Below are 72,089 nucleotides of genomic sequence, written 5' to 3' on the forward strand. Positions count from 1 at the left end.
AGGGTAGCTGGTTGAAAAGTTCTCCATGTGCAGACAAGCACAGTCCAATCCAGAAAGGACCTCAAAAGTGGTCAAGCAATGGTCTGGTTTTGTCTGGTTTTACAGTTGCACATCAGCAAATCTTCCAGAGTTGGGATGAATCAAGGTTGGAGTCTGTATACAGACTCTTTCTGAAGTTTGTTCCTAGAATTCTTACACACATGCTGCTTCTCAACAAGTGGGATGGGTTACAATTCCCCACTGTACAATTATTATTTTCTAAAACTGGGGAAAGAGTCAAAGAGTTCAGACCAATTGTCCAAGGTTGCACAGCTAATAAAGGAAGGAGATGGAATTCAAACTCAGGCAGTCTTGGTCCCAGAGTCCTGAGTCCTAACAAAAACACGCCACTGCCTTTGTTTGAGATCCACAAATGTGTGTCTATGAGTGTTCCTGTGTTTGAACATCATCTCAGTGGTCTCTAAAGGCCAAACAAGTGTCTGAATCATGCTGAGTTTCCAGGATTGACCTACATCTTTGTAGAAAATGTCAAGGTCTGTCAAAGTAACAGTCATATTCTCAGTTTCATACTGCAAGAAATACATGAAATGTCAGCAAAAGAAAGCCTGATGTCCTTCCCTTTTGACATTTAATAAAGCATTTATTCTTATTTTCTTAATTTTAATATTTTGAAGGTTTCACATCCTTTACTGAAGACTTTCTTGGAGGCACCTTTCACCTCTTTGTTTCTGAGACTGTAGATGAGAGGGTTCAACATGGGAATCACCACCGTGTAAAATACAGATGCCATTTTGTCCGTGTCCAGGGAGTGGTTGGATTTGGGCTGCAGGTACATAAAGATCAAGGTACCATAGAAAATAGTAACAGCCACCATATGGGAGCCACAGGTAGAAATGGCCTTGCGTCGCCCTTGGGCAGAGCGCATCCTTACAATGGCAGAGATGATAAAGGCATAGGAGATGAGGACAATGGAAGAGGAACAGATCATATCAAAGCCAGCAAAGGCAAAGATCATAATCTCCTTCATGTGTGTGTCTGAGCAGGACAGAGCCATGAGGGGAATGTCATCACAGTAAAAATGATTGATGACATTGGGGCCACAGTAAGTTAGACGGAAGGTGAGAATGGTATGGAACAGGGCAACCAGAAAGCTGTATATGTATGGAACTGCCACCAGCTGAACACAGACCCGTCTGGACATCACCGTTGAATAATGCAGCGGACTACAGATGGCCACATAGCGATCATAGGCCATAGAAGATAGAAGGAAACACTCAGTAATCATGAAAGTGAGAAAACAACCCAGTTGAATGGCACAGGCATGGAAAGAAATGGTGTTATATTGCACAACAAAATTCACCATCATCTTCGGCGTGATAGCAGAAGAGTAACAAAAGTCAACAAAGGCCAAGTGACTGAGGAAATAATACATAGGTGTGTGGAGTCGAGCATCAGTTTGGATTAAGGTTATCAATCCAAGGTTACCCAGCACTGTCACCAGATAGATGAGTAAAAACACCACAAAGCATGGGGCCTGAAGCTCTGGCTGGTCTGTAATTCCCTTGAGAACAAATTCAGTGACATAAGTGATGTTAACTTCCATCATTTATTGTGGCAGGTATTGTTGCAAGTTGAAGAATAAAAAGGACACTTGTCATGGCCCCAGCCAGCTTTGGGGAAAGGTGATCACTTGTGTCTTTTCACCTTAAATCATGTCCTCCTGTGGCCGGAAATGCACCTCAGCTCTCTAATGACAGGGGAGACTGGCCCAGGGAGAGGAGTCTTTTACTCTCAAAATGGTCTTCTTAACAGCTATTTTGCTTTGCAATTTTAGAAGATAAGGAAAGATGTTGGTTAAAAGTTGAATACTATCTGAAAAAAATCTCATGAGGCAACTAACACTAATATTTCAGTGTTTTTTGAAACTATATTTATGCATATATAAATATGGCAGTGCAAAAATGTGGAATTCATAAATGAAACTATATGATTTCCTTGTGTTTCAATTTTGTGCATCTTCCCACAGCTTTAAAATATACCAAAATAATCTGACTTACCCATTTTATTATATCTCATTCCCAGTTATATAGATTAAGTACTTTATACTTTACACTTTACAAGTTAAAACAATTAGCTTGTTGCAAATATGTGAAAACATACAATTTTATTTACATAGGAATTCAAGAGACTTATGATTTCTGTTCAATTCAAAATCCGCATTTTGAAACTGGTTGCCCAATGAGTTAATCACATAATTTTTCAGTTTGCTAATTATTTTAAATTTCATGTAGATAAGCATCTTTCTCTTTATATATGTCCATCTTTTTCAAGGGCTTCAAATTTCCAAAGCACTTACTCTAGTAGGTTGTACTTTTTAGTAAACACATCCTAAGGAAATATCCAGTTGTCAGCACAATTGTATGGAAACATAAATATGTAGGTGAAGTTCTTGATGGGTGCTTCCAAGTAATTGTAATTATTTGTTTTTTCTGCCAGCCCTGAAAAAGATTAGTCTCATTAATCCCACATTAGCCTCTGTGAATTTTACTTTAGCTCCTGGCTTTATTTTCCACAAAAAGCATCCACAAAATATGAACAAAGAAAAGGTTTGAGAGGTCACAATATGTAATTCATTCACATTTCATATTTTATTTACACTAGTATGATTATTTCTGTTGCAAATGAATGCAAGCACTCAGTCACAGAGAAGAAGAAAATGGTCATTGGGAAACCTCCTCTCTCCTGCCCTCTACTTAATTAGTTAAGGTGTTTCCTGGTTCACTCACAGTCTAGCATTATTCGGGACCTGCCCTATACTTTATCAGGGTCTACGTGACTCCTTCAAGCCAAGCATTGTGAATTCCAGGGCTCACCAAGCTGGGCTTTACACCAGAGCTCACCAGTGGCCTGCAGAGGCTCACGGTCTGCCACCAGCATACTGTATGTGTGCAGACATGGTGCCTTCCACTGACAGATGCACCCAATGTGCATCCCACAACAAATACAAGTGACACAGCATGATATTGAAAAAAGGTTGTGAAGTACTGATTTGACTTTGATCACCTTAGATCCCTGTTTGAGACCAAACATTTTTTCTGAGAAGCAATGTTAGGGAAAGCAAATATCAATAGATTTATGTTTTATTTCAAGACTCAAAAATTATAGTGAATATCCATTCTTTTTCTAACAGAAAAATCTTTTATCTTATGCTTGGGGTTTTGCAAAGGCCAAGGATGGACTTTAAAAACCACTGTTTCTGGCACTTAAGTGTAGAGCTACTCATACATATCCTTTTCTTCATCAACCTTTCCCCTAATGGTTTTAGCAGCCATTAATGTTCTTTGCCTGAATTGATCATTTCAACAGGCATTGGAAAGTAGTGTTTGCATTCTTCTGATACTGCACCAAGGCATTTTACTTGAGTGAAAGAAGGAGTAAATGTAAAGCCATTCTTGGTAACTCACCCTCAAAAGAAAATTTTAGACAGGAAATGTTATCTGCCCTTTTACTTCTCCTTCACAGCCATGTAGTAACTCTGGGTTGTGGGGACCACTGCAGGATGGAGGGTAATTCTAAGAGGTTACCTGACAAACAAAATATGAGGATGTATAAGAGGTGTGTGTATGTGTGTGTGTGTGCTTGTAAGACAGAGGGAGTTGGAGATTGATGGAGTAGCAGTATAAATTACAAATAGAGATCCTTTACAAAGTACTATAAAGCAGAGAGTGTGAGAGTGAAAAACGCAGTTATGGTATTAGAGGTATCATCTCCAAGAGCAGACTGATTCCATTTAACACCACAGCTCATCAAAGAGCGAGGTTTCCTACGGGAAGCTAGGGTAGAGTGGAGGTGTGGCAATCCACTCAGTAGACAAACAGCACATAAACTCCATATGACTCACCTGCTTAGCCATGATCCTTGCTCCCTATGAGCTCATTCTGTAGTTGTGTGGGTGATTTATTAGTTCCTAGTTTCCTTGGGATCTAAAAATTGAACCTCTAGAGATATCTGAAAGCTGTAATATTTTCTTTCCTGTTTTTCTCAAAGTGTGATGAGCTTGACAAATTATAACAAGGTTCTTTTTCATTGTTTAATTATCTGTTTATGAAGGAACCATACTCCATGTATACCAGGCTATTCCTGTGAAGGGAAACCAGGCTATACTACTGAAAACAACAAAAAAAGGCCACAAACCTTTGTTTCTTTAAATAAGAACTCAAATTTTGGGAAAGGACAAGATTAGCACTTCAATCCTGAGTAATGTACTTAGGAGACCTTGGACAATACTGAGCCTCTTTTTTATGCCTCAGTTTCCTCAACTGTAAAATCAATGGAAATGTGCATCTGTTATTTTTTGTGAATATTGAATGAATTAATATATGTGAAGGCTTCTATAAACTCTATGGTAATTTGAAAATGTTCAAAATATATTTGCTTTTAAAAGTAAGAGCAATCAGACACATAAATAAAGCCAATCTCTTCCACAAATGTACCTAAAAAACAAATCTGCTTGTATTATAGTTTCAGACTCTGTCTTGGTGAATCTATATGAAAGTGATATTGTGTTTTTATTCATGGTAAAGTCCAGTTTCTCATTAAATTTCAAACTAGAAAACCATTTGAAAATCTGGAGAGCATTATGCCAAGTGAAATAGGCCAGGCAGTGAAAGACAGATACCTTATCATCTCACCTATAAGTGGAACCTAATCAACAGAACAAAGAAGCAAGCAAAGTATAAATGGAGACACTGAAATAAAGAAGCAACTGATAGTAACCAGAGGTGTTGAGGAAGAGGGATAATGGGGGATAGAAAGAGGAAGGTCATGAAGGAACATATATAAAAGGCCCATGGACAAAGCCAAAGGGGGAGCGTATTGAGGGTGGAAGGTTGGGGTGAGTGGGGCAGGGGAAAGTCACAGAGGGACATGGAGACAACTGCACGTGAACAACAATAAAAAAAAATAAATACAATCTAATATATATCATATATACCAGATATATGTCTGTTGAACCAAATTCATAGCAGTTGCCAAAATTCATTGAAAAGCTGTTTCCAGCTTCTAATTTTTCACATTCATTTGATCTTTCCCATCCAGTTTTCTTTCTCCACCCCTGAAGCCAGTTCTTTATAGCTTGCCTATTATGTCATTGATAAATATAATAAACATTTTTTAAAATGTACATTCCTCTGAAATTTGAAAATGTGTATTGTCTCATGTCTTGTCATTTGTGATGCCACACTTTCTTTTTTTAATGGTGGCAAGAATATTAACATGAGATTTACCCTCTTAACAAATTTGAAAGTACACAATATTGTTAACTCTACAAAACATTTTGTATGACAGGTCTCTATAATGTCTTCATCTTATATAACTGACCCTTTTTATCCATTGAACAACTCTCACTTTCTTCTCCCCCAGTCTCTGGAAACCACCATTCTGTTGTGTCTATGAGTTTGACAATTTTCAATACTTCATATAAATGGAATAATACCATATTTTTCATTTGGTGACTGGTTTATTTTACTTAGCATAGCATCCTCCAAGTTAATCCGTGTTGTCACATGTGGCATAATTCCTCCTTTTTTGAAAGCTGAATGATATTTTATTATAGGTACATACCACATTGTCTTCATCCATCACCTATTGATGGATATCTAAATTGTTTCCACATCATGGCTATTGTGAGCAATGATGCAATGAATATGAAATGGGAATATTTTCCACAACATGATTTTAATTCTTTGGATACATATTCAGAACTGCACAGTGGAAAGAACTGATATAGTGGTTCTATTTAATACTATTTTGAGGAACTTCCATACCATTTTCCATAGGGGCTGAGACAATTTACATTTCCACAAACAGTGCGTAGATTTCAGTGTTTCCACATCCTCACCAACATTTAGCATTTTTAAATAATAGCCATACTAACTGGTGTGATGTGATTTCTTATTGTGCCTTTGATTTGCATTTCTCTCATGATTAGTGATGTTGACCATATTTTCATACACCTGTTTGCCATTTGCAGTCTTCTTTGGAGAAATAGCTATTCAAGTCCTTAATTGGATTACATGGGTTCTTTTGCTGCTGAGTTATAGGAGTTCCTTATATGTTTTGCACATTAACCACTTATCAGATGTATGAGTATATTAAAAATATATTCTTCCATTCTGTAGGTTACCTTCCAAATCTGTTTAATTGTGTCTTTTGCATGCAGAGAAGCTTTTTAGTTTAATGAAGTCCTGTGTGTCTACTTTGTTTCTGTTCCTTCTATTTGTGGTGTCATATCTAAGAAGTCACTGCCATGCCCAGAGCCATGATTTTTCTCTGTATTATTTTCTAGGAGTTTTACAGTTCCAAGTCTTACATTTAAGTCTCTAGTTCACTTTGAGTTGCTTTCTGTATAGTGTTAGATAAGCATTCAGTTTCATTCTTTTGCATGTGGACATACAGTTTCCCCAACACCATTTGTTAAAGAGACTGTCCGTTTTTCATTATTCATCTAGGCATCCTTGTCAATAGTCAGTTAACTAGATGTTTGTGGGTTTATTTCTGGGTGCTTTGTTCTGTATTATTGATCTATATGTCTGTTTTTATGCCAATATCATATTATTTTAATTATTGAATCTTTGTAATATATTTTGAAATCAAAAATTTTATTGCCTTCAGCTTTATTCTTGTTTCTCAAGATTCTTTAGCCATTCAGGGTCTTTTGTTGTTCCATATGAGTTTTAAGATTATGTAAAATGCCATTGGGATTTTGGTAGAGATGACATTTTTGTTGTTTTTCTCTTATCACACTGAGTTACTGTTTGTCTCTACTTTTCTGCTATTATTTCTTCTAGTTCCTCCTCTCTTTCAGAATCATTTTTTATGCCACAACATCAATTATCAATGAATTTCAAATTTATTTTTTTATCTTAGATATCTCCTTTCAGTTTTAGTTTTATATTCAAATGTCTAGATATGAGTTTCAGTTGGATGTCTTAAAACACCTCAAGTTCTATATGCCAAAGACCAGATTCTCAAATCTGATTTTCATCCTGTGTGCTTCATCTTGGTGAATGCTGCCATGCAGATCAAATAATAATACTCATCTTTGAACTTTTTACATTTCCTTTCAAATCTTGTGTTTATTTTACTTTTTAGATATTGTCATTTTTCTGACTTTTAATCTCTATTACCACTCTCCAATCTCAGTATCATTTCTTGTACTGAAATTTATCAGATGTGATTTAAGGCAAATTATTTAAATTCTGTGAGCATCTCATATGTAAAAGGCAACAACATTTTGCATAGGCCACCACATTTTGTGAAGAAGAGTGATATAATATACATAGACCCTTTTAGTACCTTGCTTGGCACATAGCAATTGCTCAGTAAATTCTAGTCAGTGCTGTTATTATTGTTTATATTACCATTCTGCTCATAATCATTAGAATATGCAGCTTTCAAAATGATTTAATATCCAGTATAGACTTATGCATCAAAATTGCCCTGGGCTGTAAGTAGTATTGTCACTTTTCAGGCTCGAGGCTCGGAGTTTATGACTTTCCCCAGAGGACATGGGTTGATGGTAGGAGAGCCAGAGCACAAATGTAGATCTGGCTTCAAATCCTCTTCTCTTCCCACGATACTATCTTCTCTCCCAAAGGAAGATGCTTCACGGTAGAGCATATGACCATCCCTGAGGAATCAGATAATTAACTCCATACACTCAAAGTAAATGCAAATTCATTAACCTTAAAGTAAAACTTTCTGTTTGTTGAAATTGGTTTTGGTTAATATGTCCCCATGAAAAAACTGAGAAGCGTCGTTTTAATAAGGCCCCTTGAAACTGATTAGCAAGGAAACTCACTTTCAGCAATTGCAGTGGGGAATTTTGTTTGCAGTAAAGAGTATTGTAACAAGACCCAGAGAGACAGTTTCATCATCCACACTTTTGCAAACTCTGACTTCAGTTTCTCTTTACTTAATGATCAGCATTTTCTTTAATTAAAATCAACAGATGAAGAATGGTAGCTAGTGGAAATTATACTTTTCTCAATTTTCCCAGATACTTGAAACTTTTGCATCCTGACTAGAAATGCAAACACTGACCTAATTGCTTCCATATTACATAGTACGGGCAGGCAGTGGGCACTGGGGAACTTCTAAATTCTGTGATGAGATAACTGCATGTAAACCAGTCCCAAACAATTTGGAAATATAATTACTGATTAATTTTTTTTCAAATACTGTGTCCAACTACTACTTTGTTCACAGTTAAGGTTTTTGACATAAGGAAACCTTTACTAAAGACATGCAAAAGTCAGCTAGGTCAAGTCCTATTCAAATGTAAATAGAATAGAAATATCACATGTCTGGCACACATTCTAGCAATAAAAGATAACATGTGCCATGTGTACCCAGTTTGGGTGGAGGTGATGCTTTGCTATTTGCAATAATTAGGCAAAGAATTGGTTTCTGCAAACCTCCAGAATACAGGTTATGAAGTGAACTATGACAAAATGCTTATGACTGCAGTTTGATTATTTTTCAGAAATACAGTAAGATACAAGAATCTCATCACAATAGAAATACTATATTAAAATATATCAAATCAAGTCACTCCAGTAAAAACAAATATAATAAAGTTGCTTGCAAAAATATCAAATTTATTATTTAAAAGCACCAAGAAAATAATTGCATATGTGTATGTATTTAAATAAACCTAAAGAAATACAAAGGAAAGCATATGCAGAGGATTGTTCATATGTCGACATAGGAATTAAGTATCAAAAATTTAGTGAAGAAAAAAAGTGTATGTGAATTAAGTCAGGAATTCAAAATAAAAGTAGAAACAACTAAACAGGAGTTTCTTTTTAGCTACTTTATCTGTGGCCCCTGACACAAACTGGGGATTGAGTACATCATAGTTAAATAATAAATGCATTTTACAGGAAGTTTTTGGCAATTTGACTCCCAACAGTGCCAAGTTCATTGTATTAAACTGGTTCCCTTTATATATATATATTTATTTATTTAATCATTAGTAAAATATAAATTTCATTTCTATGTATATAAATTATATATGTATATATAAGTTATATGTATCTATATTATATGTATGTATACACACATGAATTTGTGTATATATTTAATCACTAGTAAAATAAAAAGTTTACTACTAATACTCATTTTATTAATGATTAAATAAATACACATAAAAGAGAAAACACCATTTTTAAAGAATGAGCTTGGCAAAGTGAAATACACATATCCATTAAAGGTAGCGCACAAAGTTCATGCACATCCAGCGCTGTTGGAAGTTAAGTTGCGAAAAGCTTGTTGAGAGATTTATTTATTTGAGAGTCGGCGACTGACTGAGTCCCCAGTTTGTGTCAGGACCATCAATAGATAAAGCCACTATAAAGAGATGAAAACCCCTGCCTACCCAATATAAAACAGACACAGCAAATTACACAAGCAAAATATATGTGTAAGTGATATGGAAGGGGAAAAAGAGGAAATTGGGGAAGAGAGGGAGTAATAATAGTAATTCGTGCTTTGTAACACTTACGATAGATCATACATGATTCTAGCTCTTTACACTCTTTAACTCATTTAAACCTCAAAACAGCACTTGAGGCAGTTACTACATTGTTTTAAAGATGATGGCAGCAAGACACAGGATGTTATGTGACCCAGATAATCTTCACCTCTGCAGAAGGGCCCAGGGGTGAAGAAGGCATGAGATTAAAAAAAAAAAAAAAGCATTCCAAGTAGAGGGAACAAATAGAAATATCTAAGGCTGGCGTGCCCAGGAGTACTATAAGTCAGTGTGGATAGAAGGATGCAAATAGGGATGTAGGGATTAAGATCATTGAGGTCAGAAAGCCTACCGATGTCCAAATGCTTCTGGATCTTGTGGGCCCTAGAAAGATTTGTGGATTTTACTTGGGATGAAATCCACAACCATTGCAAGATGCTGTACCAGGGAGTGAGATAATATAACTTTACTGTCTAATTTATTATTTAAAATAATTACTCTTTTAAAAAATCAACTGGAGAGGGCAAGGATGCATACAGCAAATTTACTTACAAGGAAGGTAGAAACAGTACATTGAACGATGACATCAGAACCCCTCTGACTCAGACCGCAGGGAAAGAAAAGGGACAAGTGTAAACAAATGGTGACAATATATTAGAAGTGGTTTCAATACTTAAATCACTTGCCATTTATTTTTGCTTTTCTCTGTTTTCATTATACAAATTATATTCCATACACATCACCAAAGACTAGTGATTTCACAGTGAGATTATTCTAGTTCAAATATGAACTAACTTTACCTTTGTTTTTATAGGCTGATATTTGGATATTTCTAATCACAAGGGCAGTAACCTTGGGGCAGTCATGTCTGGGGAGCCTTAGGCATTAATACTCTAGGGAATAGGGACTCAGTCTGTCAAGGCCTGTGTCACACATTCACATCCCCTCCCTATCCCAGAGAGTCACTGGGGAGGAGACCCCTGTGGAAACAGTCAGGGGGAGATTTCTCCCACAACCAAGTAGGTTAACAGGTCGTTTCCACAGCCCCCTTGCCTCAAGTCACCCACCATTTTTTCCTCTAAAAAGAAAGTAGATGACCCTGTCTTACTCTGCTCCAACTAGTAAAGCTGACATCTATTCTATCCACCAGAATGAAATAACCTTCGTAACTCTCCCAAAATGTTTCCCTCACTGGCCCCTTAAGACTTAGGCACTTTTTTTTGGAAGAAAAAAACTTTTTTTAATCTGTTAATAAAACTTCAGAAGCCAATTCCTGTGGAAGAAGAGCATTTGTGTGTGTGAGAGAGTTGCCTCTCAGGTGAAAATTTGGGTGGTTTAAAAAAAATGTGTATCAAACAGACATTCACAGGTGAAATGATATGCAAAAATGGAAGCTAGTCTTTTCAAAATTTGAAATTGATGAGGGTGTATATGTTTTCATGTTTTTCTTTTTACTATGGATGTAGAAGGAAAGAAAATTAACTGGTTACAGTATGTGTGCAAAGAACTTCAATGCTAAAACTTCATTAATTGCTTATAAAACATCAAAAGTGATGTTTATCGTGCAAGACTGCAAGTAGGGCCAGAGTCAACATGTTCCTATGTCTGGAAGTGGAAAAATGCTGGCCAGGCCAGTACTTCCTCAGTTCCCCCTTTATTCTACACCAAGATAGTGAGCTGTGGTTCCAATAGCTGTGTTTAGATGCCAGTTCAGAAAGACAAGACAGTTCAACAATTTCATCCAAACACTCCTCCCACAAAATAGGCTTTGGCTCCACCAACAAGAAAGTAAATGGATAAGAGAGAAAGTTGTTTCATGTCAGATTTTATGTGTATGCATGTATGTGTGTATTTGTATATACACATACGTGTGTGTGTGTGTGTGTGTGTGTGTAGAGAGAGAGAGAGAGATTGATTTTGGAGAACACACTAGGTATAAATTATATTATTAAATTGAGTCAATAGAAGGAGAAGAGAATTTCTGAGCACTTTCACCAAACTGTTAAAAAACGTTTCTTTTTGGACAATATTTTTGGGAAAAGAAGGGGGGTATTCTTTCTATTTATACACTTTTTTTTAAGATTTCACTTATGAAGATTTTTAATGAGGTCCGAAGGGATACCATTTTGACCTGTATTTATTACATTGGAATGCATGCTCTGTGCAACAGCATTTAGTTAACAGTGTTTCCTATCTGGGTGATTCAGTCCAGCTGCTAAAAACTTGGTTTAAGCTGCAAGAAACAGAACCAAAACATTGAACATGAGTAGAAAGAACTGGAATCAAATGACAGTTTCAAATTATGTCAACCAAAGGTTTAATAGCACAAAGGTCAGATTTTAAATATCAGAAAGCTTATACTGATCTATTTTTTATTATAATGAGGGCAGGAAAACCTTTAGTCATAAATATTTAACCCTGTTAACATCAGGGAATTTATACTACAATCTAAAACAAAAAATAAGGGTAATTAAACAGATTGTTGAAATACAAACCTTATTTACTATAAAACAATACATACTGAGGACAAATCTTATGATTGTATTGAGATAGTAGTTGAAGATCCTGAAAACAATTTCATTTTTAAAAATCCATGTGTAAGCCCTGGTTGGCATAGCTCAGTGGATTGAGCATGGGCTGGGAACCAAAGTGTCCCAGGTTCGATTCCCAGCCAGGGTACATGCCTGGGTTGCAGGCCATGACCCCCAGCAACCGCACATTAATGTTTCTCTCTCTCTCTCTATCTCCCTCCCTTCCCTCTCTAAAAATAAATAAATAAAATCTAAGAAAAAAGACATTTAAAAAATCCATGTGTACATAACACTATAGAATACTTTTTTGGTAAATCAGTGTCTATCAGCTTCCTGTATTCATAGAAAAGAGATGAATTCTTACTTGTTCTTTCTCTCATGAAATATATATGCAAAATATATCATAGGAAACTATGTTTGATTTCAACAAGAGTGCCTCCAAATTAACATTTTCTATCTAAACTTATTTATTAGTTTTCCAATGACTACACTTAGCACAATCTTGTATACACTGTGAATGACATTAATATTCAGATTCAATAATATGGTTGCATATAGAAGATGAAGTAAGCTAACCATTCAAGTCTATTCTTGGGGTAAAGCATCACTGTATTAGTTTAAGCCTTTAATCATGTGTAAGAGGTGTCTTTAGAAAATCTTTTTCGAGCTAGGACTTTTATGCCTGGGCATTTATAATAGGTAGCAACACACCACAAAAATAACTATTGTAGTTTCACTTCCCCAAGTTTGCCTTAATGATTGCTTTGTTGACTGCCTCTTTCACATCCTTGTTTCTCAAACTGTAGATCATAGGGTTCAACATAGGGATCACCGTGGTGTAAAATACGGCCACTATTTTCCCCTGCTCCACAGATTCTTCGGTAGGCCGCCTAAGATACATGAATATGAGAGTCCCGTAAAACATGGTAACAGCTGTCAAGTGGGACCCACATGTGGAGAAGGCTTTCTTCCTTCCATCAGCAGAGCTCATGCGTAGCACAGCTATGACAATGAGGGTATAGGAGACGAGGACCACTGAGAGGGAATATGTGAAGTTAATTCCAGCGATCACAATCATTGTGTATTCTTTGATGTGGATGCCCCCACAGGCAATCTTGATGAGAGGAGGGTCTGCACAATAGAAGTGGTTGATTTCAAAGTTTCCGCAGAAGTACAAGCCATATGTCCATAGTGTGCATATTAGACTAACAGCGAATCCGTAGACATAGGGCACAGAAATGAGCCGGACACAGACAGTCCTGGACATTTTGCTGCTGTAAAGCAAAGGGTTGCAGATGGCCATGTAGCGATCAAACGCCATCACAGCCAAGACATAGACCTCCACATGGACAAGGGCAATGAAAAAGTAACACTGCACCAGACACCCTGCATAGGAAATGGTTTTTGTCTTTGATAATAAGTTTTCCAGCATTTTGGGGGTGACATTGGAAGAGAACCACACATCCACAAAAGACAAATGACTCAAGAAAAAGTACATAGGGCTCTGAAGCTGGGGACTGATGCTGATCAAAATGATCATACCAATGTTTCCTAGTAGAGTGATTATGTAAACTACTAAGAACACCACAAAAAAAAGAACTTGAAGTTCCTGGTGACTGGTTAGCCCCAGAAGAATAAATTCTGTCACATCCGTGAAATTTGGCATTGTCGTCACATAGACTCAGTCTGTTAAAGTCTGTGGAGAAATTAAAAATAATAGAAAATATAAATGGGTTTGTTGTATTTTTGAAATTTTAAGTCACATTTATCTTTTTTCTAATTCAAATAATCTAAACATTGATGTGAATTTCTCACAATGTCCAAGATAAGAATATATAGGCATAATTGTTTTCTTTAACAGGTGTTATAAGTAGTTACCATCAATATTTATCAGTTTTCTATTTGTAAAAGAAAAAATTACAGTAGTTGCTAATGCATTTTAAAAATAGGCCTTTATATTTTGGGAGATTATGACACTAATGTTAAAATAACAGGGAACACCTGGCTGGCGTAGCTCAGTGGATTGAGTGTGGGTTGGGAACCAAAGTGTCTCAGGTTCGATTCCCAGCCAGGGTACAATACTGGGTTGTGGGCCATGACCCCCAGCAACCGCACATTGATGTTTCTCTATCTCTCTCTCTCTCCCTTCCTCCCTCCCTTCCCTCTCTAAAAATAAATAAATAAATAAATAAAATTTAAAAAAATAACAGGGAACAAATATGACTAAAGTCAGACTGAAGGTTGTCAAAGAATGGTTAAATCCTATTCCATATGGACTGGTTTATTTAAAAAAAGTGTTCAATATTCATATGTACATGGATTTTTGAAAAAATAATTGTAGTCAGAATCTTCAACTAGTGTCTCAACACACTGGTGTTACAATCTAGTTATTAACATATTTGTCCCACTTAAGCCAGCATATGACATCACAGGCTTCCTAATATGAAATTTCTAGTCATATTTTATTTTGTTTAGCTAACGTTATGCTTGTCTGATTGCCACTGTTTGCAGGGGTGAGGTAAGAGGGACTTCACAGCATAGGCTCTCTCAGTTGTACAATTATCTCAGAAAAGGAAACTACAAGTGGTCTAATCACCTAGCACTCACTATCAAAATCACATCAATAAATGTCTTGGGGTAAAGTTTAAGTAACATGTTTTAATGACTAGCATGTCTCATTTCAGGGAACCATGACTTATTATCCATATCTAAGTTTGGTGTCACTGCAAGAAAAAACTCTTCAAACAACATATTCCTGTTTTACTGCTCTTCTCCAAGAACTAAACACTTACCATGAGTTCTCAAGGATCTAAATATAGGATTAGCACAATCTTGAGAATTTAAGCTCTGCACAATAATAGTATTTAAAGGGTATATTGCTGAATTACAAATGGGCCTGTTTGCAATTGCTTACATTAATTTATTTTACAAATATCAAAGCTAATTACATGTCAAATATATTTGTTGCATCTACAAGTAATACTTGTAGATAAAAATATGAGGGTGAACAAAGTGGATAAGAGTCTGCATTCCATTACACTTTATTCTTGTTGAGAATGTATAAGTAATCAATATACAAGTAAGATAATTTAAGGATGGAATTGCTGTGACAGAAGAATAGCTTACTAATAAGATAAGAAGAATCATGGGCACAGACAATGGGGGAAATTGACTTTTGGAGGAGGGGTGGGACAGGTTAGGGGAGAGCAACAGGGAAAACACATGACATGCTTAACTGAACAACAATAAATAAATTTTAAAGAGAAGCATGCTCATTTCTGAATATTGACTTTGCATCCCCCTGTTTTGCCAAATTCACATATTAGGTCGAGTACTTTTTTGATGGAGTCTATTGGGTTTTCTATGTATAGTATCATGTCATCTGCAAACAATGATATTTTTGCTTCTTCTTTCCAATTTGGATGCCTTATTTTTCTTTTTCTTGTCTGATCACTGTGGCTAGGACTTCCAATACTATGTTGAATAGAAGTGGTGAAAGTGAATATCCTTGTCTTGTTCCTGATCTTAGTGAGAAAGCTTATAGTTTTTGCCTATTGAGTATGATGTTGGCTACAGGTTTCTTGCATATGGTCATTATTATGTTGAGATATACTCTCTCTACTACCACTTTGCTGAATATTTGTATCATAAATGGGTGCTGTACCTTATCAAATGTTTTTTTCTGCATCTGTTGATATGATCATGTGATTTTTATCTTTCCTTTTGATGTACTATGTTTATTGATTTATAAATATTGTACCATCCTTGCATCCCTAGGATGCATCCCACTTGATCAAGGAGTATGACCTACTTAATGTATTGCTGAATGCAGTTTGTCATTTTTTTTAACATTTAGCATCTATTCTCATCAGCAATATTGGCTTATAATTTTATTTCCTTGTTGTGTCTTTAGCTGGTTTTGGGATTAGGATGATGCTGGCCTCAAAAAAAAAGTTTCAGAGTTTTCCCTCTTTTTGGATTTTTTGAATAGTCTGAGAAGGATAGGGATTAGCTCTACCTTAAATGTTTTATAAAATTCTCCTGTGAAACCATCTGGTCCAAGGCTTTTGTATGCTGGAGTTGTTTGATTACTGCTTCAATTTCACCAGATATTATTGGTCAGTTCAGGCTTTCTGCTTCATCTTCATTAAGTTTTGGAAAATTATATTTTTCTAGGAATTTTCCCATTTTATACCAACAATGAAATATCATAAACAAAAATCAGGAAAAATCCCATTTGCTATAGCAAAAAGAAAAATAAAGTACCTAGGAATAAACCTAACCAGGAAGTAAATGACCTGTACTCAGAGAACTAAACAACACTGAAGAAAGAAATTAAGGAAGACACAAACAAATGGAAGCATATACTGTGTTCATGGATTGGAACAATCAACATCATCAAAACATCCACCCTACCCAAAGAAATTTATAGATTCAACACAATCCCTATTAAAATTCCAATGACATATTTCACAGATATAGAACAAACATTTCAAAAATGTGTATAGAGTCATAAATGGCCCAAATAGCCACAGCAACTTTGAGGAAGAAGAACAATGTAAGAGGGGTCACAATATCTGATAACAAACTATATTACAAGGCCACAGTAATTAAAACAGTCTGGTACTGACATAAGAACAGACACATAGACCAATGGAACAGAATAGAAAGCCCAGAAATAAATCTATGCCTCTATGCTCAATTAATATTCAACAAGGGGGCAGAAGCATAAAATGGAGTAAAAATAGCCTCTTCAACAAATGGTGTTGGGAGACCTGGACAGCTACATGCAACAAAATAAAACTTGACCACCAACTTACACCATACACAAACTCAAGATGTAGAAAAAACTTAAATATAAGTTATGAAACCATAAAAGTCCTAGAGGAAAACACAAGCAGGAAAATCTCAGATATTTCACATAGCAATATTTTCACTGATATATCCCCTAGAGCAAGGGACATTAAGGAATGAATAAACAAATGGTACTTCATTGAATTAAAAAGCTTCTACACAGCTAAAGAAAACAGCACCAAAATGAAAGGGAATCAACTGTGTGGGAAAATACAGTTGCCAACGATACCTTGGACAAGGGTTTGATATCCAAAATATATAAAGAACTCACATGACTTCACACCATGAAGACAAACAATCCAATTAAAAAATGAGCAAAAGACCTAAACAGACACTTGTCCAAGGAGACCATATAGAGGGCCCAGAGATATATGAAAGAATGCTCAGCATAACTATCCATCTGAGAGATACAAATTAAAACCACAATGAGACACTCTTTCACACCAGTCAGAATAGTCAACATAAACAAATCAACAAACAAGTGCTGGCAAGGTTGTGGAGAAAAGGGAACGGTAGTGCACTTTAGGTGCAAATGTAAACTGGTGCAGCCACTGTGGAAATATTATGAAATTTCCTCAAAAAACTAAAAATAGAGCTGCCTTTTGACCCAGCAATTCCATTGCTGTGATTATACACTAAGAATCCTGAAACACTAATTCAAAAGAACCTATGCACCCCAATGTTCATAGCAGCACAATTTACAATAGCCAAGTGCTGGAAACAGTCTAAGTGCCCATCAGTAAATGAGTGGATCAAAAACTGTGGTACATTTACACAATGGAATACTACACAGCAGAAAGTACTGAGGAACTCGTATCCTTCTCAATAGCATGAATGGAACTGGAGAGCATTATGCTCAGTGAAATAAGCCAAGCAGTAAGGGACAAATACCAGATCATTTCACCTTTAAGTGGAACCTTATCAACAAAACAAATAAGCAAGCAAAATATAACCAGAGACATTGAAGCAAAGAACAAACTGACAGTAACCAGAGGGGAGGGGGAAGGGGAGTAACAAGGGACAGAAGGGGAAGGGTGGTCAAGGAACATACATGAAGGACACATGGACAAAGCCAAAAGGGATCAGGATTAAGGATGGGAATGGGGGTGAGTGGGATGGGGGAGAGTCATGGGGGCAAAATGGAGACAACTGTACTTGAACAACAATAAAAAAATAATAAATAAATAAATTGAAAAATTGAAAAAATTAAAATTCTCCCAAAAAGAAGAAACACACTAAAAGTAAGCAAGGCATGTAGAGCCTAGAAAATGATGAGCAATCTAAAGCTTCTGAAAAGAAACAAAAACACATGTATAACATTCTAAAAAAGGCTAGGAAATAAGGGGAGGCGGAGTACAGACAGACTCATCAAAATGATCTCTCTGAGGAGGTGACCACTGAGTCAGTGAGAAGTAGCCAGCTGTGTAGAAATATGAAGGAAGCAGTGGATGCAAATGCAAAAGCTCAGGAGAGGAAATATTAGCCTGGCATGTTCACAAAGAGTGCTGCTAGAGGCAATCCTTTATATATTAAAAAAACGCATGAATTCTTTGATGATATCATGGCACCTTCCATTATTAGCAGGGCCCATTTGAGAAGTTCATTAATCTCAATAAACTATTTTCTTACCGCTGAAATGCTTAATACATAAATTAAATATATAATACATAAAATGAATTGAGCACCTTGCAGACGAGACACTGCAGCCTCAGTTCTGATCTCAGTTTCCCCTTCCTGTAGAGTTCCATGATTGTATCTCATCTGTTTTGCTCTTTATAAGTGCGGAAATGCTTAGGCAGATGAAAGCTCAGATCAGGGGTTTTTCTGTGTAAACATTACTGACTTCGCTGGAGGATCCCATAATTCTCTAATGAACAGAGTTTCGCTTTGGTTAATGCTACTATTATCTCATTGTCAGTATAAAACATATAAAAGGCATCAAAGTATCAGAAAACATAAATTAATACTACTTCTCTAAGTTTGTTTCAGTCCTTGTGTGATGTGTTTATTTCTCTTCCTCTACACATAATTACTGGCTTTGTGGTAGTAGAGTTTACCTCATTCATCCCGGGGCTCTTTAAAATGCCTAGCTCAGATGTTACATAGAACAAATATTCAGAGATATTCACACATATGATTTCTTCAAAAAGTGTCCAGATACCTAGATCTTCATATAATGTATTATAATATTCCAATATTATTAAAACCCTCTGAGAAAAAATGTTCTAGTGACAAGCATCTCAACTTTATAACATTAGTAAGAATATTCACTTTTATTGAAGGCTCAGGAAACCTCTTGCATGCAAATGTTACAAACAGGTTCTATTAGCACTGTCACTTTACATATGAGGAAACAAGTTCACTGAAAGCCAGGAAAGCCTCCATGGGCCAGACATCTACCAATTGACCGGACTGAAGTACAAGCCAATTAATTTAACTCCAGGGTGGTACCCCCTAATAGCCTTATATTGCTACCTCTCTGATAACCTATTATTCTATTTTTAAACATTAAAAATTCAGTTTGATTATCCTCCAAGACTGAATAAACCTATCCTTTTAATATGAAACCCTGGATGGAAAGAGCTTAGTTTGACCCTAGAACAGGCTGAACTACAGAGATAGTGGACCTCTGCTTCTCCCTATCTTCCCTTGCTTCGGTAATCCCAGAGACCCAGGATCAGATAAGCAAGGCACTTCTGAGGTAGAGCTAGGTTATTGCACAAGCGTGCATCATCTATGAAAACGATTAAAAATACAGAATGTGAAATTTATAAATAAAAAACCAAATTCACTTTTATTAATCTTTCTGGAATTTTTTCATGAAGAAAAATTACTTGTGCAATCGTACTTACTGACACAATATCCTCAAACTTCATTAACGTATATTTTAAAATAATAATGTGCAAATCAATGGAATTTGTAAAGAATAATGAATGAATGAAAAATGAGTAATAATAAATTTTGTACATACTTATTTTAGCAAGATCAGTCTTAGGAAGTTTTGAATAAACTCTGAATAAAAATAAAAATATTTACCAGTAATATAATTTCACAAAATTAAACACTGTAATAACAAATAAATCTACAAATAAGGTTTCAGTCTTCTCTTCAAAATAGGGATAAAAATTAGACTTGCATTCATCTGTATTGCACAGAATACAATTTAAGGACCTACCTTCAACGGAGAAGACAAGCAGATGATAATTTATTACAATTTATAATGGAATCTGGAACATTAATAGCATCTCCCCCCAAGGAACAATCCAGGTAATTATGAAAGAAATAATGATTACAATTCTAGAAACATCTCAGGGGTAGGAGAAGCTAAAGGGTGTTAATTGGAAAAACAATTATTTTAATAAAATTAAGAAATAAAAATTTTTGATACCATAGTACAATCTCTCACTTTCATATTTGTTCTGTCCTCCTTCATTCACACTTTGGTGCTTATGCACGTCAGAAAAATATTCTTGGCTTGCATTATGCAAAACTTTAAGCAGTCACTTTCTTTTCTATTGTATTACAGTTCTAATAAACATCATGTGTCAGGATGCATGATCATAGCAACCCATGCCCTGTGCTTACTTTTTTGTTTGTTTACAGGTGCCAGAAGCATCAAAAGTATAGGTCACTTGGAAACATTTAGGGAGAAAGTATACAATTAAAGGTCTTCATGAAGTAGTCAATTGTAGAGCATTTTGGCTTGTGCAGTTTAGGCTTTTCGGGAAGTCAGTAAAGCATCAACTTTGGTCAGACATATCAGGAATCAAACCATAGTTCTACCACTATAACTACATGACTGTGAAAAAGTAACAATTCCCAAGCTCCATACTTACCTGCAGAGTGAGGAAACTACTACGTTGCAGTGTGACTTAAAGATCTCAGTTGACATATGGATAACTTTCACAACAATGCCTGTTTCACATGACACACTCAAAAAACTGAAATTATGCAATTTCACCTCTAAACACTTTATAAGTATGATCCCACCATCTCTATTGTTGTGACTAATACTATCCATATGTTGAAGAATGAAAATATGCATAGGGGAAGTAACTATGAGATTAAGTGTTTCTACCAGGTTTAGATAGCTACCCAGATGAAGACCCAGAATGCTACCTTGACTTGTTCATAAACTCTAAACTGTATACTACCTCAGTGTAACCTGAAAAATTATAGACATAGTTGTGCTCAAGCAGTTTTCTCCTGAATTCTTCAGTTCCCAAGTACCCAGAATTCCTGAGTTCCTCCTAATTTACTATGGAGAAAATGCATCCAATGAAATTTTCGTACCAGGCTATTATTATATATTATGTACCCTTTTCAGAAAATGTAGTTTTGAAAAGAAGAAAGTGTGTGTGTGTGTGTGTGTGTGTGTGTGTGTGTGTGTGTGTTAGAGACAGAAAGAGCATGAAAGAGTGACAAGGGAAGATGTTGAAATATAACAAAGTTGATAAATGTAGAAATTACTGTAACAATAAAATCGATCTTAAAAAGTGTTTTCTAGAAATATCCTGAATTTTCAGCTAATGTCAAAATTTCTTTTTAAGTTCTGCCAGCTCGTGGAAATTATGAACCAGAAGAAATATTGGACATAATAGCCTGCAACCTAAAAATTAACTAGATGAATAACAGAAATTGAATACTCCAAAGCCACTCACAAATTAACTTTCTAAATTTTCAGTGATCTAATTATTTTAGCTTTCCCTTTCTCTTTTTTTAAACTTGACTTTTCTTGTTGACACTACTACAGATGTCCCCATTTTCCTCCCCTTTGCCCCCTTCCATGCAGCCTCTGCCACCCCCCTTCCCTCAGACAGTCACCACACTATGTCTGTGTGTGAGGATAGGCTCTTTGGCTCATCCCTTCACCTTCTTTCATGCTGTCCCCACCCCCCACACTGTCCACCAACACAAATTAATTTAAAATTTGGAACATGACTTAACATTGATCTTGGGTGCCATCATTCTTCATGTAACATTAAAGTAATTCTCTCAAAAAGTCAGTTGGGAAAGCATTTAGCCTTTGAAAAACAGAAGCAACAAAGGTTATCCAAATTTACCTGCTAACAGATTATGAATACTAAAATGTGTTGGGGACCGCCCTGCCTGGAATCAGAAGCTGTAACCCCTGCCAAGGCTAAGGCTGAGGGAGTGGCCTTGGACCCTAAGCCAGCAAGGAGACAAAAGCTTATCTCCCTGGCAGGAGCGCTGCTTCTGCTGCTTCATTCATAACTGAACCCCAATGCTTGGTCGGTTAGCCAATGATGTATAAGATTCCCCAAAGCGGGGGACCATCTAGGACAGGCATGATCACGTGGGACGCCCCCAAGAAAGGACTTTGGGGGTTACAGTAAAAAGGGGTTATGGACTCTCACCCCTCGGCCTTGACATAGCCTGAGTCCTCATCCTCTGGGAGAAAATCTCCTTATCTCTTGGTTGCCTTAGTTCCCTTGCTCCACCTAAGCCTGAAACAATGACAGGGTGGTGCAGCTCTGTGCTGAAAAGGGCAGGTTCCCTGGGTGATCAGGCCTAAGAAAGAATATGTAAAATCCTGTGAAACCTGCTTTGTTTAGAATGCTCAGTAGAATGATAAGGGTCCAAACAAGAAGTAAGTCTGTTACTCAAAGTTTTACAGCTCTTTGATCCTGACTCAAAATAGGCCCTCAGACTTTCTTGTCATCTATGGTTTGATCCTACTTCCCTGCAATGTTTAATGAGCTTTACCTAAATTTCTATGCAAATGAAACCAATAAAAAGCCTCTCCAGAGGGGGAACGGGGTGCACTCTCTCCCCACCAGAGACAGTGGCCATTTCGTTCCTACTTCCCGACAGGACTTGGTTGTCTCTGTGTATGTTTTTCTCAAGTGTTGATGAGTCATCCACAGTGTTCCAGGGTCACTGCCAGCCAGTGATCGCATCAAAAATGCTTTCATATTATATTGTGAAGTATATTATAACACGGCTTATCAAGAGTTCAACAATAAACGCTTTTAATTTCAAAAGAAATTACTTGTAACACATTCCAAAAGTAATATTACAGAAGTTAGATCTTAAATTCTTTATGGAGCTTATGATTTGTAATCAGAGACACAGCAACACTACAATTTAATCTAAATTAATGGTTTATTTATATGTGAATAGCTTTGAGGAGTTGCCCATGATATATATGTGTGTATGTGGAAATGAGTTCATATGCATTTTGGGTTTCCCTTGGAGAAAATAAGAACAGAAACAGATAATGAAAAATGTTTTTCCTCATGTTGCAACCATATAATTTTATATTTTTTATCTTTGCAGATAAATTTGTAGTTACTTAAATGTGTAGTTTAAATCTGTGAACTACATTTCTGTAGTTATGCATGTCTGCAACAAAACATCACGTTATTTGTGCAGCTACTGAGGACAAAGAGCCTTTAAGGAAGTTCTAGTTGTCAAGTTGTTGCTTCATGCTGGTACTTCACAAAATGAGGCAAAACAGAGATCCCAATCATGTTAACACTATCCTGGCAGGACAGGTTATTGGTAATAAGAAAGAGAACACCCTAAATGTTACTTCTTTCAAATGCAAAAATTATTTTAAAATATTTAAGTACTGTATTGACACAGATGTGCATAATATTCCATGTCAGCATCATTTTAATGTGTTAAGTGGAATCTGGAGATCAGTGCTTTCAAAATGGCCCATCCATCCAGGAGTCCCACCCACTCTTCATTCAGACTGGACACCCTTGGCAGAGGCACATGACACGTGCACAGTGTGGTGTTTGGCAACTTTGGGGATGAATGACAGAAGTCATTAGAATCTGTAAAAGAGAGACATCATGTTGTATCTCTTAAAAACCAAAAAGTTGAATAGGAATTAAATACCATAAGATTGTTATTTTCAAAGTAGTTGTCATTAAACACACCTGCACTTCATATTCAGAAAAGCACTAAACATCACAGAATCTCACAAACTTTACAAGGAATATTGTAAGTTCTCATTCTAAAAAATTAAATAAAACATACTATTTTTTTCTACCCCAGTTTACTCTCTCAATAAGCACATTGATATTTCCCAAATTCATCTAATGCATTTAATAAGATAAACAAAACCAGTTCATTCTAGCTAAGAATTTGGACAATTGCAATTAGTGTGCTAGTGAACTTTGACTCAAATAACCTTTCATTAGTTAATTTATGAAGTTTTAGTTATCCTCACATCTTACATCAACAGAAATGGGTCAATCTACTATTTTTCTTGTAATGTGAGTCTTTCTTTTTTTCTTTTCAATGTACAGTCTCTATCTTCTGTAAAAGGTCTTTAGCTATGTACTAAGCCACAATCTGCTGACAAATATAACATAGAAGACAAAATTCACTCAATTTTATTTTAATTTGTTACACATATTCTGTTCATCACTTTGTTCACAGCCCCTTTCACATCCTTGTTCCTCAGACTGTAGATCATGGGGTTCAGCATGGGGATCACTGTCGTGTAAAACACAGCCACCATTTTCCCCTGCTCCACAGACTCCTCTGTGGGGCGTCTGAGGTACATGAAGATGAGAGTCCCATAAAATATGGTGACAGCTGTCAAGTGGGACCCACAGGTGGAGAAGGCCTTCCGCCTCCCTTCTGCTGAGTGCATTCGTAGAATGGCGATGAGAATGAACAGATAAGAAGTGACAACTACAGTCAGAGAGTATGAGAGGTTAATGCCTCCAAGTATGATCATGGTGAACTCTTTGACAAAGGTCCCAGCACAGGCCATTTTGATGAGAGGTGGGTCTGCACAGTAGAAGTGGTTGATCTCAATTTTCCCACAGAAGTATAAGCCATAAGTCCATAATGTTGCTGCCAGACTAGTCAGAAAACCATATATGTAAGGGAAAGAGATCAGTCGAATACAGACAACCCTTGACATTCTGCTGCCATAGATCAGAGGCTTCCCGATTGCCATGTATCTATCAAAGGCCATCACAGCAAGGATAAAAAATTCTACATGGACAAGGGCGATGAAGAAGAAGCACTGTACCAAACAGCCATTGTAAGAAATAGTTTTTGTCTCTGATAACAGGTTTTCCAACATTTTAGGGGTAACATTGGAAGAAAACCACACATCCACAAATGACAAATGACTGAGAAAAAAGTACATGGGGCTGTTGAGCTGTGGACTGACCTTAATTAACAAAATCAGGCCAATATTGCCCACTAAGGTGATAATGTAGACCACAAGAAAAATGACGAAGAAGAGAATTTGCCATTCCTGATGACTGGTTAGTCCCAAAAGAATAAACTCTGTCACATCAGTGAAGTTGAGCATTTTCCCAGTTCTAGGTCAGTGTTAGTCACAAATCTCTGTGATAACAAAAAGGAAATAAATTTGAAAACCAAGTGTTAATTATTTATTAAGTTATACTTTTATGGAGTCCCACTTTTGTTGTTTTCCTTGTTACATATCTATGACTGCTTTTTCCATTATTTTCAGCAGATCTCTGGTAGTCACTAAGATGAATAAATACATGGGCTCTACTATATAACAGTTACACTAACTATTGTGATTAAAACATGCTAGTATTAAATATTGTGATTAGCCAGATTCCAAGACTACCTTTTAGACATCTCTCCTTTCCAATGCTGGCATGTTTTGGTAGTTTCACATTTTTTAGATATTGATAGAGAGTTATATTTCTCTTTTCATCATAAGTCAAAAATAAATTTTTACACCATCTCTTTGTTATTATAAATATATTCTTCATAAGAAAGCCAATTAATCAAATGAACCATCAGCTACAAATGCCAGATAAAAAAATATTTTTAATCTAATCACACACTTGTACTCAGTTAAACTGAAGTGACAGAAACTAATCACAGTCATCATCAAAACAAAGTTAAAATGGTGAAGCACTTATTCATGTTCATATGTATTCATACATTATACATATTTCCTGTTTACTGACTCTTTTGCATATCACATGTAATTACAGTCTACTAGGTAGAATCTACTGTAGTGTCCTGGAGATTCAAAAATAAGTAAAAACAAGGAGATTAGTGTTACTACTTATAGTGGTATTAGGTAAGTAAATGTTCTGAAACCATGATACACTCTTACAGAGTTACACCAAGGGAAGAAAGTAAGAAATGTTTGACTCTTCTTTTGAGATCCATTGGAGTTATAAGAAAGCTTCCTGGATGTTTTGCAAATTTATTTTCCAATTCTAGGTTGTATCACATGCACCTTTCTCCAGAACAATATTTTACAAATTATTTTCCTAAGAAAATGCTAGTTTCTCTTATAATGTTATTAGGGATTATAAAGAAAAATCCACAAGTGTCCATTCATCAAATAATAATAAGAAATCTTTATATCCTATCCAATCATTTAGAGACACACAATCTACCTAGTAAAATTACACCATGAGAAGTTTTATGGCAAAAAAAATCTATTAATTTTAGTTTAGCTTGCACTGACTTTTCTCAGGAATAGAGGAGAGAGAGAGGGCCCATCAGCCTCAGTGAACATGGAACACAGACTGTAATTCTATCCCATAAGAATCTTGAGACAGCTTTTCAATGGCACAATGAATGTGTGATGGAATGGTGCCGTGCCCTTCAAGGTTAAATATCATTTCTAAGACACAATATTGTTCCAAAAACTCTTGTTTTAACCTCCAGAACTACACTTTGTTCAATTACAATTTGATGGGCCCTATCCATAGGTATCTCTGGGTAGTGACCAGGAAAGACAAGAAGAGGCAACAAGATAAATCTCACTGCCATAGGGAGAATAAACAGATGTGTACACAAAGGTGATGCACTACCTCCCATTCACCTCATTTGGAAAGGAAAGTTTTCTCTGGAGAAAGGAGACTGCTAACAATCAAAGTAGATCAGACCAAGACTGCATAACTCCAGAGTCTCGGGCTACTTAAAGAAAAGTTGAGGCATTAACTAAGGGCTAAAAAATTAGCCCTTAGGCAAATTTTGGGAAGAAAAGGAGGGAAAGGGGGAGAGACAGACAGAGAAAAGAAATGCCCTTCTTTCTTTTGCCCCACTGTCCCAGGCCCAGTCCAGAAGGGTGTCCTGCCTTTAGGTGCCAGGTCTCTGGATCTGAGTCTGTTTTTGTTTCCCAACACCAACATTTCCCAAAAGCTTCCAGCTGAGAGTTTGTTGAAAATGGTTTTGTTTCCATTTGTTATTCTGTCATTAAGAATTACTAGCATTCATGTATTTTGGGCATGATTGCCCAAGGAATGTGTTTCCTCTATCACATCAAGGGAGACATAACATATATTGATGTCATTCTCATTTGGCTTTGATATCTGCCAGGTCTCAGCACCATACTTGTAATCAACAAGTATTTTCGACTTATTACTTAATGAGAATTAAGCATTACTGTGTATTTTTTAGGTGGGGGTGGGGAAGAGACTGTGCTCTGGGAATACCATGTTGCTCCTCAGACTTTCAGCCTCTAGGTAACAGCCAGTGATGTTCTTAGGTAAATCTGTCATTACTGTGATGGTAGTCAGGTGGAGATTCCCTAATTATATTGTTTCTTTTATATTTACCATTGGACAATTCACTGCAGAGTTCCACTTTCTCTTCAGTCTTTTTCTTTGTCCATGTCTAGAGAGGCTTGTTGATTGACAAAGCAGACAACCTGTCTTGTTGTATTGGAGATGTGAGGAATGCTTTGTTTTTATTGGTCTTCACATTTTTTAACTGTGTCCCATGGTCCTGCAGGTTAAAAAGGATACATAGACACCCAGTCACCCTGTTTAAATGTATCAAGAGATTTTTAATGTTCAATTTGAAAGGACCTTTTGGATTTAAGCATACACAGACATGCAGAGATAAACTAAAGGTTAAAAAGTACATGTGATCACACTAAATTAAAGTGGCTCTCAATCTGCTGTGCATAAATCAGAGTTTCCTTTAAATTATTTTTTTAAAGATTTTATTTATTTATTTTCAGAGAGGGAAGGGAGGGAGAAAGAGAGAGAGAGAGAAACATCAATGTGCGGTTGCTGGGGGTCATGGCCTGAAACCCAGGCATGTACCCTGACTGGGAATCGAACTTGCGACACTTTGGTTCGCAACCCGCACTCAATTCACTGAGCTACGCCAGCCAGGGCTCTTTTAAATTATTTTAGAGTCTAACTCAATAGCACTTTGTTATTGTTCAGCTTACTACTCATAGATTGTGTATTAATAAATTGGCCAAAATTATTTATCTACCAATTTATCATTCATGTCACAAAAGTTAAACTACCTACAACCTTAAAGAAATATATTTGTGAGTCTTTGAGAAATAAAGGATGGCATCAGATCAGAATGGAAATTTGTAATGTGAACATTTTTTAATTAGAAAAGTCCTGATTTATGAACAGTAATTGTGTATAGCACTTAAACAGCTTTCATAAAGGTAAAAAATGATAACCCAAGGCAAACAAAGATATACAGGTGACTTATACATGTGACTCAGTTGTAATGTGACTAGCAGCTAAGTGAACACGGTGCACAGTGGGGCTGTGCTCTCTCAGTGTGAGGTGAGCTGTGCACACTGCCACTCTGCAGGTGTCTGTGACCTGTGATGGCTCAGTTCTTCCTGACAATCTTTTCTCTTTACAATTTTTGTGGACGTTTTCTGACATAAACATAAACTTAATCTTAAACTAATTTTTAAATATTGAAGTCCACTAAAATCATAAACTGACGCTAAAACTAACACTTTGTCTTCCACCGTTAAAAATTGCTCTCACATACAGGGTGGGGCAAAAGGGAAGGTTTACATTTGTTCACAGGGGAAATAATACAATCATTAATCAATAGTAATGCAAGAATAAACTCTGTGTTTCACGTACAAACTATAGTAAATCTACTTTTACCCTACCCTGCATTCAAGAAAAAGAAAAGAAACTCATACTCAGCAGGAAAACAACTTGATAAAATATTTTTCCTCCTTGTTGTATATGTGCTCTGTAGTGTGTTGTGTTTTCAGTTTTGGAGATGCTTCTCAAAGCTCCTAGAGGAAGAGGAATTGCATTTGAGTGTTTGTCTGGAATGATGGAAAGATCACTGTGAACTGCCTGCGAATGTGTGCCATCCAAAGGAACAGGAGCAGGAAAAAGAGATCACAGATATATTTGCAAACTACCCAAACCATGGTACTTTATTCAAGTTTTAACTTTTGAAAAGAAACATGTTTTCTAAAGAAGAAGAAATTCGGAGGAATTTCAGGGGAAAGGGGAAGGTTTTACAGGAACAAGTATAAAGGACACATGGATAAAAAACTAGTGGTGGGTGGAAATGGAAGGTAGGAGGGGAGGGCTGGGTGGGTGGGCTGGGATGGGAGTAAAAGATACAAAATTGTACTGCAACAACAATTAAAACAAAAATTAAAAAAAAAGAAATTGGATTTTTAAAGGTTGACACAGACATGAAAAATGTTTTAGACACCATCATAGATCATAGAGAAAATACAGGGATGAATACAGATTCTGTAGCTCAAAAAGAAATGGCCACCATGTCAACAGATCATACTCACATCTGAATCAACAGACTATTCCTGTGGCTGCCGGAGCTACTCAACCTTCTGCATTTTGCAAAGCTCCGTGAGAGAGAAATTTTTATTTAGGAAGTCATATGTGAATGTACAGTACCACAGATGACTCAGCACACACCCAAAAAAATGGCTATAAAAGATGGCAGTGTTGCTATTTTACAAAGGTGAAACACAAGAAAAACTGAGTGGTAGTTAGCCAACTAACAGCAATGGTGAACTTTTGGGGAAAGTGGAAGAAGGGTTAGGTCTGATCTTAGGGGGTATGTGGTCTGTAGAATTTGGGGAATCTTAGAAGCACTTTTCTTCACCATCTAAAAGCAAAAACATACATTCAAATTTCTTATAGAGTAAAACTCTGTATTTCAAATTAAGTTACCAATAAAGGTAGATGTTTTCCCCAAGGCGAGGAATGAAAAAAATATTCAATATTCCAATTGAAGACTTCTGATTCTATCATCTTGGTTAAATGCTTAGTCCATGATATTTTATTAACTTGGGGAAGTTTTATTTTTTTGTTTGGTTGTTTTTAGATTTTCTATGCCTTAATGTGATGTAACAGCAATAATAGTAATCATTCATCTGTGTTTATGATCATGAAAAGAAATATTACACATTACCACAATAATACACAAGAAATAATTATTATTACTAAATGAACTCCTGAAAATTGTAGCTTCCATTAATAGTTTGTAATAATCAAATCATCAAATCTCTATCAAAAAACTCTCACTTTCTTGCTTGCAATCACTTCTCTTCTCTTTCACATACATAAACAGCACACCTACACACAGATAACATTTAAGGAATAATTAATCCTAATTAATATAAAATAAAATAATATCCAAGATGCAACCTTCATCTGACAGTTCTAGACAAATGCATTTGTATACCAACCTGAGTGTGTGTAAAAATACCCCCAGTAAGGATGCAGAGTAAAAAGAGAATGGAAAACAGCTTATGCATACCAGGCAGAAGAGAACTGGAGGACCATAAGAGACATTTCCCTTAAATCTTTGCCTTAGGAAAAAAGAAGTAATTAAGAAGCTTCCTCTAGAAATGGCCCTGGGGGAAGTGCATCTCTGGAGGAAGAGGTAAATGTAGAATTTCCTTTTTTGGCAGCGGGGGAGGATGGCGTAGGGAGGAAGGCCACCATTAGGAGTCATTTTTAAATAATTAATTATTTATTCTTTTTAAATTTTCCTATTGTTTATGCTATTACAGTAGTCCCAATTGACAGATTTGCACAATTTTATCCCCCCCCCCAATTCAATGTGTTTGGATGTGTCCTGGGATCAATTACAGAATTTGCTTTGGGTTTGCATCACAATAAAATTGGTGATAGTGTTACTCAGTCTGCTTAAGGGCATTTTTTGTTCTGCACTTCAGTCTGTGTCACTTGGCTTTTCCACAGAAAGAGGAAACAAGTGTTATTCCTTATAATTAAATTTGTAATTCATCAAAGGAGGAAAAACATGTTTGCTTTAACTTAGTTTATAAACAAGGAAACTAGAAACTTAATCATAGCAACAATAATGCACTTATTAAAGTTAACACATTCCAAACAATTTAATTTAATTCCCACAAATATCTCCTAAGATATATTCATATTATTCTCACTTTTACAGGCAAAAAATCCTAGTCTTAGAGAGTTCCAGTGCTTTACTCAAGGTCACACTTTCAATAAATCCAGGAATAGATTCCTGACTCCAGAACATGATCCAGAGTTGCACTGCTAATTACCTCATTCTATTACACAGCAACTATTAGCAGGACAGACTATAAATCTCAATTTCTGACCCAAAAGGACTCTCATTTTCACTATATGATTGATGTTAATGTATATTGCACCGTAGCCTTCATAGACTTAAGGGGGAAAAAAGAAAGAGTAAATATATCTCCACTTTTCCCCAAATTTCCTAAAAATAACTTGTTTAAATATATTTATGAAAATACACTCTAAATTCCAAAACATCAACAAGATTGTTATCACCATCTGATAGTCATTATAAGGTATGGCATAAATAGGATCTTAAGTGAATATCATAGGATATTAAATACTGTTGCAGGAAAAACTCAATTGTTCTTGTCCACACAGGAAAGAACTACAGATAAGCAAGTCTAGTAGTATGCAGGCAAAGTTTGTTAGAGATATGTTTCCATGGAGGAGACCAGGCCTTGCCAAGGCGGGAGTAAAAGGCATAGGCAAAGGGCATAGGTAAACGCAGGGGTGGCAAAAAGCATCAGGTCCTTTATCCTGAGAACTTATATAGTTAGTGGGATGGGGTGAGGGAGTCACATATTGATTGGTGGGTAAAGGCAGTGCCAGTTTCCCTGGGTGGGGTGTGACTACCCAAAAGTAGGTATGTATGGGGGTCTGATAGCCAGAAATCTTATCTTCCTCCAGACGACATTTATTCATCTTGTAAAACAGACATGTGACAGGAGACAGTGTTATTTCTCTCATTCCATAGTACTTCAGCTTGTGAGCCCAAAGAGCTATGTTTCTGTATTCTGTATTCTGTATTTAGAGGTTCAGAGAATGGGCTTCTCAGACCAGCAAGTCATCTGATTCTAGCTGCTTCTTGATTCCTGAGTTTGAATTCATTGACACTAGATAGTTTCACACTCTATGAAAATCTTGTCATGACAATTGTCCATGAAGACCACAAGTCCTCTCTTCTGACACCGATGATAATTGCATCCTTTCCTTTGTTGTTAAGACATTTTGAGGGATAATGTCAAATGACAGAGAGACTAAGTAAGAAAATTATAGCATAGCATACCCTTGTTCTTCAATAATCAAGTATTAGCAATTTTGATCATGCTTGGGCAATCTCAAAGCATTGTAGTATATTGTAATTTGGCTGAAGGCATATTAGAACCACATGTGCTGAATGGTGAGAATAAAGGGGTTGACGGTAGGAAGGGTACTGAGTCTCTTATTTGCATGTGAGTCAGCCATGCTGCCCATATGGACATCTAAACACAAGTAAAACAAACATCGTGATTCATAAAAATAACTTCAGCTAAATAGCTGTTAATAGAGGCTTGTTTGTGGTTTTTAAAAATGTCCCTGAGCACATAAAAAATTAGGAAGTTTAGAAATTAGATATTGTGTGCCATCAACCCGCCTTAAGGAAACAAAATCTTTTATGACATCTTGATTTCTAAAAGAGCCAAATGCATTTGAAAAACATTTAAAGGCATTTTTATGATGCTGCAAGTAACAGCCTACTGATTTATAATACTGAGACTCTAGAATAAAAATGTTTATGTGGCAAAATATGTTAAGAGAGATTTCACTCAAGGACATCAGGAATGTTTGTGGAGACCTTGTCAGGTACCTAAGATCCTCACAACACTTGTGAAATAAAAGGTTATTTATTTCAAACCTTGGGAATCATTGGAAGTGGGTTAAGAAGTTATTACTTAAATGAGTAAGTAGTGAAAATGAGATATTTTGAAAAAGTGGAGTGCAGATGGCTATTTGCTAATGAGGTGATGGCAGAACCCTTGTCTTTTAGCCCAATCCAGTACCCTGGAAGAAACATTTCCTAAACTCTCTTACAGGGAGGTTTGAGGATATGGTTAAGCTTGGCTGGAGAGACATGAGAAAACATGTTGTATAGTACATTTCCTGTAGAACATTGAAGATCATTTGCACATGTGGGCTGGCTTCTGAGCAGCCACTTTACATCTTAAGGTGACCTTAAAAATGTAAGGCTTGCTTAGAGTAAAAGAAGCTGGAACAGATTCAGAGACCAAACCTGATAAAGCTGACATACAAGTTGGAGACTGATAACCTCCAGACTTCTTTGATCTGACCATAAAACAAAACAAAGTAAATATTTAGATTTGTTTAAGCCACTATTTTTTTTGTAAAAAATGACACTAGCCGATACAGGAATGTGAATGAACTGCCTCAATGTTACTTCCTATTCTTCCCATTTTCAGCCACTGCTTTAAACTAGCTTCAAAAGAGATGTTTGACCCAATAATATTATATCTTGCTGTGTCTAGAAATATTTTTAATGGCAGATGAGCATTTTTATTTTCCCAGTTTTTGTTTCCCTATTGCTTTTCTCAATGCCTCTTTCACATCCTTGTTCCTGAGGCCATAGATCATGGGGTTCAGCATGGGGATCACTGTGGTGTAAAACACAGCCACCATTTTTCCCTGCCCCACGGACTTCTTGGTGGGAGGTCTCAAATACATGTAGGAGAGGGTTCCGTAAAAAATTGTGACCACTGTCAGGTGGGAGCCACATGTGGAAAAAGCTTTCTTTCTGCCTTCTGCAGAACGGCTTCTACGGATGGCGACAAGGATGAACACGTAGGATGTGAGAATGATCAGGAGGGACTGGACATTGCTGTAGCCACCGACTATGTACATTGATAACTCTTTGCTGTAGGTGTCAGAACATGCCAGTTTGACAAGAGGAGGATCAGCACGGTAGAAATGATCGATTTCATTAGCCCCACAGAAAGAAAGGTTGTAGGTCCTCAAGGTCTCCATCACACTGAGGAGGAAATCATAAACATAAGGGACAATGACCAGGTGAACACAGACATGCTTGGACATTTTGCTACTGTACAGCAGTGGATGGCAGATGGCCATGTAGTGGTCATAGGCCATGACAGCCAGCATGCAGTGCTCTGTGAGGACCACGGCAATGACAATATAGCATTGCACCAAGCAACCCGCATAGGAGATGGTCTTCTTCTCCGATAAGAAATTTTCCAGCATCTTGGGAGTGACATTTGTGGAGAAACACAGATCCAGAACAGACAAACTTGAGAGAAAGAAGTACATGGGAGTGTGAAGTCGAGAATCGGTTTTGATTAAAACAATCATGCCCACATTCCCTATCACAGTGAGTATGTAGACCACAAGGAAGAGCACAAAGAAAGCAACTTGCAACTCTGGGCGACTTGTTAGGCCCAAGAGAATAAATTCTGTCACTTCAGTGTAGTTTCTTCTAGACATTTCTTTGTCTCATATGAGAGGCTTTGGTTGGATTATCTAAGGAGAGATAAAAAAGGATTTTTTTAACCACTGAATATTGTATGAGGTTACATATTGTAAAAAGATCCAAAAGGCCTTGGTTATGTGATCTCAGTAGCATTTCCATAATGAGATATGAACTTATATACCATAACCAAGGAAAATGTTGCAACAAACGATTTTTATTCAGGTTACATCTGTAATCACACTGTGCAGTTAAGTTGCAGGCTAAAGATAAAATTTCAAATTTATCTCAATACTTTGGGAAATTTAAAAATCTAAATAACTTATTTGTCAAAGAAAATATTGTGATATAGATTCAGAAATGCTTAGAAGTTTTGTCTGCATTCTTTCTTATACACACATAGAAGGTTAGAAAGAACTTGAAACCTTCTTGAAGGTTTTCAAGAATTGAAAGATAACACAGGTAAAGTTCATTCTGAGAAACACTACAACAATGAGTTCTGAGCAGACAAGATGATGGATATCAGAACTTCACCTCGTGTTTCCTAGATTTATTATTTACTGGTGTATTATATATCTCACCCAGTACAAACTTACAAATTTTCATATCATAAAATTGAAGTTTAAATTGAAGCATAACTTGAAATTTGTATCTAACTATAATTTTCTTTCAGACGATTTTGACATTAGCAAATGTCTTTATCAGAGAACTTCTCAGAGGCTAGGTAAACTTTTCAAACCCCATGAACAGACTCGGAATGTCAAAGTGAGTAGAACTTCATTTTTTACCTTCCCTAAGACTGCAAGTGAGACTAATAGATCTGGTTCACTTGTGTTTGAAGATATAACAAGGCAACAACAATAATAGCAATTGTTGAGTTCTTCTATTCCATGCACCATATGAAAGCACTGTCCATGTATTATTTGATTTGATACTACATAATACCATCTCACAGTGCAGAAATACAGATGGTTTCTTGAATCTTTGATTGCAAATCTCATCTTCTTAGCTATTAAATAGTATGAGGTCTTTCAATAATTGTACCCACCTTATTAACATTAAAGTTGATAGTTCATAAAATTCTTTAAGTCACTTTATAAAATCTGGTAAGCCACTTGGTTATTTATGTTTGAATGCTTATAACAAGTGATTATTGGGCATATTTCAAGTTCCGGCCATGGCACTGGATACCGGAAGTAAGATGGTGGACAAGATAGAGGCAATAGGTTCAACAAGGTTGAGTACTCAAGTTCAGGAAATGTAATACTGTGGCCCTAGCTCATAGATCAGACATGGAACCACTAGCAGAGGAATCAGATATAGTTCTTAGTTTAGTGTTTTTCCTCTTTATTGTGCTACTTCCCAGGAGAGTTTATCACTTCCTGTCAGCTGAGTGGACTGCTTGGAGAAATATTATAACTCTTGCTAAAAATGTTAAAATTCAATTTATCTAATATTATTGCTTCTTATCCTAAACCAATGATTGCACTGTAAGCTACTAGAGAAAACAAATATGAATAAAATAGGATCATAAAACTGGCTCTTTCTTTTGAAGTATACATGAGAAGGACACACCAGACATTCTTAAAAAGGTACCAGATGGAAGAGTGAGGAGAACAGGTAGCCAGGGTATCAGTGCCCGAACTAAAACAGGAGGAAGTTTGTAACAAGATTCTAAGATAGTGTGTAGGTATTGGGATTCAATTGGCCAGAGGGCAGCCAAGAGCTTTTTTCTTTAACTCTCTGCCCAGGAGCAACTTCTCTAGTTCAAGATCTAGATTATAGCACTGATTTAATATCTAAAAGCTCTGCAATTTTGCACAGATCTCACTGGCTATAGACACACATCATATTTTAGTGGAAATCATCATTGTTAACCATATTTTAATTCTACAATTGTAGGACTATGACACAGACAATTAATATAAAAGTACAGTCCATGGGAGATCTGTCAGGCTGCTGCTGAACATTATGAAATACAGCACACACTCAGACACAGTTAGCAACTCTGATGATGAGCCAAGTGATTGCATGCAGAACCTGCCAAAAGAGAGAATCCTTCTCACTAACTAATTGTGTTAAGGTCTTTCAGACCCAGTTCATTTCTCTGATCATAATCAGACTGACTTATATTTCAAGTATCTGGATCAAAAAAAAAGGTACTTTGAAAACAAAATTCCCTTGGAATACAAACATGGGCTGTGGGAAAAAAAAAAACTGGCCCTAGACAGAAAAAGGATATTGGAAAATAATTCAGCATCCTATAAGTAAGAGAACGATAAAGGGCTTAGAGATCTTTTAGTCTAAACCTCATAGCTACATATACTGAAACTAATTTCTCCATGTATTTAATGCTTACAATAAAAGGCCTATTTGAACATATACTTTATTTCTGAGAAGTCAAAAACATTTTAAATGATTAACAAACTACATGGACCTACATTTTAAAATTGTCTTTTTCTTGTGGAAATTGATGACAGTAGACACCCAGACATTAAGTAATTGGAAAACCCAAAAGAATATTATTTGAAACTAATACTAGTGAAACATCTGCTGGAGATCCAAAGTACCAAATTCTACCAGCATGATTCAAAAACACTGGTAACATAAAGAGAAAGACAGAGCTGAGTAAGCACCTATAGATTTTCTCTCATTAACAATGCACTGTCTGTGCAAATTTCCCATGAAACTACCTATTTCAACACATCAAAATCTAAAAGACTATGCAATTTAAATAAGTGAATACACGAATTGCTAGATTTTGAAAACTAACATGCCAACACATTTCCTTTCCTACCTGCAAAAATATGAGTGTCTTCTTAGTGACCACAAAGGGCAAATTCTTGCCAGTACTATAGGATTTATATTCAACTTGATGACATCAACATTTTGTCTCAGGAGAATCCCCAACTGTTTCAAGGAGCAACTAAAACTAAAACCCCAGTTGGGAGCATTTTCATGAAGAGAAACACTAATTGGTAGTACTATAATTTCTCAACTCCATATTTTATATTTCATTGAAATTTAAACCATTTGCCTGCTATGACTGGTAGTGAACTATTTTATAAAATAATGAAAGCCAAATTTGCAATCCTCAGGAGACAAAATTTCTCATGAAACTGAATTCAAGTAATTTTCTTCATCACCTCAAGTTCTCTAACTGATTTCCTATGTTGTTTGCCCTTGAACTAATTCACACAAAATATGTGTTTAGCAGAAAGTTCAATGCTGTTTAGTCTTCAGAATACAAAAACAAAAAATATATTCTTCAGCTAAAGGAATTCTCATATTGATGGGATACTTAACTAAATAACACTAGGTGTAAATGATTAGTTTCCAGGAGAAAAACTCATGGAATATGAGAGCCTGATACCCACCAGTGACTACAGCATAGACAATAATTGACAAGTGTATGCTAAATATAAGGACTGCATTTAATTTATAGTTTCTATTATGCCTGCAGTGTTTGCAAACTTTCCTAAAACTGAGTACCAAGCTGAATTCAGAGCATAGTTATAGTTGCCCTAAAATGTAATTGAGGGAAAGATATCTTACAAATAATATTTGATATTCACAAAATTCTCGTGAAATGCATGTCAGTAATCATGGTTTGTAATTGAATAAACTGACCTCACAGGGTAGCTATTCTAAGCTAACCAATTGAAAAGTAAATAATAAAAGTGAGATTTAGAATCAGGTTTAAATAAATTGAAAATCAACCTTTTGCCTACCACATCATGATGTTATTTTTGTTTTGTTTTGTTGGGTTTTTTTAATTTCAGCAATAAGAGGTGGGAAGTGACTATTTTAACAGGTGGTATGAATCTTGACCTGGATGGAAACAAAGAAGAATCACACAAAATTCTACATTTCTTTTGTAAGTTGACAGCTGGTTCTATTCAACATCTTCTCATTCAAGAAGCTGTACTTAAGTCTTCAATCTTAAACCTTGCTTCTCATCATGGAAAGAGCAAAACACCCACTGAAGGTTTCTTTGCCCAACAATATTTTCCTCAATTGAGAAGAGACACATATGAATTATAATAAAACTCATTGTTCACAAATAACCACACACTTCCACCTAAACCCAAAAGATAAGTATAAATGCTGTCATGTGCACAAAGGACAACAAAATTAAAACAACTAGTGAACAAAATGAATAAAGGTACAAAATGTAAACTTTTGTAATAAAAATATTACTTTTTGTGTTTGGACTTAAGAAAAATCTTTAAAGTTTTAAAAATGCAGTGTTCATGAGATTCCACACATAAGTGAAGTCATATGGTACTTGTGTTACTCAGACTGGTTTACTTCCCTTAACATAATACTCTGCAGGTCTATCTATGCTGTCTTAAAAGGTATTTTTTACAGCCAAGTAATATTCCATTCTGTAAATATACCACTGCTTTCTTCATCCAGTCATTGACTGATGGGCTCTTAGGATGCTTCAAATCTTGGCTACTGTAAATAGCACTGCAGTGAGCACAGGGCTGCAAATATTCTTTTGGATTGGTGTTTCAGGCTTCTATGGATATATTCCTGGAAGTGGAATTACTGGGCCATAAAAAAGTTTCATTTTCAGTGGTTTGAGCTAAGTTCTGTTTTGCACAGTGGCTGCATCCCTCTGCATTCCCACCAACAGTGTATGAGGGTTTCCTTTTCTCCACATCCTCGCCAACACTAGTTTCTTCAGTTATTGACAATAGCCATTCTGACAGGTATAAGGGGGTATCTCATTGTGGCTTGAATTTGCATTTCTCTGATAATTAGTGATACTGAGCATCTTTTCGTATGTCTATTGTTCCTCTGTATGTGCTCTTTGAAGAAATGTCTATTTAGGCACTTTGCTCATTTCTTAATTGGGTTGTTTGGTTTTAAAATTTTTTTAAGATTTTATTTATTTATTTTTAGAGAGGGAAGGGAGGGAGATAGAGAAAGAGAGAGAGAGAGAGAGAAACATCAATGTGCAGTTGCTGGGGGTCATGACCTGCAACCCAGGCATGTACCCTGGCTGGGAATCGAACCTGGGACACTTTGGTTCCCAGCCCACGCTCAATCCACTGAGCTACACCAGCCAGGGCTTGGGTTGTTTGTTTTGTTGGTGTTGAGTTGCATAAGTTTCTGATACATTTTAGATATTAAGCTCTTATCAGATATATTGACAAATATTCCCCCTTTAGAGTGAGCTGTCTTTCCTTTTGTTGATGATTTCCTTTGCTTTGCAAAGCCTTTTCAGTTTTATATGGCCCCACTTATATGTGAAATCTAATGAACAAAATAAACTAACAAACAAAATAGTATCAGACTCATAGATACAGCGAACAGACTGACAGTTATCAGAGGTGAAATGGGGGCTGGGTGAAAAATGTGAAGGGATTAAGCCTCATGGGCACTGACAACAATGTGGTGATTGGAGGAGATTAAAGGGACAGGGAGAGGTAGAAGAGGATAAGGGGGATAAATGGTGATGGAAGGAGACTTGACGTGGGGTGGTGATCACATACTATTGTACAATATACATGTGATGTAGAATTGTATGCCTGAAACCTATATAATTTTGTTAACCAATGTCCTCAAATAGGACAATAAAAATAACATATAAATAAAGAATTGCAGTGTTTCCTACTGGTGTACGAAATTTCTCATTTTACCATAAATGTTGTCCTCTAATTTAGAGAAAAGGTCTCGAAAATGCTTTAGGGCCAAAAGAATAGTGATATCTTCTAGGAAAATATATTGTTCCTTAAGAGCTCTCTGGCTAATGCTTCTTTCACGTCTTTGTTTCTAAGGCTATAAATCATGGGGTTCAACATGGGAATTACTGTGGTATAAAATGCAGCCACTATTTTCCCCTGTTCTACAGATTCTTTCGAAGGGGGTCTAAGATACATGAAGAAGAGTGTTGTATAGAATATAGTAACAGCTGTCAGGTGGGAGCCACACATAGAGGAAGCTTTGCGCCTTCCTTCTGTGGAACAAATCCTCAGGATAGCAGCAAAAACATAAAGGTAAGAAACCAGGATGATGAGGAGAGAAAAGGAAAGGTTACTTCCAGCCACAACAAGCATTGATGTTTCTTTGTTGGTGGTGTCAGAGCAAGCCAGCTTAATCAGGGGTGTGTCAGCACAGTAGAAGTGGTTGATTTCATTGGAGCCATAGAAGACAAGGCCATAGGTCCACATGGTCTCCATCAGCCCAGTCAGCGCTCCATGCACATAAGGCACCGTGATGAGGGATGTGCACATGTTCTTGGACATTTTGATGCCATAAAGCAGAGGGTTGCAGATGGCCATGTACCTGTCAAAGGCCATCACAGCCAGGATATAGACCTCCACATGGACCAAGGCTATAAAAAGGTAACACTGCACGAGACAAGTGGGATAGGAAATGGTTTTCTTCTCTGACAAGAAAATCTCCAGCATCTTTGGGGTCACATTGGAGAAGAAGCACATGTCTGCAAAGGACAAGTGGCTCAGGAAAAAGTACATGGGCCTGTGGAACCAGGCATTGGCCTGGATGAGAACAATCATGCCCAGGTTCCCTGCCACTGTGGCCATGTAAATGGTCAGAAACAGCAGAAAGAGGACAATCTGCAGTTCTCGGCGATCAGTCAGTCCGAGGAGAATGAACTCAGTCACAGAGGTGAAGGTTCTTCTCACTCTTTTCTTCAATGGGGATTGAGAACTTTGGATTAGTTCAGAATTTTTTATGGAAAAGAAATTCATATTTTCTTAGGGACATTACTTTGTTTCATTTTCTCTGCATTTTTCCCTTTCTTTTCTATGATTATTTTTCCCCAGGAGACACTAGAAATAGTTTAATTAAAACAGAATCTACTCAAATGTCACCAAACCCATGCAAAGTAGCTCTGGGTCTCAGTCAACAGGCAGCTTCAATTTTTATTTTTATTTCTGCTAATTGATCTCCTTTTTCTCTGTGTTTATGTATCTTTGTGGTGTCTGTCACTACATTCTTACCTGCATCCTTTCTTACTTTGTCTATTTTCAGCTTTTTACTTCAGCCTACATTAAATTTTTATTCTAGATTTTGCCACTCAGTGGCAATAAACACACAAAAGCCACTACTCTAAATAAATTTACCACACAACTTAATAAAAAAACTTAATTAGAAATTGAAAACCTTGTACCAGAAGCCCTTTTCCTGCTACTGATTCTTTCAGGTCTTACCAGACAAAATCTCTTAGGTTTTCTGTCAGAGGGCACTAAGTGACACTTTGACTTGATTCTTTGTGGAAAATGAAAAGTCTGTACTTCCTATTTTAGACTGACTCGATGCCATTTGGGGGAAGACACTGAAAAAAAGAGAAATCTTTTTTAAAAAATGAACAACTGTAAGCCTTTTACCATGAATAAGAATCAATATAAAGTACAGGGAAACTTTCAGAAATTTTTCTAACATTTTCCCAATAATTCAATAAACCTTAGAGAAGCTAATTGTTCAGCCCATCAGGCCTGAATTAGACCTTGGCTATGACTTTGTCCAGAGTATTCATCTATACTTGTGAAAACATTAAAGAGCACAGTCCTGGCACCAGCCACTGGGAAGTGAGGGGCCTGGACCGGAGCCTCCCCTGTACCCACACAAGTGCTTGTGTCTTGAATACAACACTAGACTCTTTAAAACAATACTTTAAAAAACAAATGCAAAACCGTAGTACAACAAAACAAAATAACCAAAAATGTGCTTTTTCTTTGCTTACCTTCAGACTACATTTACTACAACAAAAGAGTATATTCCAGCCAAGAGAAGGTGATGAAAGTGATTTTGTAGGACAGGCACAGTGTTTTCCATCCCTTTAAACCAGAGGCTTGGCCTCCCCTTCCCCTGTTCTGCTTCCTAAAGCTATGATATGGGTACAGTGCTGAGCCACCCTGGATCCATGGAGGAGATGGCAGAAAAGTGAGTTAATAACTTGAAACTCCTAAAATTTTGGCAGCGCTGAAATGACACATCCCCTCAGAGTTGCATGCAGATGAGAATTGAACTCTAAATTGTTTACCTACTATTTTATTTTACTGTTACATGAATTAAAGTCATTATTCAAGTAGTAACAAACCTCTAGGATCAGTACTCAAGATACTATAAGGCTGATTGCTACATAAGATATAATTATATGAGGTGATCATTGTTCTTTTGAATTTAATTAATCCCTCATAGGTTATGCCCAAGGACCATGCTGTGAGTTAAAAATTGTTATGATAACACCTAGATAATCCCAACTTTCACCTTTTGAGACATTTTTAAATTGTCTTAAACTTCCTATTCATTTATTCCATGCCATTTAGAAATCCAAAATCACAAATACACACACACACACACACACACACACACACACGCACACATTGCAATTCTATGGAATGTAGCTGGAAGATAATATTTGTTGCAAAAGAATAAAATAATTACATTGAAATATTGGGCATATGTATTTTATAAATTCTGCTCCTGTATCCTAACCACAGAGGATTTTTAAAAATTGTTTAAAGATTTTGTTTATGTGTTTTTAGAGAGGGGAATGGAAGGAAAAAGAAAGGGAGCAAAACATCAATGTGAGGTTGCCTCTCCCACGCCCCCTACTGGGTACCTGGCCTGCAACCCAGGCCTGCGCCCTAGACTGGGATTCCCTTTGGTTCACATTCCAGTGAGCCACTGAGCCACTCAATCCACTGAGCCACACCAGCCAGGGCCACAGAGGACTTTTTTTCATGGGCTGCTTTATAGTACTTAATCCCCAGCTTCATAACATCTTTGGTTTTTCTTATTTCTCCCCCATCCTTTTTCTTGCCTCTGCTCTTCTTTCTGAAATGACTTCAAGAACTCCCTATTTTTCTCTCTACATATCATTCTGAGCATCTGACCCTTTCTTCACCGTGTGTGCATATATTTTCATGTGGGTAGTGGGGTGTCCCACTATCTTCTCTTCTCCTACCAGAGAACATGGAAATATATCGTACCTGTGTATGTGTTCATGCCCTAGTCTGAGATCCTGCCTTCCTTAATGATGCTCTACCAAGGTATATTTGTGCTTTCTTCTGGTAACCTGAATACTGGAATTTGTCTCACAGTATCAACCATAGGTTTTGGAACTAAGCAGATTTGCCTTAAAAAATTGTGACCATGCTGCCAATTAACTATGCAATTGGAGAAAATGTAACCTTTATGAGCTTCTCTATTCTCATTTGGAAAACATAACAACAGTTTCTTCTAAGGATTTTGAAAGTTGTAATGTATGTAACTATGTCTAACCATGTGTGATGCATATAAGGCCATCACAAGAAATGTTTTGTTTCTACTTCTCCTTTGTTAAATATTTAGAAGAAATAAAAATTCTGGAATTGATGAGTACTAATATTTCCCTTGTAATCAACCCTAATTATTGTCTGCAGTTCTTTATTCTATCCATACACTTGTTCTTATCAAATAAGAAATTAATTCCAAGTATAAAATAATAACACCATCGGTAATCCTTCACACAAAACAGACAGCCTTACCTATAAAGTGGTGGGAAAAATCACTGAGCCTTCAAATATAATAAGTGAGGAAAATTGGTACTTGTATTTGTTTATAAGATTATTTCCCTTTCCCTATGGCATCTCGAAAACAAGATTAAGCAATCAATTCTGCTAATTGAAAGTTCCCTGAAAATAGCTCAAGGAATCTTCACATGGAAGGTAAGAATGGCTTAAGCATCTCTTTTGTATTTTCTTCTGCTCTCTTGGTAGTGGTTTTGCCTACTGCTTGAATGAAACCATGCATTTCTGGACATCATTCTTTTCTGCTGCCTTCATTATCCAGCAGGAAGGGATTCATTTTAAAGAAAGTTACTCATTCATGTTACTTGGCCATCAATGCAGCAAGAACATATTCTGCCACATAGTGTCCTTGCAGTGATCATTGATTCATTTGGGAAACAAAGGGGTATATTTAGCCCCCTTTTTCTTTTGCTTTTATACTGTTTTGTTTTGTTTTGTTTGTTCTTAGAAAACTCCAAGGACAAATGAAAGCAACTGGAGAAAGCTAAAGTATGCACATGATTCATTCTGCTTTCCTAGGCCATGACGTATTTTGTATAAATATAATTGTTGAACTTTTTAGTGGTTAAGTGTTCTTAACATATTTAATTAATAAAGTAGACATACTAACTGTATTCACAAAACATTTTTTTAAAAAAATACTTCAGTTGTTTCTCATAAGTGTTATGGTAAAATAATTGAGAATGTTTCTCCATTAATAAACTTTATCCTTGATAGGCAGTGGGTATGTGTATAATCATATTAAAAGCCTACAGTACCTTGACTCTGATAAACCTCCATAACTTTGTGCTGACAGAGTTAAATTAACACATTATCACAAACATATTAAGATATTTTTGTCAGCTGAGGTGTAAGGTAAGAGGAAACTTGTTATCAGAACAGTCTTACCCAGGTAATTCAGGCTGCCTTTAGGTCCTTAACTACAGCAAGTCTTCTAATATTATCCATATGTTGAAGAATGAAAATATGCATATGGGAAGTAACTATGAGATTAAGTGTTTCTACCAGGTTACATAGCTAGCAAGTGAAAGACCCAGAATGCAACCTTGGCTTGTTCATAAACTCTAAACTGTATACTATCTCAATGTAACCTGAAGAATTATAGACATAATTGTGCTCAAGCAGTTTCCTCCTCAATTCCTCAGTTCCCAAGTACCCAGAATTCCTGAGTTCCTTCTAATTTACTACGGAGAAAATGCATCCAATGAACTTTTTCTCACCAGGCTATTATGATATATTATGTACCCTTTCAAGAAAATATAGCTTTGAAAAGAAGAAAGTGTGTGTGTGTGTGTGTGTGTGGTAGAGACAGAAAGAGCATGAAAGAGTGACAAGGGGAGATGTTGAAATATAACAAAGTTGATAAATGTAGGAATTACTGTAACAATAAAATCTATCTTAAAAAGTATTTTCTAGAAATATCCTGAATTTTCAGCTAATGTCAAAATTTCTTTTTAAGTTCCTCCAGTTCATGGAAATTATAAACCAGAAGAGATATTGGACATAATAGCCTGCAACCTAAAAATTGACTAGATGAATAACAGAAATTGAATACTCCAAAGTCACTCACAAATTAACTTTCTAAATTTTCAGTGACCTAATTATTTCAGCTTTCTCCTTCTCTTTTTTTAAACTTGATTTTTCTTGTTGACACTACTACAGATGTCCCCATTTTCCTCCCCTTTGCCCCCTTCCATGCAGCCTCTGCCACCCCCCTTCCCTCAGCCAATCACCACACTGTGTCTGTGTGTGAAGATAGGCTCTTTGGCTCATCCCTTCATCTTCTTTCATGGTGTTCCCACCCCCCACACTGTCCACCACACACAAATTAATTTAAAATTTGGAACATGACTTAACATTGATCTTGGGTGCCATCATTCTTCATGTAATATAAAAGTAATTCTCTCAAAAGTCAGTTGGGAAATCATTTAGCCTTTGAAAAACAGAAGCAACAAAGGTTATCCAAATTTACCTGCTAACAGATTATGAATATTAAAATGCTTTAAAATTATATTGTGAAGTACATTATAACATGACTTATAGAGAATTCTATAATAAATGGATTTATTATCAAAAGAAATTACTTGTAACACATTCCAAAAGTGATATTACAGAAGTTAGATCTTAAATTTTTGTGGATTTCATGTTTATAACCAGAGACACAGTAATACTACAATTAAATCTAAAATAAAGATTTGTTTAATTTGAATAGTTTTAAAGAGTTGCCCATAATATATATTGTGTATGTGGAAATGAGTTCATATGCATTTTGGGTTTCCCTTGGGGAAAATAAGAACAGAAACAGACAGTGAAAAATGTTTTTCCTCATGTTACAACCATATAATTTATATTTTTATCTTTGCAGACAAATTTGTAGTTACTTACATGTGTAGTCTAAATCTGTGAATTACATTTCTGTAGCTACATATGTCTCATCAAAACATCACATTATTTGGGTAGCTACTGAGGACAAAAAGCCTTTAAGGAAGTCCCAGTTGTCAAGTTTTTGCTTCATGCTGGTACTTCACAAAATGAGGTAAAATAGAGATCCCAACCAGGTTAATATTATTCTGGCAGGACAGGATATCGATAATAAGAAAGAGAACACCCTAAATATTTTATTTCTTTCAAAGGCAAAAGTTATTTCAAAATATTAAGTACTGTATTGACACAGATATGCATAATATTCCATGTCAGCATCATTTTAATGTGTTAAGTGGAATCTGGAGAGCAGTGCTTTCAAAATGGCCCATCCATCCAGGAGTCCCACCCACTCTTCATTCAGACTGGACACCCTTGGCAGGGGCACATGACACGTGCACAGTGTGGTGTTTGGCAACTTTGGGGGTGAATTACAGAAGTCATTAGAATCTGTAAAAGAGAGACATCATGTATCTCTTAAAACCCAAAAAGTTGAATAGGAATTGAATACCATAAGATTGTTATTTTCAAAGTAGTTGTCACTAAACACACCTGCACTTCATATTCAAAAAAGCACTAACCATCACAGAATCTCACAACCTTTAGGGGGACTATTGTATGTCCTCATTCTAAAAAATTAAATAAAACATAATATATTTTTCCCTGATTTACTCTCTCAATAAGCACATTGATATTTCCCAAATTCATCTAATGCATTTAATAAGATAAACAAAACCTGTTCATTTTAACTAAGAATTTGAACAATTTCTATTACTGTGCTAGTGAACTTTGACTCAAATAATAATGAAATAACCTTTCATTAGTTAATTTATGAAGTTTTAGTTATCCTCAGATCTTACATCAACAGAAATGGGTCAATCTACTATTTTTCTTGTAATGTGAGTCTTTCTTTTTTCTTTTCAATGTACAGTCTCTAGCTTTTGTAAAAGGTCTTTAGCTATGTACTAAGCCACAATCTGCTGACAAATATAACATAGAAGACAAAATTCACTCAATTTTATTTTAATTTGTTACACATTTTCTGTTCATCACTTTGTTCACAGCCTCTTTCACATCCTTGTTCCTCAGACTGTAGATCATGGGGTTCAGCATGGGGATCACTGTCGTGTAAAACACAGCCACCATTTTCCCCTGCTCCACGGACTCCTCTGTGGGGCGTCTGAGGTACATGAAGATGAGAGTCCCATAAAATATGATGACAGCTGTCAAGTGGGACCCACAGGTGGAGAAGGCCTTCCGCCTCCCTTCTGCTGAGTGCATCCGTAAAATGGAGATGAGAATGAACAGATAAGAAGTGACAACTACAGTCAGAGAGTACGTGCCATTAATGCCTCCAAGTATGATCATGGTGAACTCTTTGACAAAGGTCCCAGCACAGGCCATTTTGATGAGAGGTGGGTCTGCACAGTAGAAGTGGTTGATCTCAATTTTCCCGCAGAAGTATAAGCCATAAGTCCATAATGTTGCTGCCAGACTAGTCAGAAAACCATATATGTAAGGGAAAGAGATCAGTCGAACACAGACAACCCTTGACATTCTGCTGCCATAGAGCAGAGGCTTCCCGATTGCCATGTATCTATCAAAGGCCATCACGGCAAGGATGAAAAGTTCTACATGGACAAGGGCAATGAAGAAGAAGCACTGTACCAAACAGCCATTGTAAGAAATAGTTTTTGTCTCTGATAACAGGTTTTCCAACATTTTAGGGGTAACATTGGAAGAAAAACACACATCTACAAATGACAAATGACTGAGAAAAAAGTACATGGGGCTATTGAGCTGTGGACTGACCTTAATTAACATAATCAGGCCAATATTGCCCACTAAGGTGATAATGTAGACCACAAGAAAAACGATGAAGAAGAGAATTTGCCATTCCCGATGACTGGTTAGTCCCAAAAGAATAAACTCTGTCACGTCAGTGAAGTTGAGCATTTTCCCAGTTCTAGGTCAATGTTAGTTACAAATCTCTGTGATAACAAAAATAAAATAAGTTTAAAAATCAAATTTAATTATATATTAATTTATACTTTCATCCATGCCCACTTTCATTGTTTTCCTTGTACATGTCTATGACTGCTTTTTGCATTATTTTCAGCAGATCTCCGGTGGTCACTAAGATGAATAAATGGGCTGTACTATATAGCAGTTACACTAACTATTGTGATTAAAACATGCTAGTATTAAATATTGTGATTAGCCAGATTCCAAGACTACCTTTTAGACAACTCTCCTTTCCAATGCTGGCATGTTTTGGTAGTTTCACATTTTTTAGATATTTATGGAGAGGTATACTTCTCTTTTGACTATAAGTCAAAAATAAATTTTTACACCATCTCTTTTTTATTATATATATTCTTCATGATTAAAGGAAAAGCCAATTAATCAAATAACCCATCAGCTCCAACTGCCAGATAAAAAATATTTTTAATCTAATCTCATATTTATACTCACTTAAACTGAAGAGGTACAAACTAATCACAGTCATCATCAAAACCAAGTTAAAAGGGTGAAGCACTTTTTCATGTTCATATATATTCATACATTATGCATGTTCCTTGTGTACTGACTCTTTTGAATATCACATGTAATTACAATCTATTAGGTAGTATCCACTGTAGTGTCCTGGAGATTCAAAAATAAGTAACAAGGAGATTAATGTTACTACTTATAGTGGTATTAATGTAAGTAAATATTCTGAAACCATGATATACTCTTACAGAGCTATACCAAGGGAAGAAAGTAGGAAATGCTTGGCTCTTCTTATGAGATCCAGTAGAGTTATAGAAAGCTTCCTGGACGTTTTGCAAATTTATTTTCAAATACAAGTTATATCACATGCACCTTTCTCCAAAACAATATTTTACAAATTATTTTCCTAAGAAAACACTAGCTTCTTTTATAATGTTAATAAGGATTATGAAGAAAAATCCACAAGTATACATTCATCAAATACTAATGAGAAATCTTTATATCCTATCTAATCATTCAGAGATATACAATCTACCTAGTAAAATTATACCATGACAAGTTTTGTGGAAAAAATCTATTAAACTTGGTTTAGCTTACATTGACTTTTCTCAGGAAGAGAGGAGAGAGAGATTCCATCAGCCTCAGTGAACACAGAACACAGACTGTAATTCTGTCCCATAAAAATCTTGAGACAGCTTTTCAATGGCACAATGAATGTGTGATGGAATGGTGTCGTGCCCTTCAAGGTTAAATATCATTTCTAAGACACAATATTGTTCCAAAAACTCTTGTTTTAACCTCCAGAACTACACTTTGTTCAATTACAATTTGATGGGACCTATCCATAGGTATCTCTGGGTAGTGACCAGGAAAGACAAGAAGAGGCAACAAGATAAATCTCACTGCCATAGGGAGAATAAACAGATGTGTACACAAAGGTGATACACTACCTCCCATTCACCTCATTTGGAAGGTAAGTTTTCTCTGGAGAAAGGAGAATGCTAACAATCAAAGTACATCAGATCAAGACTGCACAACTCCAGAGTCTCGGGCTAAAGAAAAATTGAGGCATTAACTAATAGCAAAAAATTATCAATAATTACAGTTAAAGTTGTTTGAAATTAGATAATCTGATTTGGAATACATTTAGGCAGGACAAAATTTGCAGAGTTGATAACTTCATCTCTAAAAATCTTTTGTTTTACATGATAAAGAATACCACCTCCATCCCCAGCTCTAAGGCTCCATAACACCTTTATGGGATTCATTCTGCTTTAGAAGAGTTTTCCAATGTTCAATATTTTTTGGAACAATATTGCAATCTAACACCCCCCCCCCAAAAAAACCTTCTTCCAATTTTGCCCATTGCTCAAATATCTTTATGGCAGAAAATACATGAAAAGAAACAGCCTTTCAGATGAGGGAAGAAAGTGAGGGGTGAGAGAGACAGACAGACAGAGAGACAGACAGAGAAAAGAAATGCCCTTCTTACCCTTCGTCCACTGTCCCGGGCCCAGTCCAGAAGGGTGTCCTGCCTTTAGGTGCCAGGTCTCTGGATCTGAGTCTGTTTTTGTTCCCCAACACCAACATTTCCCAAAAGCTTCCAGCTGAGATTTTGTTGAAAATGGTTTTGTTTCCATTTGTTATTATATATCATTACGAATTAATGTCATTTATGTATTTCAGGCATGATTGCCCCAGGAATGATGCTGTCTTTTCTCTATCACATCAAGGGAGACATAACATATATTTACGTCATTCTCATTTGGCTTTGAAATCTGCCAGGTCTCAGCACCATACTTGTAATTAACAAGTATTTTCTACTTATTACTTAACAAGAATTAAGCATTACTTGTACTGTTTAGGTGGGAGTGGGGAAGAGACTGCTCTGGGAATACCATGTTGCTCCTCAGACTTTCAGCCACTAGGTAACAGCCAGTGATGTTCTTAGGTAAATCTGTCATTACTGTGATGGTAGTCAGGTGGAGATTCCCTAATTATATTGTTTCTTTTATATTTACCATTTGGCAATTCACTGCAGAGTTCCACTTTCTCTTCAGTCTGTTTGTGTGTGCATGTCTGGAGGGGCTTGTTGATTGACAAAGCAGACAACCTGTCTTGTTGTATTGGAGATGTGAGGAACACATTGTTTTTATTGGTCTTCACATTTTTTAACTGTGTCCCATGGCCCTGAGGGTTACAAAGGAGAAATAGGCACCTAGTCACTCTGTTTAAATGTATCAAGAGATTTTCAATGTTCAATTTGTAAAGACCTTTGGGACTTAAGCATACACAAACATGCAGAGATAAACTGAAGCTTAGAAAGTACATGTGATCACATTGAATTACAGTGGCTCTCAATCTCCTGCGCATAAAGGAGAGTTTCCTTTAAATTATTTTCAAGGCTAACTTAATAGCACTTCGTTATTGTTCAGCTTACTACTCATAGATTGTATTGTGTATTAATAAATTGGCCAAAATTATTTATCTACCAATTTATCATTCATGTCACAAAAGCTAAACTACCTACCACCTTAAAGAAATATCTTTGTGAGTCTTTGAGAAATAAAGGATGGCATCAGACCAGAGTGGAAAGTAGTTTTGTTTTCTTCAATTAAAAAATTCCTGATTTATATACAGTAATTGTGTATAGCACTTATACAACTTTCATAGAAGTAAAAAATGATAACCCAAGGCAAACAAAGATATACATGTGATTATACATGTGACTCAGTTGTAATGTGACTAGCATCTAAGTGAACACGGTGCACAGTGGGGCTGTGCTCTCTCAGTGTGAGGTGAGCTGTGCACACTGCCACTCTGCAGGGGTCTGTGACCTGTGATGGCTCAGTTCTTCCTGACAATCTTTTCTCTTTACAATTTTTGTGGACCCTTTCTGACATAAACATAAACTTAATTTTAAACTAATTTTTAAATATAGAAGTCCACTAAAATCATAAACTGGTTGCTTAGCTTTGTCTTTCACCCTTAAAAATTGCTCTCACATACAGGGTGGGGCATAAGGGAAGGTTTACATTTGTTCACAGGGGAAATAATACAATCATTAATCAATAGTAATGCAAGAATAAACTCTGTGTTTCACGTACAAACTATAGTAAATCTACTTTTACCCTACCCTGCATTCAAGAAAAAGAAAAAGAAACTCATACTCAGCAGGGACACAACTCGATAAAATATTTTCCCTCCTTGTTGTATACATGCTCTGAAGTGTGTTGTGTTTTCAGTTTTGGAGATGCTTCTCAAAGCTCCTAGAGGAAGAGGAATTGCATTTGAGTGTTTGTCTGGAATGATGGAAAGATCACTGTGAACTGCCTGCGAATGTGTGCCATCCAAAGGAACAGGAGCAGGAAAAACAGATCCCAGATATATTTGCAAACTACCCAAACAATGGTATTTATATAACTACTAAGTTTTAAAAAGAAACAAATTTTCTAAAGAAGAAGAAATTGGATTTTTGAAGTTTGATACAGACATGAAAAATGTTTTAGACACCATCATAGATGACAGAGAAAATACAGGGATGAATACAGATTCTGTAGCCCAAAAAGAAGTTGCAAACATGTCAACAGATCATACTCACATCTGAATCAACAGACTATGCCTGTGACTGCCTGTGCTGCTGAGCCTGATGCATTTTGCAAAGCTTTGTGAGAGACAATTTTTATTTAGAAAGTCAGATGTGATTGCACAGTACCACAGATGACTTGGCACACACAAAAAAATGGCTCTAAAAAATGGCGCTGTTGGTATTTTACAAAAGTGAAACACAAGGGAAACTGAATGTTAGTTAGCCAACTAACAGCAATGGTGAACTGGTGGGGAAAGTAAAAGAAGGGCTAGGTCTGATCTTAGGGGGTATGTGGTCTGCAGAATTTGGGGAATCTTAGAAGCACTTTTCTTTACCATCTAAAAGCAAAAACATACATTCAAATTCCTTATAGTGTAAAACTCTGTATTTCAAATTAAATCACCAATAAAGGTAGATTTTTTCCCCAAGACTAGGAATGCAAAAAATATTCAATATTCCAGTTGAAGAGTTCTGTTTCTATCATCTTGATTAAATGCTCAGTCCATGATTTTATGAACTTAGGCAACTTTTATTTTTTTGTTTGGTTGTTTTTAGATTTTCTATGCCTTAATGTGATGTAACAGCAATAATAGTAATCATTTCATTGTGTGTTTATGAGCATGAAAAGAAGTATTACATGTTACCACATAACAAATACACAAGGAACAATTAGTATTAAATGAACTCCTGAAAATTGTAGCTTCCATGAATAGTTTGTAATAATCAAGTCATCAAATCTCTATAAAAACACTCTCCCTTTCTCTCTTGCAATCACTTCTCTTCTCTTTCACATATATAAACAGCACACGTACACATAGATAACATTTAAAGAATAATTAATCTTAATTAATACAAAATAACATAAAATTCAAGATGCAACCTTCATCTGACAGTTCTAGACAAATGCATTTGTATACCAACCTGAGTGTGTGTAAAAATACCCCCAGTAAGGATGCAGAGTAAAAAGAGAATGGAAAACAGCTTATGCATAGCAGGCAGAAGAGAACTGGAGGACCATAAGAGACATTTCCCTTAAATCTTTGCCTTAGGAAAAAAGAAGTAATTAAGAAGCTTCCTCTAGAAATGACCCTAGGGGAAGTACATCTCTGGAGGAAGAGGTAAATGTAGAATTTCCTTTTTTGGCAGCGGGGGAGGATGGCGTAGGGAGGAAGGCCACCATTAGGGGTCATTCTTTCTAAATTTTTCTATTGTTTAGGCTATTACAGTAGTCCCAATTGACAGATTTGCACAATTTTATCCCCCCCCAATTCAATGTGTTTGGATGTATCCTGGGATCAATTAACAGAATTTGCTTTGGGTTTGCATCACAATAAAATTGGTGATAGTGTTACTCAGTCTGTTTAAAGGTATCCTATGTTCTGTACTTCAGTCTATGTCATTTGGATTTTCCAGAGAAAGAGGAAACAAGTATTATTTCTTATAATTAAATTTGTAATTTATCATAGCAGGAAAAATATGTGTGCTTTAACTTAGTTTATAAACAAGAAAAACTAGAAACTTAATCATAGCAACAATAATTCATTTATTAAAGTTAACACATGCCAGACAATTTAATTTAATTCCCACAAATATCTCCTAAGATATTTATATTATTCTCATTTTTACAGGCAAAAAATCCAAGTCTTAGAGAGGTCCAGTGTCTTACTCAAGGTCACACTTTCAATAAATCAAGGAATAGATTCCTGACTCCAGAACATGATCCAGAGTTGCACTGCTAATTACCTCATTCTATTACACAGCAACAATTAGCAGGGCAGATTAAAAGTCACAATTTCTGACCCAAAAGGAGTCTCATTTTCACTATATGATTGATGTTAATGTATATTACATCATAATCTTTATACACTTAAGGGGGGAAAAAGGGGGAATATATCTCTACTTTTCCCCAAATTTCCTAAAAATAACTTGTTTAAATATATTTATGAAAATACACTCTAAATTCCAAAACACCAACAAATTTGTTATCACCATCTGATAGTCATTATAAAGTGTGGCATAAATAGGATCTTAAGTGAATATCATAGGATATTAAATACTGTTTCAGGAAAAACTCAATTGTTCTTGTCCACACAGGAAAGAACTACAGATAAGCAAGTCTACTAGTATGCAGGCAAAGTTTGTTAGAGATACGTTTCCATGGAGGAGACCAGGCCTTGCCAAGGTGGGAGTAAAAGGCATAGGCAAAGGGCATAGGAAAAAGGCAAGGGTGGCAAAAAGCATTAGGTCATTTATCCTGAGAACTTATATAGTTAGTGGGATGGGATGAGGGAGTCACATATTGATTGGTGGGTAAAGGCAGTGCCAGCCTCCCTGGGTGGGGTGTCAGACCCCCATACATACCCAAAAGTAGGTATGTATGGGGGTCTGATAGCCAGAAATCTTATCTTCCTCCAGACCACATTTATTCATCTTGTAAAACAGACATGTGACAGGAGACAGTGTTATTTCTCTCACCCCACAGTACTTCAGCTTGTGAGCCCAAAGAGCTATGTTTCTGCATTCTGTATTCTGTATTTAGAGGTTCAGAGAATGGGCTTCTCAGACCAGCAAGTCATCTGATTCTAGCTGCTTCTTGATTCTTGAGTTTGAAATCATTGACACTAGATAGTTGCACACTGTATGAAAATCTTGTCATGACAATTGTCCATGAAGACCACTAGTTCTCTCCTTTGACACGGATGTATACCACATTTGTTGTAGAGCAATCAATCCTTTGCCTACCACATCATGATGTTATTTTTTGTTTGTTTATTCATTTCAGCAACAAGAGGTTGAAGTGACTAATTTAACAGGTGGTGTGGATCTTGAGATGGGTGGAAATGAGGAAGAATCACACAAAACTCTACATTTCTTTTGTGAGTTGATAGGGGGTTCTATTACACGACTTCTCATTCAAGAAGCTGCATTTAAATCTTAAATCTTGCTTGTCAACATGGAGAGAGCAAAACACCTCCTGAAGGTTTCTCTCACCAACAATATTTTGCTCAACTGAAAAGGGACACATATGAATTCTAATCTACCTCACTGTTCACAAGTAACCACAAACTTCCACCTAAACCCAAAGGTAAGCATAAATGCTATCATGTGCACAAAGGGCAATAAAATTAAAACAACTAGTGAACAAAATGAATAAAAGTGTGTTACAAAATGTAAACTTTCATAATAAAAATTTTACTTTTTGTATTTGGATTTAAGAAAAGTCTTTAAAGTTTTAAAAATGCAGTGTTCATTAGATTCCACATATAAGTGAAGTCATATGGTACTTGTTTTTCTCTAACTGGTTTACTTTCCTTAACATAATATTCTCCAGATCTATGCATGTTGTCTTAAAAAGTATTTTTTACAGCCAAGTAATATTCTATTGTGTAAATGTACCACTGCTTTTTTCATCCAGTCATTTACTGAGGGCTCTTAGGATGCTTCAAATCTTGGCCACTGTAACTAGCACTGCAGTGAGCACAGGGCTGCATGCATTATTTTGGATTGGTGTTTCAGGCTTCTTTGGTTATACTGCTGGGTCATAAAAAAGTTTCATTTTCAGTGGTTTGAGTTAACTCCTGTTTTGCTCAGTGGCTGCATCCCTCTGCATTCCCACCAACAGTGTATGAGGGTGTCCTTTTCTCCACATCCTCGCCAACACTAGTTTCTTGACTTATTGACAATAGCCATTCTGATAGATATAAGGGGTTAACTTGTTGTGGCTTGAATTTGCATTTCTCTGATAATTAGTGACATTGAGCATCTTTTCATACGTCTATTGTTCCTCTGTATGTGCTCTTTGAAGAAATGTCTATTTAGGCACTTTGCTCATTTCTTAATTGGGTTGTTTGGGTTTTTTTCGTGTTAAGTTGCATAAGTGTCTGATACATTTTAGGTATTAAGCCCTTGTCAGATATATTGACAAATATTTCCCCCACTTTAGTGAGCTGTCCTTCCTTTTGTTGATGATTTCCTTTGCTGGGCAAAACCTTTTTAGTTTTATAGGGCCCCACTTATATGTGAAATCTAATGAACAAAATAAACTAACAAACAAAATAGTATCAGACTCATAGATACAGCAAACAGACTGACAGTTATCAGAGGTGAAAGGAAATGGGGGCTGGGTGAAAAGTGTGAAGGGATTAAGCCCATGGGCACTGACAACAGTGTGGTGATTAGAGGGATTAAAGGGACAGGGAGAGGTAGAAGAGGATAGGGGGGATAAATGGTGATGGAAGGAGACTTGACGTGGGGTGGTGATCACATACTATTGTACAATATACATGTGATGTAGAATTGTATGCCTGAAACCTATATAATTTTGTTAACCAATGTCCTCAAATAGGTCAATAAAAATAACATATAAATGAAGAATTGCAATATTTCCTACTGGTGTACCAAATTTCTCATTTTACCATAAATGTTGTCCTCTAATTTAGAGAAAAGTTCTTGAAAATGCTTTGGGACCAAAAGAACAGTGATATCTTCTAGGGAAACATATTGTTCCTTAAGAGCTCTTTGGTTAATGCTTCTTTCACATCTTTGTTTCTAAGGCTATAAATCATGGGGTTCAACATGGGAATTACTGTGGTATAAAATACAGCCACCCTTTCCCCCTGTTCCACAGATTCTTTCAAAGAAGATCTAAGATACATGAAGAAGAGTGTTGTATAGAATATAGTAACAGCTGTCAGGTGGGAGCCACACATAGAGGAAGCTTTGCGCCTGCCTTCTGTGGAACAAATCCTCAGGATAGCAGCAAAAATATAAAAGTAAGAAACCAGAATGATAAGGAGAGAAAAAGAAAGGTTACTTCCAGCAACAACAAGCATTGATGTTTCTTTGTTGGTGGTGTCAGAGCGAGCCAGCTTAATCAGGGGTGGGTCAGCACAGTAGAAGTCATTGATTTCATTGGAGCCACAGAAGACAAGGCCATAGGTCCCCATGGTCTCCATCAGCCCAGTCAGCGCTCCATGCACATAAGGCACCGTGATGAGGGATGTGCACACCCTCTTGGACATTTTGATGCCATAAAGCAGAGGGTTGCAGATGGCCATGTACCTGTCAAAGGCCATCACAGCCAGGATATAGACCTCCACATGGACCAAGGCTATAAATAGGTAACACTGCACCAGACAAGCGGCATAGGAAATGGTTTTCTTCTCTGACAAGAAAATCTCCAGCATCTTCGGAGTCACATTGGAGGAGAAGCACAGGTCCACAAAGGACAAGTGGCTCAGGAAAAAGTACATGGGCGTGTGGAGCTGGGCATTGGCCTGCATGAACACAATCATGCCCAGGTTCCCTGCCACGGTGGCCATGTAAGTGGCCAGAAACAGCAGGAAGAGGAGAATCTGCAGTTCCAGGCCATCGGTCAGTCCAAGGACAATGAACTCAGACACGGAGGTGAAGTTTCTTCTCACTCTTTTCTTCAATGGGAAGTGAGAACTTTGGATTAGTTCAGAATTTTTTCTATGGAAAGAAACTCATATTTCCTAAAGGGTGTCCTTTTCTCTGCATTTTTCCTTTCTTTTCTATGATTATTTTTTCCCCAGGAGACACTAGAAATAGTTTAGTTAAAACAGAATCTAGTCAAATGTTACCAAACCCATGCAAAGTAGCTCAGGGTCTCAGTCAACAGGCAGCTTCAATTTTTATTTTTATTTTTGCTAATTGATCTCTTTTTTCTCTGTGTTTATATATCTTTGTGGTGTCTGTCACTACATTCCTACCTGTATCTTTTCTTACTTTGTCTATTTTCAGCTTTTTACTTCGGCACACATTAAATTTTTATTCTAGATTTTGCCACTCAGTGACAATAAACACAGAAATACTACTACTCTAAATAAATTTACCACACAACTTAATAAAAAACTTAATTAGAAATTGAAAACCTTGTACCAGAAGTCCTTTTCCTGCTACTGATTCTTTCAGGTCTTACCAGACAAAATCTCTTAGGTTTTCTGTCAGAGGGCACTGACACTTGGACTTGATTCTTTGTGGAAAATGAAAAGTCTGTACCTCTTATTTTAGACTGACTCGATGCCATTTGGGGGAAGACACTGAAAAAAAGAGAAACCTTTAAAAAGAATGAATAATTATAAATCTGTTACCATGAATAGGAATTAATAGAAAGTACAGGGAAACTTTCAGAAATTCTTCTAACATTTTCCCAACAATTCAATAAACCTTGGAGAAACTAACTGTTCAGCCCATCAGGCCTGAATTAGACCTTGGCAATGGCTTAGTTGAGCATATTCATCTATACTTGTGAAAACATTAAAGAGCACAGTGCTGGCACCAGTCACTGGGAAGTGAGGGGGCTGGACCTGAGCCTCCCCTGCACCCACACAAGTGCTTGCATCTTGGATACAACACTAGACTCTTTAAGACAATACTTTTAAAAAATGCAAAACCGTAGTACACAAAACAAAATAACCAAAAATGTTTCTTTTCTTTACTTTCTTTCAAACTAGGTTTACTATAACAAAAGAGTAGTTCTAGCCAAGGGAAGGTGAAGAAAGAGTGTGATTTTGTACAACAGGAACGGTGTTTTTCATGACTTTACACCAGAGGGTTAGCCTCCCCTTCCTCTGTTCTGTTTCCTGTGCCTGTGATTTGGGGACAGTGCTGAGCCACCCTGGATCCATGGATGAGATGGCAGAAAAATGAGTTAATAAGGTGAAACTCCTAAAATTGTGGCAGCGCTGAAATGACATATCCCCTCACAGTTGCATATAGATGAGAATTGAACTCTAAATTGTTTAACTAGTATTTTATTTTACTGTTGCATGAATTAAAATTATTATTCAAGTAATAACAAACCTCTAGGATCAGTACTCAAGATACTATAAGGCTGATTGCTACATAAGATATAATTATACGAGGTCACAATTGTTATTTTGAATTTAATTAATTCTCATAGGTTATGCCCAAGGACCATGCTGTGACTTAAAAATTGTTAGGATAACACCTAGATAATCCCAACTTCTACCTTTTGAGACATTTTTAAATTGTCTTATACTTCCTATTCATTTATTCCATGCCATTTAGAAATCCAAAATCACAAATACACACACACACACATACACACACACACACACACATTGCAATTCTATGGAATGTAGCTGGAAGATAATATTTGTTGCAAAAGAATAAAATAATTACATTGAAATATTGGGCATATGTATTTTCTAAACTCCCTTCCTGTATCCTAACCACAGAGGATTTTTAAAAATTGTTTAAAGATTTTGTTTATGTGTTTTTAGAGAGGGGAAGGGAAGGAAAAAGAAAGGGAGCAAAACATCAATGTGAGGTTGCCTCTCCCATGCCCCCTACTGGGTACCTGGCCTGCAACCCAGGCCTGCAACCTAGACTAGGATTCCCTTTGGTTCACATTCCAGTGAGCCACTGAGCCACTCAATCCACTGAGCCACACCAGCCAGGGCCACAGAGGACTTTTTTCATGGGCTGCTTCATAGTACTTAATCCCCAGCTTCATAACATCTTTGGTTTTTCTTATTTCTCCCCCATCCTTTTTCTTACCTCTACTCTTCTTTCTGAAATGACTTCAAGAACTCCCTATTTTTCTCTCTACATATCATTCTGAGCATCTGACCCTTTCTTCACTATGTGTGCATATATTTTCATGTGGGTAGTGGGGTGTCCCACTATCTTCTCTTCTCCTACCAGAGAACATGGAAATATATCGTACCTGTGTATGTGTTCATGCCCTAGTCTGAGATCCTATCTTCCTTAATGATGCTCTACCAAGGTATATTTTCGCTTTTCAATATTAAAAATATATATTTTTTATCCTAAAATGCTTCTTGTAAACTGAATATTGAAATTCATCTCATAATATCAACCATAAGTTTTTGAACTAAGCAGATTTGACTTAAAAAATTATGACCATGCTCAATATTAACTCTACATTATAGAAAATGTAATATTTATGAGCCTCTGTGTTCTCACTTGGAAAATTTTGTAACAACGGTTTCCTCCAAGGATGTTAAAAGTTGTAATCATGTAACTATCTGTAACCATGTGTGAAGCACATAAGGCCATCACAAGAAATGTTTTGTTTCTACTTCTCCTTTGTTTAATATTTAGAAGAAATAAAAATTCTGGAATCATGAGCATTAATACTTCTCTTATAATCAACCCTAATTATTGCTATTCAGTTCTTTATTCTATCCATACACTTGTTCTTATTAAATAAGAAATTAATTCCAAGTATAAATGATACCACCATTGCTAGTCCTTCACACAAAATAGACAGTCCTACCTATAAAGTGGTGGGAAAGATCTGTGAGCCTTCAAATATAATGTGAGGAAAATCAGTACTTATGTTTGTTTATAAGATTGTTTCCTTTTCCCTATGGCATCTTAAAAACAACAAGATTAAGCAGTCAATTCTGCCAAATACAAGTTCCCTGAAGATAGCTCAGGGAATCTCCACATGGAATTTAAGAATGGCATAAGCATCTCCTTTGTGTTTTCTTCCTCTGCTCTTGCAGTAGTGGCTTTGCCTACTGCTTGAATGAAGCCGTGCATTTCTGGACACCACTCTTTTCTGCTGCCTTCATTATCCAGCAGGAAGGGCTTCATTTTAAAGAAAGTTACTCATTCATGTTACTTGGCCATCAATGCAGCAAGAACATATTCTGCCACATAGTATCCTTGCAGTGATCATTGATTCATTTGGAAAACAAAGGGGTATATCTAGCCCCCTTTTTCCTTTGCTTATCTTATATTGTTTTGTTTTGTTTTGTTTTGTTTTTAGAAAAGTCCAAGGGCAAATGAGAGCAACTGGAGAAAGCTAAAGTATGCACATGATTTATTCTGCTTTCCTAGTCCATGATGTATTTTGTGTAAATATAATTGTTGAATTTTTTAGTGGTTAAGTGTTCTTAAAAATTTCATTAGTAAAGTAAACACACTAACTGTAACCACAAAACAATTTTTTTAAAATACTTTAGCTGGCCTTTAAGCACACTCATCAAGAAAAAGAGAGAGAAGACCCAAATAAACACAACCAGAAATGAAAGAGGAGAGATTCCAATGGATACCACAGAAATACAAAGGATTGTAAGAAATTACTATGAAGAATTGCATGCCAAGAAATTTGAAAACCTAGGTGAAATGGACAAATTTCTAGAAAAAAATATAATCTTCCAAAACTCAATGAAAAAGAAGGTGAAAGCCTAAACAAACCAATAACAGCAAAAGAAATTGAAGCAGTAATCAAAAAACTCCCAACACACAAAAGCCCTGGACCAGATGGTTTCACAGGAAAATTCTACAAAACATTTAAGGAACAGCTAACCCTATTTCTCACAGACTATTGCAAAAAAATCCAAAAAGATGGGAGATTCCCCAACCCTTTTCATGAGGCCAACATCATCCTAATTCCAAAACCAGATAAAGACACAACAAAGGAAGAAAACTTCAGGCCAATATCACTGATGAACATAGACACTAAAATCCTCAAAAAAATACTGGCAAACCACATCCGACAGTACATTAAAAAGATCATACACCATGACCAAGTGGGATTCATTCCAGGGATGCAAGAATGGTACAATATTCTCAAATCAGTAAATGTAATACATCACATAAACAAAAGCAAAGACAAAAACCACATGATCATATCAATAGATGCAGAAAAAGCATTTGATAAGGTACAGCGCCCATTTATGATAAAAACACTCAGCAAAGGGGGAATAGAGGGAGCATTGCTCAACACAATAAAGGCCATATACAAGAAACCTACAGCCAACATCATACTCAATGGGCAAAAATGAAAATCTTTTCCACTAAGATCAGGAACAAGACAAGGCTGTCCACTTTCACCACTTCTATTCAATATAGTACTGGAAGTTTTAGCCACAACATTCAGACAAGAAAAAGAAATAAAAGGCATCCAAATCAGAAAGGAGGAAACAAAACTGTCACTGTTTGCAGATGACATGATAGTGTACATAGAAAATCCAATAGACTCCACCAAAAAACTGCTTGACCTAATAAATGAATTTGGCAAAACAGCGGGATACAAAGTCAATATTCAGAAATCAAAGGCATTTCTGTACACCAACAATGAAACAGCAGAAGCAGAAATCAAGAAAAAGATCCGTTTGAAATAGCAAAAAGAAAAATAAAATACCTAGGAATAAACCTAACCAAAGAGGTAAAAGACCTGTATTCAGAAAACTACATAACACTCAGGAAAGAAATCAAGGAAGACACAAACAAATGGAAACACATGCCGTGTTCATGGATTGGAAGAATTAATATCATCAAAATGTCCATACTATCCAAAGCAATTTACACATTCAATGCAATACCTATTAAAGTACCAATGGCTTATTTCACAGACATAGAACAAACACTTCAAAAATTTATATGGAATCATAAATGACCCTGAATAGCTGCTGCAATTTTGAGAAAGAAGGGTAAAGTAGGAGGGATCACAATACCTGACACTAAACTATGCTACAAGGCCACTGTAATCAAAACAGCCTGGTACTGACATAAAAACAGCTACATGAACCAATGGAATAGAACAGAGAGCCCAGAAATAAACCCAAGTTTCTACGGTCAATTAGTATTTGACAAAGGAGGCAGCAACATAAAATGGAGTAAAAATAGCCTCTTCAACAAATGGTGTTGGGAGAACTGGACAGCTATGTGCAAAAAAATGAAACTCAAGCACCAACTTATACCTTATACAAAAATAAATTCAAGGTGGACAAAAGACTTAAATATAAAACATGACACCATTAAAGTCCTAGAGGAGAACGTAGGTAGAAAAATCTCTGATATTTCACGCAGAAACTTTTTTACTGACATGTCCCCTAGAGCAAGGGACATAAAGGAAAGAATAAACAAATGGGACCTCATCAAAATAAAAAGCTTCTGCATGGCTAAAGAAAATAGTGTCAAAAGAAAAAGAGAACCAACTGTATGGGAAAACATATTTGCCAATGAAACCTCAGACAAGGGTTTCATCTCCAAAATATATAAAGAACTTACACAACTCTAATCTAAGAAGACAAGGAACCCAATTAAAAAATGGCCAAAGGACTTGAACAGACACTTCTCCAAGGAGGACATAAAGAAAATCCAAAGACACAAGAACGATGTCCAATATCGCTACCAATCAGAGAGATGCAAATTAAAACCACAATGAGATACCACTTCACACCAGTCAGAATGGCCATCATAAACAAAGCAACGAACAAGTGTTGAAGAGGTTGTGGAGAAAAGGGGTCCCTAGTGCACTGCTGGTGGTACTGAAGACTAGACAACCACTATGGAAAGCAGTATGGAACTTCCTCAGAAAACTAAAAATGGATCTGCCTTTTGTCCCAGCAATTCCACTGCTGGGTCTATATCCTAAGAACACTAAAACACCAATCCAAAAGAACCTATGCACCCCAATGTTCATAGCAGCATAATTTACAATAGCTAGGTGCTGGAAGCAACCTAGATGCCCATCAGTAAATGAATGGATCAAAAAACTATGGTACATTCACACAATGGAATTCTATGCAGCAGAAAGAAAGAAGGAGCTCCTACCCTTTGCAACAGCTTGGAAAGAGCTAGAAAGAATTATGCTAAGGAAAACAAGCCAGGCAGTGAAAGACAAATACCATATGATCTCACCTTTAACAGAAACCTAAACAACAAAACAGAGAAACAAGCAAAATATACCAAAGACACTGAAAAAGAGGACAGGCTGACAATGACTGGAGGGGAGAGAAGAAGGAATTTCAGGGGAGAATGGGAAGGGTTTACAGGAACAAATTTAAAGGACACATGGACAAAAACTAGAGGGAGGGTTGGTAATGGGAGGGAAGTGGTGAGGGTTGGGTGGGTAGGCTGGATTGGGAGTAAAAGGGAGTAAATTGTACTTGAACAATGATTGAAATTTTTTTAAAAAAGAATTATCCATAAAAAAAATACTTCAGCTGGGACTTCTGGCCAAGATGGAGACATAGGTGGACACACTGTTCCTTCTCCCACAACCAAAACTAAGGACAACAAAAATATAGAAACAAAAAATCAACCAGAACAGAGAGAGAAATGACCTATACCGAAGTCTGACAACCATTCATCCAGACAGGTAAGAGGGGCGTAGTCGGAGGCTGGTGGAGAGGGGTGGAAGGGTGGCCCAGGAAAAAGGAGTGGCTGGCAGCAGTGGGCGTGCAGGGTGCAGGAGGCAGTTGGCAAACCTCAGGTGTGCAGGGGCAACTGGCGGATCCAGTGGCAGACCCCGGGCTCGGAGGGCAAGGAGCAGACCCAGTGAGGCTGCAATGTAGCTGGCTGTCCACACTCACACATTTGAGAGCAGATAAACCAGGCGAAAACCGGCAGCAACACAGACCACGCAACCCAGGGACCCAGCACCAGGAAATAAAGCCTAAAAGCAATGATTGAAAACACCTGTAGGGGTTGAAGTGCTGGGAGAATCTCCCAGTCTCACAGGAGAGTTTGTTGGAGAGACCCACAGGGTCCTAGAATGTACACAAGCCCACCCACCTAGGATCCAGCACCAGAAGGGCCCAATCTGCTTGTGAGAAGCAGCAGAGGGGACAAAAATCTGAGAGAGTGCAGGGCAAGTGGCATGGTTCCCTCTCTGACCTCGCCCCCACATACAGCGTCAAAACCCAGCAATGGGTTGCCCCGCCCTGGTGAACACCTAAGGCTCCGCCTCTCAATATGTAACAGGCATGAACAGACTCCACACCCCTCAAAAAAAATGGCTCAGACAGAACAAATCAAAGCTCCACAGCCAATACTTTTAAGCAACCAAAAGATAGCCAACCTATCAGATGAGCACTTGAAAGCACTGGTGATCAGGATGCTCACCGAATTGGTTGATTTTGGTCACATATTAGATGAAAAAATGAAGGCTACATTAAGTGAAATGAAGAAAAATGCACAAGACACCAATAGTGATGGAAAGAAATCCGGGTTTCGAATCAATAGAGTGGACCAGAAGGAAGAAAAAAAACATACAATCAGAAAAGAATGAAGAAATAAGAATTCAGAAAAATGAGGAGGGGCTTAGGAATCTCCAGGACATCTTTAAATGTTCCAACATCTGAATTACAGGGGTACCAGAAGGGGAAGAGGAAGGGCAACAAGTGGAAAACTTATTTGAACAAATAATAAAGAAGAACTTCCCCCATCTGGCAAAGGAAATAAACTTCCAGGAAGTCCAGGAAGCACAGAGTCCCAAAAAAGTTTGACCGAAGGAGGAACACACCAAGGCACATCATAATTACATTACCCAAAATTAAAATGAAGGAGAGAATTCCAGAAGCAGCAAGAGATAAGGGGACAGACAGTTACCTACAAAGGAGTTCCCATCAGAATGTCAGCTGATTTCTCAAAAGAGACCTTGCAGGCAAGAAGGGGATGGAAAGAAGTACTCCAAGTCATGAAAGGCAAAAACCTACATCCAAGATTGCTCTATCCAGCAAAGCTTTCATTTAGAATGGAAGGGCAGATAAAGTGCTTCTCAGATAAGGTCAAGTTAAAGGAGTTCATTATCATTAGGCCCTTATTATGTGAAATATTAAAGGGACTTATCTAAGAAGATAAAAAATATGAACAGTAAAAAGACATCAAACTCACAGTTATTAACAACCACACCTAAAACAAAAGCAAACTAACCAAACAAATAGAACAGGAACAGAACCACAGAAATGGAGATCACATGGAGGGTTAGCAACAGGGGAGTGGGAGGAGGAAAGAAGGGGAAAAGGTACAGAGAATAAGTAGCATAGAAGGTAGGTAGAAAATAGACTGAGGGAGGGCAAGAATAGTATGGGAAATGTAGAAGCTAAAGAACTTATAACACATGGACTTGAACTAAAGTGGGGGAATGTGGGTGGGAGGAGGTGGACAGGGTGGAGGGGAGTGAAGAGGGAAAATGGGACAACAGTAATAGCATAATCAATAATATATATTTTTAAAAATACTTCAGCAATTTCTCATAAGGGTTAAGGTAAAATAGTTGAGAATGTTTCTCCATTAATAAACATTATCCTTGATAGGCAGTGGGTATGTGTTTAATTACATTAAAAACCTACACTACCTTGCCTTTGATAAACCCCCATAACTTTGTGCTGGCAGAGTTAAATTAACACATTATCACAAACATATTAAGATATTTTTGTCAGCTGAGGTGTAAGGTAAGAGAAAACTCGTTATCAGAACAGTCTTACCCAGGTAATTCAGGCTGCCTTTAGGTCCTTAACTACAGCAAGTCTTCTAATATTATCCATATGTTGAAGAATTAAAATATGCATATGGGAAGTAACTATGAGATTAAGTGTTTCTACCAGATTTACATAGCTAGCAAGTGAAAGACCCAGAATGCAACCTTGGCTTATTCATAAACTCTAAACTGTATACTATCTCAATGTAACATGAAGAATTATAGACATAATTGTGCTCAAGCAGTTTTCTCCTCAATTCCTCAGTTCCCAAGTACCCAGAATTCCTGAGTTCCTCCTAATTTACTATGGAGAAAATGCATCCAATGAACTTTTTCTCACCAGGCTATTATGATATATTATGTACCCTTTCAAGAAAATGTAGCTTTGAAAAGAAGTGTGTGTGTGTGTGTGTGTGTGTGTGTGTGTGTTAGAGACAGAAAGAGCATGAAAGAGTGACAAGGGGAGATGTTGAAATATAACAAAGTTGATAAATGTAGGAATTACTGTAACAATAAAATCTATTTTAAAAAGTGTTTTACAGAAATATCCTGAATTTTCAGCTAATGTCAAAATTTCTTTTTAAGTTCTGCCAGCTCATGGAAATTATGAACCAGAAGAGATATTGGACATAATAGCCTGCAACCTAAAAATTAACTAGATGAATAACAGAAATTGAATAGTCCAAAGTCACTCACAAATTAACTTTCTAAATTTTCAGTGATCTAATTATTTTAGCTTTCTCCTTCTCTTTTTTTAAACTTGATTTTTCTTGTTGACACTACTACAGATGTCCCCATTTTCCTCCTCTTTGCCCCCTTCCATGCAGCCTCTGCCACCCCCCTTCCCTCAGACAGTCACCACACTATGTCTGTGTGTGAGGATAGGCTCTTTGACTCATCCCTTCACCTTCTTTCATGCTGTCCCCACCCCCCACACTGTCCACCACACACAAATTAATTTAAAATTTGGAACATGACTTAACATTGATCTTGGGTGCCATCATTCTTCATGTAACATTAAAGTAATTCTCTCAGAAAGTCAGCTGGGAAAGCATTTAGCCTTTAAAAAACAGAAGCAACAAAGGTTATCCAAATTTACCTGCTAACAGATTATGAATATTAAAATGCTTTAAAATTATACTGTGAATTGTATTATAACATGGCTTATCAACAGTTCTACAATAAATGGTTTTAATTTCAAAAGAAAATACTTGTAACACATTCCAAAAGTAATATTACAGAAATTAGATCTTAAATTATTTATGGAATTCATGGTTTATAACCAGAGACACAGTAATACTGCAATTCAATCTAAAATAAGTTTGTTTATATGTGAATAGTTTTAAAGAGTTGCCCATGATATATATATGTGTGTGTGTGTAAATGAGTTCATATGCATTTTGGGTTTCCCTTGGGGAAAATAAGAACAGGAACCAACAAGGAAAAATGCTTTTCCTCATATTGCAACCTTTTGGGAGCCACCCTGCCTTGTTTCAGAAGCTGTAACCCCACCAAGGCTAAGGCTGAGGGAGTGACCTTGGACCATAAGCCACCAAGGAGACAAAAGCTTATCTCCCTGGCAGGAGCGCTGCTTCTGCTCCTTTTACTTCATCCATAACTGGTCCCCAATGCTTGGTCAGTTAACTAATGACAGGTAAGATTCCCCAAGGGGGGAATGATCTAAGACAGGCATGATCACATGAGAGGCCCCCAAGGAAGGACTTTGGGGGCTACAGCAAAAGGGGATGAAGGACCCTCGCCCCTTGGCTTTGATAAAGCTTGAGTCCTCGTCGTCTGCCAGAAATCTCCTAATCACTTGGCTGCCTTACTTCCCTTGCTCCACCTAAGCCTGAAACAAAGACAGAGGGTGGTGCAGCACTGTGCTGGAAAGGGCAGGTTGCCCCGGCAATCAGGCCTAAGAAAGAATATGTAAAATCCTGTGAAACTTGCTTTGTTTAGAATGCTCTCAATGAAATGATAAGGGTCCAAACAAGAAGTAAATTTGTTCCTCAAAGTTTTACAGGTCTTTAGCTACCTGACTCTGACTCAAAATAGGCCCTCAGAGTTCTTTGTTATCTATTGTTTGATCCTTACTTCTTGGCAATGATTAATGAGCTTTACCTGAATTCCTGTATAAACAAACCCAATAAAAGCTCATTGAGGAACAGGCTCTTGGCCCTTCTCCTGTGAGAGATCAGCCACCTTTCCTCCCCAAGCAGATCATGTCTTGTTAAACTTATTTTCATCCATGGTGGACAAGGGGCCCTTTGGGCGGAGGCCCCCCCAGAGCAACCATATTATTTTATATTTTTTTATCTTTGCAGATAAATTTGTAGTTACTTAAATAAATGTATAGTTTAAATCTGTGAACTACATTTCTGTAGTTATGCATGTCTGCATCAAAACATCAGGTTATATGTGTAGCTACTGAGGACAAAGAACCTTTAAGGAAATCCTAGTTTTTAAGTTGTTGCTTCATGCTGGTACTTCACAAAATGAGGTAAAATAAAGATCCCAACCATGTTAACATTATCCTGGCAGGACAGGTTATTGGTAATAAGAAAGAGAACATCCTAAATACTTTATTTCTTTCAAATACAAAAAATATTTTTAAATATTTAAGTACTGTGTTGACACAAATGTGCATAATATTCCATGTCAGCATCATTTTAATGTGCTAAGTGGAATCTGGAGAGCAGTGCTTTCAAAACGGACCAACTGTCCAGGATTCCTACCCACTCTTCACTTAGACTAGACACCCTTGGCAGGAGAACATGACATGTACACAGTGTGGTATATGGCAACTTTGGGGATAAATTATGGAAGTCATTAGAATCTGTAAAAGAAAGACATCATGTTGTATCTCTTAAAAACCAAAAAAACTGAATAGGAATTAAATACCATAAGATTGTTATTTTCAAAGTAATTGTCACTGAACACACCTTGACTTCATATTCAAAAAAGCACTAAATATCACAGAATCTCACAACTTTTAGGGGGGCTATTGTATGTCCTCATTCTAAAAAATTAAATAAAAGATACTATATTTTTTTCCTCATTTACTCTCTCAATAAGCACATTGATATTTCCCAAATTCATCTAATGCATTTTAATAAGACAAACAAAACCTGTTCATTCTAGCTAAGAATTTGAACAATTTCTATTAGTGTGCTAGTGAACTTTGACTCAAATAAACTTTCATTAGTTAATTTATGAAGTTTTAGTTATCCTCACTTCTTACATCATCAGAAATGGGTCCATCTACTACTTTTCTTGTAATCTGAGTCTTTCTTTTTTTCTTTTCAATGTACAGTCTCTAGCTTTTGTAAAAGGTCTTTAGCTATGTACTAAGCCACAATCTGATGACAAATATAACATAGAAGACAAAATTCACTCAATTTTATTTTAATTTGTTACACATATTTTGCTCATCACTTTGTTCACAGCCTCTTTCACATCCTTGTTCCTCAGACTGTAGATCATGGGGTTCAGCATGGGGATCACTGTCGTGTAAAACACAGCCACCATTTTCCCCTGCTCCACAGACTCCTCTGTGGGGCGTCTGAGGTACATGAAGATAAGAGTCCCATAAAATATGATGACAGCTGTCAAGTGGGACCCACAGGTGGAGAAGGCCTTCCGCCTCCCTTCTGCTGAGTGCATCCGTAGAATGGCGATGAGAATGAACAGATAAGAAATGATAACTACAGTCAGAGAGTACGTGAAGTTAATACCTGCAAGTATGATCATGGTGTACTCTTTGACAAAGGTCCCAGCACAGGCCATTTTGATGAGAGGTGGGTCTGCACAGTAGAAGTGGTTGATCTCAATTTTCCCACAGAAGTATAATCCATAAGTCCATAATGTTGCTGCCAGACTAGTCAGAAAACCATATATGTAAGGGAAAGAGATCAGTCGAATACAGACAACCCTTGACATTCTACTGCCATAGAGCAGAGGCTTCCCGATTGCCATGTATCTATCAAAGGCCATCACAGCAAGGATAAAAATTTCTACATGGACAAGGGCGATGAAGAAGAAGCACTGTACCAAACAGCCATTGTAAGAAATAGTTTTTGTCTCTGATAACAGGTTTTCCAACATTTTAGGGGTAACATTGGAAGAAAACCACACATCCACAAATGACAAATGACTGAGAAAAAAGTACATGGGGCTGTTGAGCTGTGGACTGACCTTAATTAATATAATCATGCCAATATTGCCCACTAAGGTGACAATGTAGACTACAAGAAAAATGACGAAGAAGAGAATTTGCCATTCCTGATGACTGGTTAGTCCCAAAAGAATAAACTCTGTCACATCAGTGAAGTTGAGCATTTTCTCTGTGTTAGTCACAAATCTCTGTGATAACAAAAAGGAAATAAATTTCAAAATCAAGTTTTAATTATTTATGAGCATCTTCTCAGTGTTAGTTATAAATCTCTGTGATCACAAAAAAGGAAATAAATTTGAATATGAAATTTTAATTATTAATTTATACTTTCATCCATGCTCACTTTCATTGTTGTCCTCGTTACATGTCTATGACTGCTTTTGCATTATTTCCAGCAGTCCTCTGGTGGTCACTAAGATGAATAAATACATGGGCTCTACTATATAGCAGTTACACTAACTATTGTGATTAAAACATGCTAGTATTAAATATTGCGATTAGCCAGATTCCAAGACTACCTTTTAGACAACTCTCTTTTCCAATGCTGGCATGTTTTGGTAGTTTCACATTTTTTAGATATTGATAAAGAGTTATACTTCTTTTTTGATCATAAGTCAAAAATAAATTTTCATACCACGTGTTCTTTATTATAAATATATTCTTCATGAGAAAGCCAATTAGTCAAATAACCCATCAGCTCCAAATGCCATATAAAAAATATTTTTAATCTAATCTCATACTTGTACTCACTTAAACTGAGGAGGCACAAACTAATCACAGTCATCATCAAAACCAGGTTAAAAGGGTGAACCACTTATTCATGTTCATACGTATTCATACATTATACATATTCCCTGCGTACTGATGCTTTTGCATATCACATGTAATTAGAATCTACTAGGTAGCATCCACTGTAGTGTCCTGGAGATTCAAAAATAAGTAAAACAAGGAGATTAGTGTTACTATTTATAGTGGTATTAAGGTAAGTAAATGTTCTGAAACCATGATACACTCTTACAGAGTTACACCAAGGGAAGAAAGTAGGAAATGCTTGGCTCTTCTTTTGAGATCCAATGGAGTTATAAGAAAGCTTCCTGGATGTTTTGCAAATTTATTTTCAAATACAGGTTGTATCACATGCCCCTTTTTCCAGAACTACGTTTTCCAAGTTATTTTCCTAAGAAAACACTA

The 72,089-nt window shown here is 36.6% G+C and overlaps 5 protein-coding genes and 1 long non-coding RNA gene across 6 annotated transcripts in view; 1 reads left to right on the forward strand and 5 right to left on the reverse strand.

The window, feature by feature from the left end:
- Positions 1-216: 216 nt before the first annotated feature.
- Positions 217-1,806, reverse strand: LOC114500011 (olfactory receptor 1038). Its single transcript, XM_028516576.2, has one exon. It carries the CDS (start codon positions 1,604-1,606, stop codon positions 647-649), a length of 960 nt encoding a protein of 319 aa, XP_028372377.1. The 5' UTR covers positions 1,607-1,806; the 3' UTR covers positions 217-646.
- Positions 1,807-12,342: 10,536 nt separating this feature from the next.
- LOC114499892 (olfactory receptor 5M9) lies at positions 12,343-26,824 on the reverse strand. The gene is made up of 3 exons (XM_028516401.2): positions 26,738-26,824; positions 24,636-25,263; positions 12,343-13,733 (listed from the first exon to the last, which is right to left on the reverse strand). Exons 2-3 carry the CDS (start codon positions 25,226-25,228, stop codon positions 12,800-12,802), a joined length of 1,527 nt encoding a protein of 508 aa, XP_028372202.1. The 5' UTR covers positions 25,229-25,263; positions 26,738-26,824; the 3' UTR covers positions 12,343-12,799.
- Positions 26,825-33,518: 6,694 nt separating this feature from the next.
- On the reverse strand, positions 33,519-34,457 carry LOC114500261 (olfactory receptor 1030-like). The gene has a single exon (XM_028516905.2). The coding sequence runs from the start codon at positions 34,455-34,457 to the stop codon at positions 33,519-33,521; it is 939 nt and encodes a 312-aa protein (XP_028372706.1).
- Positions 34,458-35,763: 1,306 nt separating this feature from the next.
- LOC118501357 lies at positions 35,764-38,795 on the forward strand. Its single transcript, XR_004903998.1, has 3 exons — positions 35,764-35,774; positions 36,101-36,103; positions 38,689-38,795. It is a non-coding gene; the product is annotated as an uncharacterized LOC118501357 (long non-coding RNA).
- Positions 38,796-47,414: 8,619 nt separating this feature from the next.
- LOC114499539 (olfactory receptor 5M3) overlaps positions 47,415-72,089 on the reverse strand; it is a 25,533-nt gene continuing 858 nt past the window's right edge. Inside the window, exon 2 of the mRNA XM_036029440.1 lies at positions 47,415-48,403. Coding sequence (XP_035885333.1) covers positions 47,436-48,368 — 933 coding nt within the window. The 5' untranslated portion in view covers positions 48,369-48,403 and the 3' untranslated portion in view covers positions 47,415-47,435. The remainder of the gene's footprint in view (positions 48,404-72,089) is intronic.
- Positions 56,982-71,062, reverse strand: LOC114499538 (olfactory receptor 5M8-like). The gene is made up of 3 exons (XM_028515793.1): positions 70,482-71,062; positions 65,007-65,012; positions 56,982-57,918 (listed from the first exon to the last, which is right to left on the reverse strand). Exons 1-3 carry the CDS (start codon positions 71,060-71,062, stop codon positions 56,982-56,984), a joined length of 1,524 nt encoding a protein of 507 aa, XP_028371594.1.

Source organism: Phyllostomus discolor, chromosome 6 (genome assembly GCF_004126475.2).
Source record: "Phyllostomus discolor isolate MPI-MPIP mPhyDis1 chromosome 6, mPhyDis1.pri.v3, whole genome shotgun sequence".
Lineage (NCBI taxonomy): Eukaryota > Metazoa > Chordata > Mammalia > Chiroptera > Phyllostomidae > Phyllostomus > Phyllostomus discolor.

Bases quoted from the DNA above. Each gene is read 5' to 3' on its own strand.
- LOC114500011 (XM_028516576.2), bottom strand. From the start codon at position 1,606: ATGATGGAAGTTAACATCACTTATGTCACTGAATTTGTTCTCAAGGGA.
- LOC114499892 (XM_028516401.2), bottom strand. From the start codon at position 25,228: ATGCTCAACTTCACTGATGTGACAGAGTTTATTCTTTTGGGACTAACC. The intron at 13,734-24,635 runs CATACTTGGAGG...CTATGTGACGAC, and splicing joins GTCAAAGAGTTCACCATGAT to AATGCCAAATTTCACGGATG.
- LOC114500261 (XM_028516905.2), bottom strand. From the start codon at position 34,457: ATGTCTAGAAGAAACTACACTGAAGTGACAGAATTTATTCTCTTGGGC.
- LOC114499538 (XM_028515793.1), bottom strand. From the start codon at position 71,062: ATGCTCAACTTCACTGATGTGACAGAGTTTATTCTTTTGGGACTAACC.